The sequence below is a fragment of the Urocitellus parryii genome, chromosome X (genome assembly GCF_045843805.1).
Source record: "Urocitellus parryii isolate mUroPar1 chromosome X, mUroPar1.hap1, whole genome shotgun sequence".
Taxonomy (NCBI): domain Eukaryota; kingdom Metazoa; phylum Chordata; class Mammalia; order Rodentia; family Sciuridae; genus Urocitellus; species Urocitellus parryii.
In genome coordinates this window covers 114,120,046-114,192,134 of record NC_135547.1, presented here as the reverse complement: position 1 = coordinate 114,192,134, position 72,089 = coordinate 114,120,046, and the positions used below count along the sequence as shown (strand labels likewise).

Below are 72,089 nucleotides of genomic sequence, written 5' to 3'. Positions count from 1 at the left end.
CAGCCTACAAAAGTAAATACAGCAGACACACAGAGGTGGACACTCTAGCTCCTTCCTGGTCCTCCCAACATTCATTTACCACTTCTGCCTATATTCAGAAAGACTGAAAATCTAATCTCTTTCCAAACCTCTCTTAATTTTAGGAGTGTCCATGTGCTACAAGTTTGGTCATTAAGAAATGAAAGGAAATTGGCTTGGGTGATTCTGCAGAAAATATTGCTTTCCTTACAAAAGGAATAGATGGAACCTTCCCCCTTCTTCATGTCATAAATGTCAACCTGATGTCTGGAATAGTGATGGTCATATTTTCACCATAAAGCATGATGGAAAAGGCTAAAAGAATGCCAAAATGCCAGTTCTGGCATTGCTGAGCCAGTGAACAAATACCCCAGTGGCCAACTCTAGACTGGGAAGACACAGAAAAAAATATATTTTTTTGTTAAATCCACTTAGTTGGGTTTCTATACTTGCAGACAAAACATTCTTAACTTATACATTAGAGTAACCTCTCCTCTCCCTTCTAGTATCTCTCAATCAATTCAAAATAACTATACTACTCTGTTCCCACACTCATATTCTGTGAGGCCCATGCTTCCCCTAGCAAGCATTTGGTCCACACATATACTGATATCTAAAGTGACACCCTTTGGATAGCAGCACTAGCTGTGTTCAGATTCAATGGCAAGCCATTCTCATGTGATTAATGATATCTAGCTCTGAGTATACTGGATCTCAGGTTTGTCTCACCACCTCAAATCCCAACAGAAAATTCCCATTATGTGCAGGTGAAAATGGCAAGTACATACAGTTTTTTAAATTTTTTTAGTTGTAGATTGATGTAATGTCTTTATTTTATTTATTTATTTTTATGTGGTGCTGAGGATCAAACCCAGTGCTTCACATGTGCTAGGTAAGCACTCTACCACTGAACCACAACCCCAGCCCTATGTACAGTCTTTGATACCAACTTTCACAGCTTATCTGAAACCCACACCTCCATAAAGTGTCCCCTCATTGCCCACTGTGAAGTGATTTCTTCCTCCTTCTTAGAATGCCACTTATGCCAGAACTACTGCTAGCTATGAACACTTCTGGAACTGTTTTGCATTGTTCTTAGGTGTATTACACCTCTAAAAAGCCTCCCAGACTGTCTCAATCTGAGTTTGATGCCCCTAATACTAGCTTTTTAAATGCCCTGTGCTTCCCTCCAGTGAAGTCCTCACCATAATATTGCCATCTGCTATCAACTTCTCTACATCTTCTAATGAACCTTCTTGAGAGAGTGATGATGTCTTACTTATCACATTAAGTCAGTTCTCAAATTGGGCCTGGTACATATTTGTTGCTTAATAAATATTTGTTGGTGAATGAAGACTGTTATCTCCCCATCAATAAATAAAATTCCTTGAGAACAGGATTCTCATCTTTTGCCTCCCCCAAATGATACACACAGTGCTCTTATAATGAATATTTGGTCAGTGATTTCTATATGGAGAAAATCATGTTTTACTACAATAACTTCTACTCAAAAATATTTTAATGAGCATTATTTTTTTTATTTTACTTTTTTTTGTAAACAATTAGTACAAAAGCAATTGGTATTTCAGCCAGTCTCTAAAAACCATGAAGTCAGGAACTCATATCAGTGGACAACAGATCAAGTTTATCAATATAGGAGGTTAGAAAGATTTGTAGGTCTATGAGGTAGGTCATATTTGTAGGTCATATTTTTTAAAACTGTTTTAGTTGTAGACATACAGAATACCTTTATTTTTATTTATTTATTTTTATGTGGTGCTGAGGATCGAACCCAGTGCCTCACACGTGCTAGGTAAGTGCTCTACCACTGAGCCCCAGCCCCAGCCCCAAGGAGCATTATTTTATAGGCACATATATAAACATTTAATCATGAAATATGCATGCACAAACACATATAACATTTAGTCACAGGGTATCAAATGGAAACTTGGTCTGGCAATTTTTTTCCACCAAACTGCCCAGTGACTTGATTCAACCCTCCAATTGTTCCTGCAACATACAGACATATTCTCTATTATTTTCCTACTAAAAACTTTCAACAAAAAAATAAACAATTAGTTCCAGGAATGGTGATGCACACCTATAATCCCAGCAACTTGGAAGGCTGAGGCAGGAGGATTGTAAGTTCAAGACCAGCCTCACTAACTTGGCAAGGCCTTAAGAAACTTAGTGAGATGCTATCTTAAAATAAAAAATAAAAAGGTCTGGGGATGTCGCTCAGTGGTAAAGCACCCCTGGGTTCAATCTCTAATACAAGAAAAATTATCAGCAATTAAAAAGAGCCACTTCTGAAGAAACTGTCAAATTAAACATAGCAAGATGACAAGTTCTTATCACAAGAGAAAGATGTCTTCTAAGGCCAGTTGAACACTGATACGAATAACCTGTGACATTACTCGAAACAAGTCTATAGCCCAACAGAACATTGCTAGCAGTGATGTTCTTATGAGAAAGCCTTTGGCTGGGGATGTGGCTCAAGTGGTAGTGCGCTCGCCTGGCATGCGTGCGGCCCGGGTTCGATCCTCAGCACCACATACAAACAAAGATGTTGTGTCCGCCAATAACTAAAAAATAAATATTAAAAAATTCTCTCTCTCTCTCTCTCTCTCTCTCTCTCTCTCTCTCTCTCTCTCTCTCTCTTAAAAAAAAAGAAAAAAGAGAAAGCCTTGCAAAAAAGCATAATCCATCTTGTTGTTAACAGCAAAAGTTGACCACTTGGACATGATGGTTCTAACCTAGGTGTTGAGTATATTTCAAAGAATGGCCTCAGTCCCTTTTCTTCCAAGTGGGAAAGTAATCCTCCCAAATCCAAATAGTAAGTCGTGTAAGAGTGGAAATGGAAAATGGCTGGAGAGGGGGACACAGGACATATTCTGGGCAACTAGGGCACATGCTTCATTCAAGAATAAGGGAAGACTGAAATTCCAAAGGGGTTGAAATACCTCTTATGGGAGATAGGGAAAGAAAGAAAAGAAAATACCCATGGATTTCCTAACACAAAACTTCAAGCTTAATGGTAAACATAAAACAACCAGTAAGACTATTTTTACATTATAATCTTTAAGCTTAGAGGAGACCTAAAACACCTTCAAAACTGTGAGTTTTACCAAAGCTCAAGTTTCTCTTAGACCCCAAACTAAAGCAACTTTTAACCCCAGTCTTTTGAAATGTAGAGAGGTAGCATCAGAAGGGAATTAAGTGAAAAAAAAAAGATTATATGGTCCTTACATCCAGTTAACTACAGATATATGAAAAATTAGGTCAGTCTTTCCACTTTGCCCTTATTGTCACCCCAAAACATCGAATCGAAAGTGACTTTTGCCACAGCTCACAGAGACTGCTGGGCCACTATGGAGTAGTATTGATTTCTTATCAGATTTCACAGATTTGATTTTGTGCCCCTAAAATCCATATGTTGAAATTTTAACCCTCTGTATCTCAGAATGTTACCTTATTTGAAAATTGGGTCATCACAGATATAATTAGTTAAAATTAGGTCAATCTTGGGTAGAGTGGGCTTTAATCCAATATGACTGGTGTCCTTGTAAAAAGAGAAAATTTGGATAAGGACATCAAGGCAGAGATCAGGGTGATACACCTATAAGCCAATGAAAACCAAATTGCCAGAAAAATCACCAGAAGCTAAGCAAGAGTCATGGAACTTGAAGCCCTGAGAATGACCAACCCTGCCTACACCTCAATCTCAGCCTTCTAGCCTCCAGAACTGTGACACAATGAATTATCTTGTTCAAGCTGTCTAGTTTGGGCATTTTGTTATGGCATCCTTAGGTTATTAATACACCAGATTAATAGCCAAGACCTCTGATGTTTAAATTTTTAAGCACTACCTCTTCCACAGACTATCTTACCATCTCTAATGAATTACTGCTGCCTCAGTTTTCAGAGTTTCTTCTGTAAGTTGCCTTCTGCTTCTGGCCCCTTCTTATATATTTACTTCCATTGCACAGTTAAGAAAATCTGTGTTTACTAATTTCTAAGATGGGACTGATGCAAAGCCATCTGTTAAATGGGAAATATTCCTGTATATATGAAGTAGTCAACAAATATGGTTCCAATTAATGACTTTAAGAATTACTCTTTAAATATTGACTTGGACTGAGCCCATATGATGTCATAATAAATAATTTGCATGTGAATATGTCAAACAATTAACTGTTTTGTCTACATAATGCCAAATAATATGGTTGATTGTTGTGCTATTACCAGATTGACTGAACTGACCACTGTTTTGGCATCATAAAGCATAGTGTAAGTTCCTTTATGAACTCCAGGAGAGCAAGCAAGAGAAATGAAAAGGTCTTGCTTTTCTTTAAACTCTCAGGGACTATTAATAATGAAATATTACAGTTGAGGAAATGTTTCATTTAGAAAGTATCACTTAATAATATTAGTTAATAGTCCTTCCTGTGGGATTTTGTCACTACTTTATTTCACCTTTACAGTTCTATAGGGAAGTTCATTACTGCAGCTGAGGTGATACTAACTGCTTTAAAAAGATCAAAGTGTTATTGCTCCAGATGAGGCATACTAAACATTAGGCATATCAGGCTGATAATAAATAGGGAGATCAAGAAGTGGGGGAAGTATAATAAACACATATGTTCTCATTTTCCCCTTTTCCTCATTCTCTAATTTTCCTCATCATCCCACTGGCCAGAGTGGTGGAGATTGGATGGAGAGATATAGAGCAAGACAGAAAGGAGGAAGCTGAGGAGAGTAGTTTGAACTATAGAAAGGGAATAACATGAATTGGATGTGTTAGCTTTATGATGCTATAATGAAATGTCTCAGATAATTAACCTATAAAGACAAAAGGTTTGTTTTGGCTCACAGTATTAATGTTTCCAGTCCAAAATCAAATAGATACTAGTCAATATGCTACATAGTAATGTCAGGTGTGCACGGCAGAGCAAACTGATCTCCTCATGGCCAGGAAGCAAAAGAGAGTGAGGAAGAGACTAGGGTCCCATAGTCCTCTTCAATGGCATATTCCCAATGGCCTTGAGACCTCCCACTAGGCTCTACTTCCTAAAGATTCCAACACCTTCTAGTAGTGCTACTCTGGGACCAAGCCTTTACTCACGGACCTTTGGAGGTTATTCAACATCTAAACTATAGCATTGGGGAAGCTTCTAGGTGGGTCCAAACCAGGCACTGGCTTTATGGATACCATCAAAACTGTAAATAACAATTGTCATATTATGTCTTTGTGGCCTTATTACAATTCTGAGTCTTCCTCCTCCTTTCTTTGCACTTCTGGGTGTAAAATGAGAGTTTATCATGATGGTCCCCATATTCCATCTTCATGATGGTTCCCATATTCCACCTTTGCTGTCTCATGACCTAAAATAATCCCTCTGAATCAGAGGTTTTATGTTTGGAGTATCATAGCAAGATGTGGACACCATGATCTGAAATTCAGGATCCCCAAGCAAAGATTCTTCCACAAATAACAAAGTAATAGATTGGTACAATTCAATGCATTTTCTAGATAGTTTCACTGATACTTATTATGATTTTATGAGATTTTTCAAATAATATTTTAAGATACTAAAAAATTAAACTAGAAACAAGAATTTAAAAGATAAATCAACAATGAGATTGTAATGCTTTTTGTGAAACTAACATCTAGTAACAAGTTTAGAAAATAACTAGCATATATAATGATTAAAAACACATCAGCAGAGCCGGGGGCACAAGCCTATAATCCCAGACACTCAGGAGGATTATGAGTTTAAAGCCAGCCTCAGCAACATAGTGAGGTCCCAAGCAATTTAGCAATACCTTGTATCAAAATAAAGAATAAAAAGGTCTGGGGAGATGACTCAGTGGTTAAGTGTCCCTAGATTCAATCTCTAGTACAAAAAAATTGATGTAGAAACAAACAACAACATAAAAAACAAAACATTGATGGTGGAACTGTAAAATGGTTCAGGCACTTGGGAAAATGGTTTGGAAATTCCTCAAAATATTAAGCATGGAGTTACCATATATGACCCAGCAATTCCTCTCCTAGATATATACCCCCCAAAATGAAAACTTATTTCTGAACAAAAACTGGTGCAGAAATATTCACTAGCAGCATATTTGTAAGAGGAATAGAAACACTTCATTAAAATTATCTCATATTTACAGTGCTCCCACACAGATGTCAATGAAATGGTGTCTAATAGTATAAAATGTTGGTCTTTTTTCTTCAGTGTGATTGCCAACTGTGTAAATTAAGGCAAGCACAAATGTGTGTATGTGTGTGTGTGTGTGTGTGTGTGTGTGTGTGTGTGTGTTTCCTAATAGAAGTATAAGTTTCCATCGGAGGATGAGGACCTTATGTATATAGGGTATACTCTTTGGTCACCTTCAGGAATGGGTTCTAGCAAATGATTAAAAGGGAAATTCTGAAGTATGCATTAGAAAGATGAAGAGAATTAAGGTAAGCCAAAGAGAGAAGGTTTTCCTAAGAACTTCAAGCATGAAACTCATACATTTGTTCCTCCTCCCCTTCCCTTTGTACTCCTCCTCTATATTTATCTCATATTCTTCTCCAAATGAAGTCATTGTGTCTAAGCAGCTGGCCCTATGATCTAATTCAATTCCCTTGAGAGCAAGAACATTTATTAATCCACATGAATCTACACATTTGACCTACTGTAAGTAGTAGTGTAGCCTCCATCTTGTGGGCTCCTCCAGGCCAAAAAGACACTCTGTTCAGCTTTCATGATCAAACCATTCCATTCAGGCCCCATTTGTTGTAGTTTAGAGCTTAACACAGTCCACTTTTTCTTCTTCCTCATCCTAACAAGAAGCTCTGTTCCTCAGTGGAATTTGGAAAGAATACAGTAATACTTCTAGGATTGTATATGGTTTGGCATGATACTCTATCATCAGAAAGTACAATATAGTAGTTTAGCTCCAATTTGCAATCATTTGACTCCTGCAAATTCTACATCCCTAAAAATGCATCAAGCCTTCCCTTTATCTCCATCCCACTGGTCCCTACCTTGCTTCCAACTCTAATCCCTTTTGTCATAATTATTGTGACCTCCTAACTGGTCTCTTTGCTTTTAATCTTGTTCTTCACCAGATTTGTGGCACCACATTTGTAAACCATAAACAAACCCAGCCATAAATTCCCCTGTGTAAAGCCCTGAAATGTCTCCCTTTCACCTTTAAAACAAATACCTCATTTTTTATCTAAGCTTATAAATTCCTTTCTTTTTAAATTTAGAGACAGGGTCTCACTGAGTTGCCTAGCGCCTCACTTTTTGCTGAGGCTGGCTTTGAACTCATGAGCCTCCTGCCTCAGCCTCCGGAGCCACTGGGATTACAGGAATGTGCCACCATGCCCAACATAAATTCCTTTTTAATTGCATTCCTGAATATTTTTTCCAAACAAATGCCTATTCATTCTGAACTATTTGGAGTTTTCAAAACAAAGCTAAATTCTCCATCCCAATCTTATAATTTCAGATGTTATTCCCTCTGCCTAGAATATTCTTCCCCTCCATAGTGAGTTGGCTAATTCTTTTTTAAACAGCTTTACTGTGTTATAATTCACATATCAATAAATTCACAAGTTTGACTAACTACTAACCTTTGAGATTCTATTTGGATGTCATCTCCTGTTTTGAGTTGGGTTCCCCCAAGGGCAGATACCAAAGCAAAGGGATGAATTCAAGTATTTGGGGGGAGAAGGAGATTCCCAGAAAGCAGAGTAAGAGAGTGCAAAAGAGAGAAAAGCCAATAAAGGGTGTATTCATGAGCATGAGTGTTTGTTAGTGCTGTGTTCCACTCTGCCGGGAATTCTCTGAAAGTCTGTGGGAAATGCATCTCTTAGCTATCCCACAGAGAGGCAAAGAAGCCTGAGTATTTATCTATTTTCCTTATCCCTCATTAATTGAGAGTCACTCTTAGGGGTGTTAGCGCTCTGGCATTTCTAGCACATCACTTGATTAGCAAATATCTCACTTCACAAAGAGGGGAAGAAAGCCCTCAGCATATATGGTGAACTTCAAGGATAAGCCAAGAGGATAAGGATACAGCACCATGAAGCACATGTGAATATCGTCTTTAAAGCTTTTCTAAACTTCACCTCTGCTTTACAGGTTGGGTTAGAACATTCTCACTGGTCCCATAGCACAAGAAAATCCTTTCCACATTACACAATGTTCTTGCTTTGCTTATTGTCCTCACTCCACTGGACTGTGAACGATTTCAGGGCAAGGTCTTTAAATCTCTGCACAATCCACATTTAGCCAAGTGTCTTGAACCTAGAATGCCCAATAATACATGTGGTTGTTCAAAATTATTTACATTTATCATCAAGTTTTATGTTTGAAACTCTCCTTAGCAGGAGACTATCACCATTATCTTTATCATTCTATTTTCAAGGACAAATATTAAATACAATGACATAAGAGCTAGGTGGAGGACCATATCTGCTCACTTCTAGGCCACTTTCCAAAATACTTTAGTAACTATTGCATAGCACACCACAGGAGGTAATGGCATTCACCTGAGGCTAAACCTTTCAACTCCTGGCAGAACAGAGTTTTCCATGTCTGGAATAATCCCCTTTACAATATTCAGAAAACGCCTTAAGGTGAAAGCAAAGCAGCCCTAAAATAATGCCAAGTCCTGTACTTTATCTGAAAAAGGGAACTTAGATTTCTTTTTTTCTTCTCCAGATTAGGCTCCCCTAGGACCTGCTTCCTGATATAACTTTTCTACAATTCTAATATTTTTGAATATGTAAATCATATTTTACTATTAATTAATTCACCAACACAATGCCATTCACTAGAAGGAAGTGATCAGCCATGGGGAACAGAATGCCTTGTAGCTTTGTCATTTTTTAAAGTCAAAGCAAGAAGTACACAGTTCTAATAACAGAAGGGATAAAGTGCTTTGTTCTAAGGTTATGCTCTGGAGTACGATTTTTAAAAAGATTAAATATATAAACATCAAAGAAAGACTGCCCTGAAGCTGAGTTGTATCAGGAAACCCCTGCTTTCTAATGTCCCCTATGTTCAAACATAAGACAATAGATTTGCTGATTAGAATGGTCTCTGTTCACTTTATACAGTAAAGGAAAGGAAGAGAATTAAAGAAGGTTTCCCTTAGCAATATAATGACTACTGGTGAACCACTAAAAAATGGAAGCATTTCAACATGCATAAGTTCAAAGTTATTCGGTTTATTGCTTGTTTTTTCTGTTATGTATTTTGGAACTATTTGACAGTTTTCCATTTTAACATTTTGAGGGATTTTTCTCGGTAGAATCCAGACAAGGACTGCAGAAGTTTTGCCATCTGCAAAAAGAGTGGGTTGAATTAGATCAGCAAACACTTTGGGTTCCATAACAATATTTTTGTTGGTCCACAGAACTCCTCTAAGGAATACCAACATCAGAAATGAATACAAACACTGAAAAACTGATCAATGGATAGGCTACAATATTGCTACTTTATGATACTTTTAAATAATTGGCAAACAGAATTAGCATTCAATTGTTTATAATATTCATGACACATTATGTTATCCAAGAAAGATGTTTCTGACACATTATGATATCCATCAAGGCATTTTAGAAAAGAAATCAAGTGATTTTCTTCTTAAAAGCAGAAATACTGAGAAGAAAAACATGGGTTTGATAACAGGAAATCCTGGGTTCTATTTATACTTCCACTATAGTGTAACCCTGGACAAGATAGTTAATCTCTTTAATCCTCAAATTTCCTCTCTTTAAAATGGGTTTAACTATAGTCCAAAGAGCAATTTTACAAATTACATAGAATAAGATACTTGAAAGTGCCTAGAGCTAAACTTGGTGCATAAAATGCATAAAATGTTATTTTCTCCCTTGTCTATCATTCCTGTAAATTTTCAGCACAATTTTGCCTAAAATGTATGGGATTATATTTTTTGTAATTTCTAAGATTTTGCTTTAAGTTTTCCCCTCCTCCAAACATATCACAAGTGCATAAAGAATCAGGAATAATCTGAAATATGCTCATGTTGGATTAGTAGTCCATCAGTTTAAATTTATTTCCATTTTAACTTGTCTGGCTTTGTAGAAAAGAATATCAACTCATGGATTATATTTGTTTATATAGCCCCTTTGGCTCTAAAATGTCCCTAGAACCAACTTGAAATGATGTAGGCTGGAAAGGGGGGGGGGATAGTTAGTTTAATCAGATCTGTTTATGGTGCTGAAAGTGAATAATGTACTTAAACTTTCCTCATTCAGATGCAATGGAGGGAAAACTAGTTTAACTTTTAATGAAAAGCCTGAATTGCACTTTGTTTGCTATTAAGAAAGTGACATTACTCAAGTATTCCCCCAAACAAGTAGCAACCATTCTCTCAAAATTTTAGGATCATTCTGAAGAAGGGAAACTCAACCAGCCTAGGCCAGTGATCAAAAGGCTATCAAAAGTCTTATTCATGCTGAAGTACAATCCCTGTCCACTCACTTGAGTTATAGATTAGTTTTTAAATCCATGTGCACTTTACTGCTTTCAATGTACCTGCTGTCTCCAACTCTTCTTTATAAAATATGTATAAACCAATGTCCTATCCAGCCCAATTTAGTGAAAAGACACTCATTTATAATTAGCAACATCCATTTGCATATCAAAATGTGTCCCCCTCACTGTCTACTTTACAGCCCAAATTTCTCACGCAGATTAACATATATTTTGAATATGTGACGTGAGAACTGTTACTTAATATTTTATTACCTATCATTGGTTCAAATAAAATGATTTTTACCTTTTAATTGGTTATTTTTAGTTATATATAATATTAGGATTAATTTTGACATAACTGTAAAAGCATAGAATATAATTTGCTCTAATTCAGTCCCCAGTATATCCCCTTTCCCTCCCCTCCTCCCTCCCCTTTCCCTTCCCTTCTACTCTACTGATTCTTCTGCCATTTAGTTATAGGTTTTTTGGTTTTTGTTTTAGTTGGTGTCTTGTGGATATACATGATGGTAAGATTCACCGAGATATATTGATATATGTACATAGGAAAGTTAGGTCAGATTCATTCCATTTTCTTCCCTTGTCCCTCCCACCTCCTACTTAGTCCCCTAAATCTACCCCACTGATATGTCTTCTATTTTGATGGAATCCCTTCACCCACCCACCCCAACTCGGGTCTCTGTCTCTGTCTCTCTCTTTCTCCCCCTTTATTTTGGAGTAGCTTCCACATACCAGAGAAAACATTTGATCTTTGACTTTCTGAGTCTGGCTTATTTTGTGTATGGAGCATGATAGTCTCCAGTTCTACCCATTTACCAGCAAATTCCATAATTTCATTCTTCTTTATGGCTGAGGAATACTCCCATTGTGCACATATACCACATTTTCTTTATCTGTTCATCTACTAAAGGACACCTAAGTTGGTTCCAGAGCTTGACTATTGTGAATTATGCATTGATGTGACTGTAATCCTACAGTATGGTGATTTTAGTTCTTTTGGATAAATTCTGAGGAGTGGGATAGCTGGATGATATAGTGGTTCCATTCCTAGTTTTTGGAGGATCTCCACACTGCTTTCCCAAGTAGTTGCACTAATTTGCAATACGATCAACAATGTATGAGTGTACATTTTTCTCCAAATCTTTCTTTGTAAAATATGTCTGAACCAATATCCCATTCATCTCAGTTTAATGAAAAGATGTTCATTTATAATTAGCAAACTTTATTTGCATATTAAAATGTGCACCCCCACCCATCTTTACAGGACAAATTTCTCATGCAGATTAACACATATTTTGAATATGTGAAATCAGAACTATTAGCTTCTCTCTAAATTTATCACCTACCATTAGTTCAAATAAAATGACTTTAAAAACTATTTGCCTGATTGTGGCAACCTTCTTGGTCATTCATGCATTTTACACCAATAAGCCATCAATATGTATTTACTCAGGCCTGCTCTGCACAAAATCCTGGCATTGAGAGTCTGAAGGTGAAATCAAAAGTTCAAGGTAAGGTTCTTGGTCACAGCAAATTAAAGTGTTGTTAAGAGAACAGAAAAAAATATATAATGTTACATGTGAAATTAACTCTAGATTAAAGGTGCTCTAATACCAGAGACCAAACAGATATCACTATTGTCATCTATTACTTTGTATGTGTGTGCACGCAGGCTTACAATGCTAGGCATCAAACCCAGTGCCTCATGCATGCTAGGCAAGTGCTCTACCACTGAGCTACACCTCAGCCCCATCTATGCCATTGATGAGCCTATACACACTGGTGGGATGGGACCTCTTCTCTGTTTCTCTTACACAGGTTCATGTTTTAATTCGTTTTATATTTAATTAACCAAATTGGACTTCAAATTTCTTGAGAGAAAGGAATCTTTTGTTCAATTTCTCCTAATCCTTAACCACAGTAGCAACCTGATCACTGAAATACTTCAAATAAACTGGGCACAGTGACAGATGCCTATAATCCCAACTACCTGAGAGTGAAATTAATCAATGTTGGTTGTGGCACTCTGAGAAGGCTGATTAGATACACGAGCTGGGGTTTTGTAAGAATCTTGAATGATGGAAGGATTTTATAAGATGAAGAAAAGGTAAGGTCATATTTGTTGTTAGTAGAAAGAAGCAAAGCAAAGATTCGGACTTGGCAATCTCAACCCATCAGTGGCATTGTGAGCACAGACACCCAGATAGTGTATGTGAAAGTATTATTCTCTGGACCAATATATGAAATGTATAGCCCTGAGTTCTATATTCATTCAGGACAGTGACTTTGCATAATTTTTTCCTTTGGTTATCATGGATCATTCTTTTAGAAGACTCGTTATGATACTGAGAGTGTGCTGAATTGGCAAAACATTCTGAAAAATGTAGATGTACAATCAGCATGCTTTTAGGCAGGAATCATCTATACACAGCAGTATGTTTCTTCATTTTGAACAGATTATTAGGTCTTGCCATACTTTTTTTTTCTTTCTCAACTGCAAGTTTAAGCTATCTTTAGAAGTTTTCCTTGGGGCACCATTTTGGGGAGTACAGTGTTACTCCATATAAAACACTTTCTTGGTTAAAACAAGGATGAAATGCAATAGATAGTTCATGAAGACCTTCCTATTAAAGGTAACTCCAGTGTTTTCAAGGAAAGTTTCTATTCTCTGAGAAATCTTACCTAGAAATTTGAGGATGGCAGAAACACTCCATCCTCCAATAACACAATAGGTCAGTGTTATTGAGACTAGGATGTAAATAATGACAAACATATCATGACTGATTATCACCCTCAATTCAGCCTCCCCAAACATGATTTGCATTATGCTGCTATGCAAAGAGATTTCATGGTTGACCTAGAACTGTTTAGATTTAAGATACATGCAGGAAAATATTTTGCTGTTTCTCAGGCAGAAAACAGTGGTATAATTGAAATCTAAGTTTGGCACATTTGCTAAACAAGAGTAGAGCCTTGTTTCTAACCTTATAAGACCAAATAACCTTTTCTCCTGAATCTCTCACCATGATCAATTACTACAGTATCTCTGAGCAAGACTAAGCCAACAGACAGATTCTAAATGTAACAGATGATAGAAATCTCTGTGAAGTGGGACTAATTCAGTATTTTATCAAAGAATTTAATCCCTCTGAAGGAATGTCTTTGTCTCTTCCAATTTAACAATAATTAGAAAGGCATCTGTTAGGAGTATGCTATTCAAAATGTGAATATTTGACCCCAAAAATGATAAGAGATGCAGTCAAAAATGTATGTACAGGATGTTTGGCTTATCATTATTTATAGTAGTAACATTTAAAATAAACCAAATGTTCCACAATATAGGTTAAGTTAATTAAGGTTCAGCCATATGATGGAATTCCATATAGCCATTAAAATGTTTTATAGCAATATTAACTGACATACGAAAATATTCATGACCTTAATGGAAAAAAAATGGTTACCAAACAGAATATTTGGCATGAGCTTCTTTTAGAAAAAGAAGTATATAAACATTATATATATATATATATATATATATATATATATATATAATATTAACCATATATATATATATATGGTTAATATAAAAGACTGTCAGAACCACATCAACAGTTGGTCATGCTGGGTTTATTTTTCATTGCATTAAGGGAGAACACATCATAGAGAACTAAGGGGCACTTCAATAAGAAAGGGTTGGAAAGAATATAGGTTTGTATTAAGTGATTTGGGGAAAGGTTTAAGTTGGTGGGACTTGCTTGGATTGGAAGCCATCAGCAAGGAGAGATGATTTTATGATTTGGGTGTGTTAGTAAATCTTTATCTAGAAGGAGAGAAGACCATAACAAGACTAAAGCTATAATTTTTTAAAAAGACCAAAATAGTCATGGACATTAGCCAGGCTAAGTACCTGCTAGGTTATTTGGACAAGATTCATGTTTTGCCTGTGTTCAGATATGATTATGAAGTGGTCCTCATTTTGCCTTAATCCATCATAGTTACAAAATGCCCTTATCTGACATTAATGTTTTGGGAAATGGTTTATGTTCAACAAGAGAATGCCAAAGCTTAGTTTGTGAGTGCTAGCCCAAGGCCCAGCTGATAATACAAGGTCATGTCCTGGATGTCAGGGACTGATTTTCGTTTCACACACACATATAAAAATAAGACTATAATTATAATTAATATCATTTATTATATGTTGTGATATTCTAGGTGCTCTATTCTAAGTGCTTTACATCTTCTATTCTATTTAAATCATCACAAAAACTCTGTGGGGTAGCTGCTATTGTTATTCCCATTTTCCAGAAAGGAAAACAGTGTCATAAAGAGGTGAATCTACTCACCTGATGCCTCACAGATAGTAAGTAGTAGAGCAAGGAATCAACTCAATGGCTATAGGAACAATAACTATATTATATTGCTTATATGCACAAGTAATTATCATCAGAGGTTACCCTTGAAAGGTGGTGGGTACACCAGGATACAGCTCTTTTTGTTTCCTTCTTGTTATTTTCTAAATTATCTTACATTAATATTAATTAATTTTTAATCATAAAAAGTAATAATTTATTAATGGACTGATGAAAACTCTTTTCCCAATGTCAGTGTCCCAGATTCAAACCCAAGTCTTTGGTGGTGGCAATACTCCCTCCCCTGAAAGTATGAATCAAAGGAGAAGAAAAATAGTGAGTAGACAATTTCTTCCTCCCTGTCTCATTCTCATTCTTTTCCTCTCTCCCCCCTCTCCTCTATACAATTTAGACAACACAAAGGGCATTGCCGGCAATAAAAGATAAAAAAAGGTGGCAGAAGATCTATCCTCAAGAGATTCCCCCTGAATCAAAACAAGCAGGGTGGAAGTTCCCCCCCAAATATACATAAGGACAGTTAGGAATGGAGTTGGAAGGACTAGAAGACAAAGTCTTGGTCTCAAAGGAAAGGCCCTTTATGTGTGGGAGGACAACACTCCCACCCCTGCCAGCTGAGCAATGCTGAGTGTCTCCTGCACTAAAATGCAGCCCAGGCACTGAGAGAAGGCACTCCTGCTCTTCAGCCTGCTAAGGGCTGGCATTAAAAGGCCGGAAATTCTAGGGATGAGGTTGACCCAAGGCTGGAAGGGAATCGTTTGGAAGGACAAAGACTTCAGAATAAAAAAAGCTTCGCCAAAATGTTTAAGCATCCCAACTAGACCTGTGAGTTGCTTTTCTTTCTCTTACTTTTGTCCCTGTGCTGGGATCAGTGCACATGAAACAGCCTGCTCATTCTATGCGCAGAGAACGATTTTAGGCCTCTTGATAGGTGCCCACCCACTAGCTGCCGCTGGCTCAGTCGCAAAGAGCTGGGCTCACATTATTTCTCACTGCTACCCCCACTCCCAGCCCTTACATCTTTTCGTCTGCCCAGGCTGGGAGCCACGCAGAGCATTCACCCTGCCATTTAGCACCTCGGCTACTCAACGCTGGGTAGTTTCTCAAAGCGCGTGTCCTAACAGTCACTCGCGCTCGCCTCACCGCTTGCAGGGGCACAAGTCAATGAGGCTTTTCCCTCCGCGATCATCGTGAATCAGCAAAGCGCTGCAGAGCAGCGGCGTCTCAGCAAGCAGAAATTAAGATGCTGGGGGAAGGGTACCAATGGAGTGTGGCAAGGGAATTTCTAGCCCCTTTCAATGTGTCACTTCTGAGGATGGGAATAACGGTGCGGCGCAGGGGGGTGTTGGCTGGAATCTGCTGGACTTTGGCCTCCTGGGGACCCTTCAAAATCAGAGAGCCCAGTGCGGAAGAGCGAGGAAAAGCAGAGAAAGTGAATGAGATTCTGGTAGAAGGACCAAGGTAGCGCAGGCCGGGTAGGGCGAGAGTGCCCCCAGAGTGGGCAGCGCAGCAGTTGCAGGTGCTGCTGAGGAAATGTAGGGAACTGGGTTTGGTGTGGAGGAAGGGATAAGAGGATCAAAAAAGGAGGATTTCCCAGCCTGCGACTTCCTGTTTCCAATGTGCAAGTTCCCAAGTTCAGTTTGAGAAGTGCAGGGCCGCTTGGCGTTGGGGAGTCTGGGATACAAGCCTTACAGACTTGCCTCTCTGAGTCGCGTTCTCCCACGGTGTCTGTCAGTCTCAGTCAGAGTCAGTCTCTCTCTTCTCTCTTCTCTCTCTCTCTCTCTCTCTCTCTCTCTCTCTCTCTCTCTCTCCCTCCTTCCCAGCCTCCCTCCTTTCCTCACTCTCCTCCCTTCCTTTTCCTCCTTCCTTCCCTATTCCGACTTCCTACAGCTTTAATTAATATGCATGTCCATGCTCTGTAGTGCGGGCCACACTCCAGGGGCCGCGCCTCCTGCCGCCGCCACCTCCCACTGGACCCTTGGCTTTGGGAGGCCAAGCAGAAGCAACCAGAGGCGTGGGATGAGAAGGCTGAGCGCTTGGAGCGCGGAGCCTGAGGACACCTCCTTGAGCCCTGGTCCCCACCCCACCCCCAGTCGGATAGGGCGCCTCAGTGACCCAGTCTCCGGGATCTGGCTCTGTTTGCTTTGCAGCGAACCGACCCAGGGGCTTGGAGCGCGCAAAGAAACGCGCTAAATTGTACCTGTGCGTGGCCGTTCCCGCCGCCGCCGCAGGTCTATCTCGGGCCGAAGCCGGCGCCCGCCTTCTTGGGGAATTCTCCAGAGGGGGAGTGCGAGGGGAACCACAGTGGCTGCCTCCTAGCTCACTGCTGGCGCGCACACGCACACGCCCAACTTTGCCAAGCCGTCCGCGCCCCCCGGGCTCCCCCGCGCCCCCTGCGGCTCGACACTTTAGGAGACCTGTATCTCTCCAGGTCTGACATGAGGCTTCCCCCTACACACATGCACACCCTCCGGTGTGGAGGAGTAGAGGGCGGGGTGAGGCTGAAAAGGGGCTCATCGCTACATACTCCCTGACCAGACCAGCATTTCTCAAACACTCTATACCCGCAGGGGCACCCGCGCCAGCCCCGCCGCACCAGGTCCCCCAGACCTGCCAGTGACGACAGAGAGAGGAGGAGGGAGAAGGCAGAGCAGAGAGCCCAGAGCCCAGGAGCCCTGGCGACAGACGGTTCAATCGACTGTCATTCAGCACTTTTATTATCGGGGGACTGGGTGGGAAGGTGTGTGTGTGGGGGGCTTTTGCAAGCAGAACTGCCCACTCTGGAGAGACCCTAAATTAGGGCGCTGGAGAAAGATTCTTCACGGACACATGTGGGGTGATTATGCTTCAGATGCACACCCGGACCCTGTGGTCCCGCCGAAGCTGCAGTGTTGAGGTTTCTCTCACGGCTCTTACTTGGGAGGAGGCGTGATTTCCACGCTTGAGCGTCTTCGCTCCCCACCCCCCCCCCTCGGCACCAGCCAGTGCGCGCCACCACCTGAGCCTGGGAGAGCCAGGGCGCACGCAGTCTTCAGCTTGCTCCCTTCTGCCTCTAGGGAGACTTGGCTCTAAGCCGGTCTGCCCGACGCACCGCCACCCCGTCCCCCGCAAAGGGAGAACTCTTTTACTTTTTGTTTGGAAAATACGGGCCATTTCTTTATTTATCTCTGGGTCTCCCAGGAGGAGGACGAGGGAAGGGAGGGCAAGCGTGGCGGGCCGGGCCGGGGGAGGGGATCTTGAGGAGGGGAGGGGACTGGGTGTAGCCTGGAATTCTCTGTCCTCGTGTTCCTAGGCTAGCGCTCAGAGTCTCCTGGCGATAGCGCTGCCGCCGCTCCCCGCGCCACCCCGTCGTTGGCTTCGGGGGTCGGGTGAGTGGGGTCATGACGCGCCGCTGGGGCTACCCAGGGCCCCGCCCGCGCTGAAAAGAAACGCGGTAGCGCCTCCCGGAGCCCCCCGGGGGGAAGGCGGCGGGGGTTGGGGAGGGCGCACGGGGTAGGGCGGGGTGGGGGCGGCTCGGAGGCCGCCAGGCTGGGGGGCTCTCCGGGCGGGCGCGGCCGCGGGCAGGAGGGCGTGTCTCCAGCCCGAGGGGACCCTCCAGAGGCGCGGCGCGGGACTCCCCGATGGTGGTGCCGCGGCTCCAGGAGAGCTCAGGGTCTTGCCTCCGCCGCCGCCGCCGTCGCCGCCGCCGAGGGCGCCACCACCACCGCCGCCGCCGCCGCCGCCGCCGCCCGAGCCCGCGCCGAGCGTGCGCCTCGCCCTCCTCCCGCGCCCGCTCTGCTCTAGGATGCTGCGGCAGGTTCTGCACAGGGGCTTGAGGACGTGTTTCTCCCGGCTCGGCCACTTCATTGCCAGTCACCCGGTCTTCTTCGCCTCGGCGCCGGTGCTCATCTCCATCCTGCTCGGCGCCAGCTTCAGCCGCTACCAGGTCGAAGAAAGCGTGGAGCACCTGCTGGCGCCCCAGCACAGCCTAGCCAAGATCGAGCGCAACCTCGTCAACAGCCTCTTCCCGGTCAACCGCTCCAAGCACCGGCTCTACTCGGACCTGCAGACCCCTGGGCGCTACGGCAGGGTCATCGTCACCTCCTTCCAGAAAGCCAACATGCTGGACCAGCATCACACCGACCTGATCTTAAAGGTGAGAGGGGGACGGGTGCAGGCAGCCTCCTCCGGCGCCGCTGTCGCGGCAAGGCTGGCACTGCGCGGGGTCCCAGCTGAGAGCGCCGCCTCTCCTATCCCAGGCGGTTGGTGCAGGGGCTCCCCTGCACTGCCTGCCCCAAGGCGGCCGCTTGGAGCCTCCCAGCCTACCCGATAGGGAACATCGGGGTCCGGGCCCGGCCCTATGCGGCCACCCCACAGCTGCTGCAACAGTTGGGGCGGCGGCGGCGGCGGCCACGGTGCTGTGGTCGGTGCGCTTGTTTTGGTCACAGCGGGCTTGGGGGCAGGGAGGCTTTGGAGTAACTGGGCCAAGGAGCAGCTGAACGAATGAGAAGACATTCAAAAAAGTCTTGCTACTTGACAACAAATTAGTCTGTTTGGCGGCGTCGGGGGGTTGGGGGTGGGATGGGATTTAGAGACACCTCACCCCTATCCTCAGTTTTTTTTTTTCTCCTTTCCTGTTATCCCGAAGTGTTTTGGGAAAGGCTGCTGGAGGGGGATTGGGAGGGGCAGAGAAATTTGAAGCGGGCTGGTGAGAAAATGCCTCCCACCCAGAAAAAAAAGTGCGGTCTCAGGCGAGGACGGGAGCTGCCCTGATGCCCTCTCCTCCCTGAGCAAGGTAGCCATATCTGTATTAGGGGGTAGGAAATGATGTTTGTAATTTGCAGTTATTTCGTTTTTCACTGTAGCTCCACTCCTCTGAAATGCAAAAACTTCCTTGGGAAAAGAGGAAAACAATCGATCTACTTGTATTTGTGTGCATTTGAGCGTCGGGTCGGGGTAAGGGGCACAGGCAGAAGGCTGAGGGCAGCAGCCAGGTTGTGTGGCTCTGAGAAGAGCACAGGAAAGGAGCAGCTGGTTAGAGGGTGACACAGAAATCCTTTGTGCCATCAGCCCAACCCGAGGTGGGAATCTGATGTGAAAAGTAAGGTTAATTGTGGTAACTTTCAAGAAGTTCCTAAGAAAAGCAGAGGAGTCAGCACTATACATGGAAAAGTAGAAACCTTGAGGAACAAAAGCCAAAACAGGTGAGAATGTTCCATCTGAATCCCTGGGGATTGTGAGGTTTGTTTACTTCAAGTTCTCCTCTGGGGAGGGCAGACAGGAACCAGTCCCAGATGTGATTCTTGTGCCAAAGATGGAAGATGCTGCTTTTGTGTGGGTCTCTGGTCCAGATCTGAGACTAGAAGCCAGTCAGATTTTTAGTCCACTTATCCCAAGGAGAGACTGCTAGTGAACCTAGGGAACACTATCTACCTCTTTTCCTCTCCAGGTAACTGCTTATCCCTAAGAGAAAAGCTAATTTTCCTCTATTATTTCCTTCCCCTGTTAACACATTATCAATCAGCAATTAGTAGAGAGAAGAATCTGGCTGGGGACTCCATAGAATTAGCACCTTCCACATTGAGTGGTTCATGATATTTTTAATGGCACAAAAATCATCACACACATTCACTTAAAGCAGAACCTTATTAACATTAATCCTGAGATGTTTGCTTTTCTCATGATTATACTTTCAACATCAGAGTAGGTTTTTTATCAGTACTTCAGTGAACATATTTTGACACACAGATAAATACTGCTCCAAATGCTCTCCCAAGAAATATGTAGTAGATTCATCACAGGCTAAAGGAAACTGTAATTTAGCCAGTTCTGACAGTTGGAAATGACCCATTTTCTGATCAATGATCAACTAAGTGATGTTTCTCTTTGTATTTTTTTCCCTGAGATGCTTCCATTGGCTTTTCCCCCCCTAACAAACCATCACGCCACTGTGACAGGCAGTCACCAGTCACATTCATTCTCAAGGTTAATGAGACATCAACAGGCATATCAAATCTTTTTTTCAACTGGATTCTTTCTCCCTATAATTTTGATCAGTTCAGGAAAGAAAAGCTTATTATAAGGGAAGGTTGAGACTAGATAGAGTGAAGCTGGCTTTTCCTCCTTGTATAAAAGGCAACTTTAAAGGACAGTGGTCGAGTCAGTGGACTGTTTTAAGAAATGAGGTGCATTTTTCATGTTCTAGATGTCTTGATAAAATCAAAATCAAGGCAAATAGCAGTCAGTACTCAATTCTAGCCAATGGCTCTGTGGTCAAATGAGTTCATACAGTTTATAAAAACCCATACTTATGAACCTAGGGAACTGCCTTCAAAATATGCATTTTTCTTTCTACATCCAACCCCTATTTTTGGTAGGTATAGAACAGGGGGATAGGAAAATGGACCTTCAGTAGTCATGGTAATGTAAAGTGTGGGAGTAAGCACTTATTTTTTTTCTCTTTTATTTTCCATTTGGAAACACGATGACTTGTCCTTTACAAAAAGTGTTAGGAGTGAAAGAGTCATTGCTACTGCATTACTAGTGTTATTCTGAAACTTTGTTGCTGGCATCAAGGACAGCACCAACAATTAACACTACACAAAACCCAGCTATCTCTGACTGTTTTGTGGCATCACATTTGAAATAAAATGAAATGGTCAGAACATAAGCAGGGCTTGAGAGCTTTCTCAGGACTACCAAATCAGAGGAAGAAACTTATAGGGCTGTGTAGGGTACTTCACAGATAATGTTCCTCTCACAATGTTTTGGGGTTGAACCTATTCATCGAACCTACCCTTCTTAGCTACTTGATGACCTAAAATAGACTGGGGGGGGGTAATGACAGAAAATGAAAAAAAAACAAGTTGACTTTTTATAAATGTAATTGAGAATATCACAGAAAAAAATCTATTTGAAAATCCTAGTGATCTGGTTCAAAGGTGTATTCTCACATTTGTTCAAGTAACACAATTATACTCTGATTCTATAATCTAGAATTTGACCTCATACTATGAGGGAAGTCACTCTCCCTAGCAATGGTTTCCTCTGAAGATTTCGGAGCAAAGATGTAATTTTGGGCAAAATGGATGGAACCTAAGGGTGCCGGTAAGGGTTCAACTATTAATTTCTAAACCTCTTTCAATAAGTGTTGATCTTCAAAGTCTTCATTTCACTAGAAAATTAAGTTTGGGTCATTATATTTTTAACAGAAAATGCACAGGGTTCATGTCATAGCAAATTTCAGAGTAGGGCCTCACAAGCTTTATGGATATTTTTTCATAATCAGTTAACATGAAATACAAGATCACATTTATAATTGATCTGGGTTATAACCAAGACAATATTTGATTTATCCCAGAATCATATATGTAAAGTATTGGTGTAGCTAACTCCTTATGCTTATATTATCACCTTTATACTACTTTTTAGGTTATAAACATATAGTATGTTTAGATGTAATATACTTGGGAAAGTGTCATTATCTCATTTTATAGATGAGAAAAGCATTCCTTAGAAGTGAACTGACTTATCCATGGGAAAAAAAAAAAAGGACAGAACCAGGACAGTGATACAGGGTTTTGGACTCCAAGCCTAGTGCTTTTTTTCACTATAATTCTCTGCCTTTCATATGATAAACTACTTGAATGAATTAAAATGTACATTTTTGTTACCCAAGTTAAATATATTTGACCCAAGTCTTGTATCCCATCCCACACTACTGTTCTTTCAGTGATCATTGGATGAAAAGAATATTTTCATGATTTTGTCTGATGTCAATAAATTCTACATATAGAAATTTCAGATGCTCAAAGTAAAGCATTAGATATTTGTAATTAGCTATATACAACATAGAAAGAATATTTACTGGAAAAAAATCACCGGATGTTTGAACATAGCTGTTTCCTATAGGTATGTTTTCCTTTAGCAGGGTTCAGATGGATTCAAGTCCAGTGCATCAAAAAGTCCCTGGCAGATAGTCAATGAATACTTGTTGAATGGACCTTCCCTAGTTTGCTAAAACATTTATGTGATGATTAAATAAAATTATCTAGAAACTACTTTAAAATATATTTTCAAAACGACATTTTTATTTTTACAGTTTTACTGGCAACTTTTAGGCTTTTTTTTTTTTTTACCAAGACACCATTTTCCATTCCTTGATAATATCTATAGGCATATCAAAACATAATTTGGTTTTAAAATTGGGTAGGAACATTTCCTTTGTTCAATGCCTTCTTCAGAGGATGTTTACTCCCAAACCAAGGGAAGGACACATCCTTACTAAGCAGATGTTCTTCCACGTCTGTTCAAATATCAAGTCTGTTTTATTTGTCCTTTACATTTAAATACATTAAATAGAATTAAATGGTAAACAGTATTAATAGAATTTAACTTGGAGTTATTTAAATCAGGCTTTCCAAGTAGGACAGCATAACTGCTAGCTAAGGGTCATGAAGACCTGGTAGCTACATTAAGATCCTAATATTTACAAAAATTATCTGAACACTTTCAATTATTATGGCAATTCATCATTTCTTCCTTTACAATCTAAGTTCAGCACCTAAGCAACCTAGCAAGACCCTGCCTCAAAATAAAATAAAAAGGGCTGAGGATGATGTTCAGTGGTAAAGAGCCCCTGGGTTCAATTCTCAGTACCAAAAACAAAAACAAAAAACAACTAAGTTCAGCAAATTCAAGCCTAGTTTTGAACTTAAATGCTTTTACATTTTTAAAAGATTTTAAAAATATAAAACAAAGAAGGCTATGCAGCAGGGTCTGCGGGTGGCTCACAAAGCCTAAAATATTTACTATCTGCTTCTTTGCATACAAACTTCCCATGCTGAGTTCCAAAATTCCATTACTGGAGCCATTTTAGGATGTCAGTACTGATGAATTAACCTGGAAGGCAGTAATTCTCAGCTGGGGGAGGTCATTTTACAATGCCTGAAGACAATTTTTGGTTGTCACAATGGTGGTGATGGGCAGGCTGTACTTTTGGCATCTAGTGGGAAGAGGTCAAAGATGCTGTGTGCTGTAGTACACAGCATAGCCCCCAGAACAAATAATTGTCTTTCCTCAAATGTCAGTAGTGCCAAAGTAGAGAAATCCTTTTTATGTTTTTGTTTTTATTAGGATTTTTTCAGCTACATTGATTATGTAAAATTTTAAAATGCCAAAGAAAAATAAAATCTTATAGAACTTTGGGGACAAATATATTACAATCTCTAAGGTGATGCTATCTTGGGCAATTAGGCAGACACCAGATTTTGCAATGTAATCTTCCCCAAGATGCAGTAATCTTGCTCCCTCTATAACTCTGTCCCTTTTGGTTTAAATCCTGCCTGCTATAGAAGAACCCAAGAAACTGAATGCAATCTAACTTATTGAATGGCAAAGCTGCTGAACTGACACAGGCCTTTAAGACATGTCAGTTAGCAGAGTACCCATTATTAGCACACCTAAAGGCTCAATCTGTAGCAGTTGCCCACTTAAGACAGGATTCTTCTAAGAGTTTAGAAGACTACTGTGAGTGGTGACCTGTCAAGGGGGCAGGAGGCAACACTTTGTTGCCTAATCCAGCTGCTTTGCTTTTCTGAGTGTAAAAGGACAAAAGAAGAGCTTGCATCCAAGGAGCATGTTATCAAAGAACCTTGGGTTCTTAAAGGTCATCTCTGCAGACATTGATGCAGGAATCTGCTCTTAACATCTCAGGGTTCTTTGTCTGATGACAGGTGCTATGATGCCTTGGGCAGTCCAGTCTCTTCTGTGAGTTATTCAAGTGGCAGATACTCTTTTTAAAAAGATTGAGCCCAGACCTGAAAGGGCAGCATTTGTGCATTTGCCCAGCCAGTCAATTGCTTTTTACACTTTATTTTTGCACTTAGGGGAAAATTAAGAAGAGATTGAGGTCACTTTTCAGTCTCCTTTCATTTTATAGGAAGTATGTCCAAATAACATAAGTACAATTTCATTCTAGTGTTGCCTGACATTTAAATACATTTCATTTGTGTGACTAAGTATCTCAAATGCCCACCCCACTTAACTCATTTAGATTTGAGGATCAATCTTTTTTTTTCCCCATGCAGGTAAACATTTGGGGCAAACACTGGTTATTCATTTAAACTGAAATTTCAGTATAAAGCCACAAGAGGAAGCCCAATTTTTTAATGACTCATGGTATCTTCATAGATGTCATATTAGAGTTAGGAAAGGATGATTATTTTTCTAAGTGGACACAAACTCTAAACCTCTCAGGATTCAACAGACCTATAAATCTCACAGAACAGTTGAGAATTAACTGGCAACACCTTATGATAAATAAGAGGAGAAGTAAGCTAACAGGATTTATTTGTTTTCTTCCTGAGAGTTTGCAGCATTCCATGGCACAGGAGCTAGGGCACTGTGAGATGCGGGTGAGCTGATCAACAATGAATTGTGGGATGTGCCATCTGGTATGTGACTTTGGGGCTCAGTATGAGCCCCAAGTGATACTTGAGATAGGCTTAAAACAGACTTTTGAAGTCACCTGCTTGGTAGCACATCACAGCAAGCAGGCCTGTCTGCAGCACTGCCTGTGTCTCCACCAATACCCAGAAGGCCACAGAACTACTGAGGAATCCTGCCAGACTGATTTAATGACCAGCAGGGGAGGTGAGTAATCTCTAACCTTTAAAAGACAAGGGGGAAAAAGGAAATCAACACCAGTTGTTATTTCATATGGGAAGTCCTGAATAATATGTCATAACATGTCATGCCTTCAACTTCAGAATTCATTTTTTTTAACAAAAGAAGGCAACAAGGGAATAGATAAGCTATTTTTATCTTCTTGCTCTCTAAGAAAGTCTCTTGAGAATATTGTTTCTGGTATTTTAGAAGATCCCCATTGTTAGGACTTCCACTTTAGGTTTAACTCCCACGGAGTCAAGATGATTTATTTGAGTGTAAAGCAGTTATATTGGGAGGTGATATCAGAAAATGCCAATAAAGAAGTGGGGAACTAAAAGTATGGAGTAGCAATTAGCCCAACAGGAAGGAAATACCAAACAAACATCCACTGTGGGCATCCAGGGCTCATTCTCACTGGGACTCTGGGAAACACTATAGAATACGTGTCTGAGAAATCCCAACTTATGGGTAAAAAAGCTGGTTATTCCCCAACTCCAGTCTATGTGTCTGCCTGTGATGGCAATAAATCACTGGCATTTCGATACACTGAATTAGTCCTCATGACTGGATTTTTTTCAATATTCAGACAGAGCACTACAAGTGCTTGCAGTAAATAAGTCTGGCATATAGAAGTGAGCGTGAACTGAGAGGATATGGGTGGAACCCTAAGAACTTCTGTCTTAAGGGTCTCAAACCCAACCAGAGTTGTACCTTTAGGAATTTAGGGCCAAGTTTCCAAAGGATATCCATCCTTCACTCAACTAGATGTCCACAGTCCCATCTCCATGAAGCTAATAAGCATAGCTGTTATTTTTTTTTTAGTTTGGCAGAAACAACTGGATGCTGGTTAAGATTATTCTAAAACACATGGTTTTAGATGCCAAACCTCCACATTTGAGAGGCATGTCCATTCTTTATGAATACAGAAGTCTGCATGTCCCCATCTCTTAGCCCCCATCTTCACATGTATACTGTTGTTGTTCTCCCTAGAAAAAGACCCCCTCCATTTAAAGTCCAACTCACATGCTTACTACTTATGGGGCTTTCTCAGATTCATGTCTTTCCTAAATCTACCTGGTTTACACTTATATCCACATTCTTTAATGCTTAACTTCAGACCAATATATAATTTGCTATATGGTCATGCTATAGTTTCTCTTGAGCAAGATCACAAATTTTTCAAAGATAGGAACAATGTCTGATACTGCCAAATCTCTCCTAGACCCTAGCATAATGTGGAGTGTGCAGCAGGTGCTTAATAAATTGTTGCTGCTTGATGGCTTAGAGGATGGGAAATGTGTTCTCCTTCGCTATTGATTTTTTGGGTCAAATAAATGTTTTGCCTGGTAGCATGAACACATGATTTCTTCAGATATATCTTCATCTTTCATCCTTGACAAATCTTGGTTTCAAACTTGTTGATAAGCATCCATTCTGGGCTTCCCTGCTGGCATTTACTTTATGAGGAGAAATTCTTAGAAAACCAAATACCTGACATCCTCCCTTCCTCTGGTCCAAGTTAATCTTGACCTTAGTCCCCATGTGAGAAGGGGGACCCCTCTGCAGTTCACTTAAGTATCCTGGAAGTCTGCTATTCACATTACAGAAGGATTTATTTGCTTGAAGCAAAATCTCAAAACATTGGGCCACACTCACACTCAAAAGTAAACATGAAACACACTTTAAAATCAAGGACAGGTGGTTTTTCCAGCCATACCAATCAATGTTAAAGTGATCAGCATTCTGATGTTATTTAGCCCTGTTCTTCTTTAGAGTGAGCCCAGGATAACAAAAAGTATTGTCTATGAGGGGAACTTAAAAAATGATACTGGTACAAAGCCAGCATATGTCTGAGCTTAATGAACATACTAGAACTATTAATTTTTCAGCTTTAAAGGTGAATATTCTTTTGCCTATTTGTCTGTGAAGCTCTCCCACTGTCATTAATACCATGACTTTGTCAATTCTAACTGTCAGAAGGAAAAAAACACATCTCTGCTATAGAGCTATCAATATAAGTGCTCAGAATATTTTTATGATTTTTAATACCTAACTTTTGTGAGATCTGAGTTGTTGGATTTTGTTTTTATTCTTGTTGTGGTATAACATTTAAGGAAGTGGTCACACTGAAAGAAGTTTGATTGAACTCAGACTTTTTAACATGCACACACATCCCTTGTTAAAATACTGATTCTGATTCCGTGGGCTTGGGGTGGAAACTTCCAGTCTGCATTTGTGTCAAGTTCTCAAGAGATGCTGATGCTACTGATCAGCAGACCACACATGGAGTAGTAAGGCTTAAATTAGCTGTTGTGAATAGAACACTGGATTTGGAATTAAAACAACAAAGTTCAGGTCTCAGTTCTCCTAAGTATGTAACTTTGGACAATTCACCTCAACTTCCTGAGAAATAGGTTCCTCATTTGCACTGGTGTCACAGCATCTTCTTCACCCACTTAAGGTAAGGATACAATGAGATAAGGTATGTGAAGGCCCTGTATAACCATAGCCTTGTGTAGGTTGTGTTATCATTATTACTCTTTGCTTTGAAAATGACAGTTATTTTCTCATGTACTAGCTCTTTCAGAATGATTTTTGCCTGTTGAGTAAATACACATGTAAGCATTTTTTCTTTGATCCAACAGGCAATAATGGGTGCTCAATCTACATTCTCAATACTCAGATTGGCAATTTGCTGGTCTTTTAATGACTCCATCTGAGGCATTACAGATGACTGGATTCATCCTACTGCTGAGCACACAGCTCCTCCTCCTTTATAAAGTTCTTAGGCAGGCCTAGATGTCAGTAGAGCTGGGCCCTTTGCATTCCAACTCCAGATAGTTTCTCTGTGCTCAGAAACTTGTATTCATGCTTGAAGGCACCTTGCATACAAAAAAAAGCCTTCAGTCCCTGCCCAGCGAAGTGCCTTTGGAATTAAAAGCTCTAAGAGGCTATAGGCTGTGGTTTCAAGGTTCTCTTCACCACTATCTATAGCACAGAATGCCAGAAAAAGGGATTCTTTAGCAATTTGGGTGGGAGAGTTGATAATTCTCCTCTCTCACTTAATTTACATGACTACAGTGTTTCTCTGGGAAATCTTGCCCACATGAGTAGATCTGCAAGCACTTCAAAGGGAAGAGTGTTGTCAGAATTGCCAGAGATCAGGAGAACCAGGCAAAGTGATAATTGTAAAGCCCTTTGAAACTGAAATGTTGTAAAAATTTGCTGACTGAGGATTCTGATCATTTAGGTCAGTGTGCTTCCCCCCACCCAACACTTCTCAAATTTTCTTTTTATAGGGTTCTAAAAGAAATCAATAATTAGGCTCAAAATTAAATCCATCAAAGAAGATTCCTCTTTCTACCTAGTTCTCTAAGCCTAATCTCCTCAAATACAACTAGCCTTAGTGTGAAGGTTACTTGCTTCTCAAGTTTGAATGAGCTTCTGAATTTCCTGAGAATTTCTATCAACATGCAAATTCTGACTTAGTAGATCTGGAGCAGCAGGCCCAAGATTCTGCACTTTTAACATGCTCCCAGGAATGCTGTTTCCAAACCACACTTTGAGTATAGTAGTGGCTTGGTGGACCTGAAGAACTTTTCTGAAACTTTGTGTATCCTGCCTAAATAAATACTCAGTGATATTCAGTTTCCTCCATAAACTAAAGCAGTGAGTCTCCAACTTGAATGGCTAGCCCCTGAAAGGCCTATTTAAACATACACTGTGGGCGCCACCTTCACAGTTTCTGAGTTAGTAGGTCTGGTATGGATCCTAATAATTTTCATTTCTACCAGTTCCCTAAGGTGATGCTGTTCCTCCTGGTTGGTACAGGGACCACACTTTGAGAGCACTGCTATAAAGCAGCCTAGTAATTAGCTGCCAGGACTAATTCCAAAAATGCAGTCTCTCCCTGTAGAAGCTGGCCAACAGATACAAGCAGGGTGAAAAAGTTATTTGTTCAGTTTAATTCTGAACAGTGCTATAATAGCTAGTGTACAAAGGGTACTACATAAATCTGAATATTTGAAGTTTACAGAGTAAGGCAGGTATATTGCACAGAGGGATCTGCTCCATTGCATATCTTCAGGGGCTGGAGTTCGGGAGAAAGGGGCTAAGTAGAGGAAAGGACATGCTGAGATGGAAGAAATCACATCCCCCACTCACACACACACATGGTAGATGTTGCCACTGTACCCACATACATGATTGCCAAAGCTTCCTTTCTTCCAGAGATTTCCCACAAAGTCACCTGCCATTTGCCTTTGCAGAAACTTCCTTTGAAGCAAACCAGAAGTCACAGCAGACACAAATCAGAACTATGTGTTGTGTTTCTGAGACAGTGCCCCAGTTGTGTTAGAGAAAAAAAAATTACTCATAGCACTTGTTAAAGAATGATAAGGCAGACTTTATAGAGAGAAATGAGGAACTTTGGCAGATACCCAGAGTAATCAAATGAGGAGTTAGGGGATTCTGGCTAAATGGAGTTAATTGCATTCTTGATAAAATCAGGAATTCTAAAAGCCAAGGCCTAAGTGGGAAGAGAGTTCAGGAGCTTGACTGGAGTTTGGTCAAAGACAGAGCCTTTGTCAGTTGTCAGAGGTGAGGTGTCCACAGGGACAGACCTGGTAGCTAATGTTCAGTCTGAACAACTGTTAAGTGCTATCGGAGATGAAGAAATTCAGTAAATACTGGTTTGGGCCTAGTAGAGTAAGCATTGCTGAGAACCACAAAATTCTCTGTTTTAAGGCAATAAACTATTAAACTGTCCTTGATCAATTCACTTAACCTCTCTGAAAGTCTCAATTTCCCTGCCTATAAAATGAGATGAGCAATAGATGTTATGAAATCCACCTAGTCTTCTCCATAACAAAGGTCTGCTCTCCAGGGCAGGGGACCTACCAGAGCACAATTCTGAAACTTTATCTTATAGATTCTTCCTAGGGCAGTTCCTTCAATCCCCCTGTCCTACCTAAGGAGGGGTCAGGGATTAAAGGAAGTAGATTTAAAGCACTGCAGCCAGGAAAGAGAGTAGAGGACAGGACAAAACATTTATGCCACTGGAGAAATACTTGTTAAGGTCATATCCCCAAGGCACAGGCCCACTAAAAGACTGAGATTTCTTTGGAAGATTTTATAACATTTATTTGACTTCTTACACTTTACCACCATATCAATAGGGCTGAAAGAGCAATAGGATACAATTCTCTAAGGAGGAACATGTAAGGAAGACCAAAGACAAAAACAGGACAATATAGGAATTTGAATCATCTGGTACCTATAGGTACAACAAATACTAACTGCATCCTTATTCCTAGATTGGCATAAGTCCACACTCTAAAGGCCTACTTGTCTTTGTTCCTATTCACATATATGTCCAGCTTTGGAAAAAAATACTTATTTTAGTTTATACAGTAGTGGGGATTGAACCCAGGGCTGCTCTGACCCTGAGATAGATCCCCAGCTCTTTGTTTTTATTATTTTTGAGACAGGATCTAAGATGTCCAGGCTAGCCTAGAACTTGCAATCTTCCTGAGTAGCTGGAATCACAGGAGTGTACCACCATACCCAGTTTAGGAAAATGATTTATTTATAGGCATGCAAAAAATAATTTATATAGTCTGAAGTACAAAGCATCAGAACCAAACTCAGATATGACACAGATGTTATAATTACCAGACAAAGAATTTGAAATAACTATGATTAATACATTAAGGGCTTTAGTGGAAAAAGTAAACAACATAAAGGACAGGTAATGTAAGCACAAAGATGGAAACTCTCAGGGTGAATGAAAAGGAAATATGAAGTTTAAAAAAACATGGTAATATAAATGTGAAATTGTTTTGATAGACTCAACAGTAGATACAACAACCAAGGGAAGCATCAGTGAACTTGAATATAGGACAATATAAACTTCACAAACTGAAACACAGAGTGTTAAAAGAGTAAACAGAACTCAAGCAGTATCCAAGAAATTCAGGATAATATCAAAAGGTGTGACAAATAAATTATTGTAATACTAAAAGAAGAGAATGAAGCAATACAAATATTTTAAGAAATAATGACCCAAACCTTTAAGATTAATGGCATACACTAAACCACTGATGGAGACAGCTCAGAGAACACCAAGAAATGTAAATACTCAAAAAAACCACACAAAGCATATCATATTCAAACTACAGAAAACCAAAGTCAAAAAGAGAAAACCTTGAAAGAAGCCAGGGGGTGGGGAGAACAAGTTACATAGAGAGGAACAAAAACAAGAACGGGATTAGCCTTGTCAGAAAAAAATATACGAAAGAAGAGAATGGAGTGAAATATTTGAAGTTCTGGAAAAAAAACCTACCAAGTTAAAATTCTATGTCTAGCAATCTCCTGCTTAAAAGTTAAGGATATATAGAACTTTCTGAGACAAAACTGAGAGAATTCCTGCCCAAAAAAAAATGTTTAAAGAAGTCGTTCAGGCAGAAGGAAAATTATATAGAAACTCAGAACAGAGAGTATTGGAGAAGTAAATAAATGAAGATTAAAATAATTTTCTTAATGAATCTTAAAGCAAGTGTAGTAAGGATGTATTGAGTGATTATAACATGGACAGGTGCAATAAATGACAGTCATGGGCTGAGGCTGTATCTCAGAAGCAGAGCACTTGCCTAGCATGTGTGAGGCACTGGGTTCAATCCTCAGCACCACATAAAAATAAACAAAATAAAGGAATTATGTCCACTTATAACTACAAAATTTTTTTTAAATGACAGTCATGTCACAAGGGATGTGAGGGAGGAATTGGAACCTCTGTTATAAGTGCAGTACATGTGAAGCATATAGTATTATTTGAAGGTAAATTTAGATTAGGTATAAATGTGTGTTGCAAGTGCTAGGGCAACCACTAATTCTTTTAAAAAGAAGTATAATGGGGCTGGGGTTATAGCTCAGCGGTAGAGCACTTGCCTTATACAGGCAAGGCCCTGGGTTCAATCCTCACACCACATAAAAATAAATAAGATAAAAATATTATGTCCAACTAAAAAAATACTTTAAAAAAGAAGTATGACTGATAAACTAAATGAGGAGATAATTGCTCAATTAAAATCAGAGAAGGCAGAAAAGGGGAGACAAATGTAACAGAACAATTATAATCACAGTAGATATGAATCCAATTATATCAAGAATTGGCTTAAAAGTGGATGGTATAAATGCACCAAGCAAAAGACAATGACTATTAGAGTGAATTATGAGAAAACAAGACCCAACCCTATTTTGTCTTCAGGAAACCCAGTTTATAAACATGAGAACTCACATAGGTTAAGTGTAAAAGGACTGGGCACAGTGGTGCATGCCTGTAATCCCAGTGGCTCAGGAGGATAAGTAAGGGGGATTGTGAGTTCAAAACCAGCCTCAGCAACTTAGCAAGGTCCTAAGCAATTTAGCAAGATCCTGTCTCTAAATAAAATATAAAAAGAGCTGAGGATGTGGCTCAGTGGTTAAGCAGCCCTGGGTTCAATCCCTAGTACAAAAAATGTAAAAGGAAGCAGAACGAGATATCACATCAATGCTAATAAAAAAAAAAACTGAAGTTGCTATATTAATTTCAGAAAAAAACTAATTTCAGAACTAGGGAAATCATCAGGAATAAAGAAAAAGCATTACATAATGATAAAGGAATGAATTCTCCAAAAAGATACAACAATTCTAAACATGTATGCACCAAAATACATGAGTCAAAAGCCTACAGAAATGAAAGGAAAAATATATAAATCCACCATTGTGATCCAACATGCCTGTCAGTAATTGATAGAATAAGTAGGCAGAAAATAAAGTATACAGATGACCTGGGCAAGTAAAGGGCAGGGTGTCTACTACTCTGGGAGGTGTCATGATCAAACTTTTATAAGGATAGCACTTATAGAAGTATTCAGATTAAATTGGAGAAACAAGTCATTGGAGATGAGGAGACCCCTCCTCCACCCAGGGAGCTGTTGTAAGCCTGTAAACAAGAGGCATGAAATAGGGTAGGTATAAAAAGAGAATGAAGATTAGACCACCATTTTTCCAAAACATGTTCTACGAAAGTTCCATTTGGTGCTACAATAAAATTGAGCTCTGGAGTAACTTTGGCAACAGTGCATGTTGTATCCTATTACATGTTAGCATATTAACAACTTTAGAAAATTATTCTGTAAAGAAACCTATTTAACTCTTTCCTGTTTAGCATTTCACAAATTTATTTGATGTGGACATTTTTTAACTTTCTTGGTGACCCTTTTTAACATTTCTGAGAACTTACAAATTTCAGAACATACACTAAAAATACTAGCCACAAAATAGGAAGATGGAATCAACAGTGAGGATTACCAAATCTGGGAGTAAACTAAGAGAAAGGGTGATTTTAGCTTAAAAGTTTCCCACCTGGGTGAGTACAAAGAGGGTGATGCTGTTAACCATAACAGGAAACAGGTGGAAGAACAAATTTGGAGGAAAAGATTCAGCTGTTGGATATATACCAGTTGAAATACTGCCATAGCTTGTATTTGCAAATCTTTAGGAGGCAGATGGAAATTCGGATCTGGAGTTTGGAAGAAAGGTGAGGTATTGATGTGAACTGGGGATTGGTCAGCATGAAGGAAAAGTCAAAGAATAGAAGTGGAATTCATTGCCCCTGAAAAATTTATTCTAATGTGACAAAATCAGAAGTGCCAGAGTTGGAACCTTGAGTAAAACCAAATGTATAAATAGGCAAATGTAGAAGAATCAGAAGGACACAGAGAAAGCTAGGTGGAGAGACAGGAGGAGAGGAAAGACTTGAGCCATGAACCTCATCACAGGAGAGAGGGAGGTTTCTAATCAAACCACAGATATTTACTGAACACCTTTGTTAAGCACATAATAGACATCTAGACTATATTCCAAAACGCAACCAAAACTCAACAGTGACTTCTGATAAATCTAATAGCTACTTTTCCATCTTCATCTTCTTAAACTTTCAGCAGATATACAGTTATTAATATAAAGTTAAAGGAGTACATAAATATATTTGATACAGTTAATCATGGAAGATTTCTGGGGGATTTCAGTAGGCTCCATTGAGGCCTGAGCATAGTTTCTACACTACTATGCCTCAGAGAACTGTTATATCCTCCAAAGATCTCACAGTCTTCAAATTCCATCATATAACTCAGTGGTTCTCAAGAGGGGCTACATGTTAGAATCACCAGAGGAATTCAAAAATATCATGCCAGACCTCACACTCATTGATTCCTATCCCATTGGCCTAAAACCAGGGTAATCTACTCCAAATGTAGTCCATCTACTGACGGCATCAGCAGTATGTGTATCCTAGGACACTGTTAGAACTGAAGTCTCTCAGGCTCTATCCAGACCTACTAAATTAGAATCTACTTTGTAATAAGACCCCTAGTTGATTTGTGTACACACAAAAGTCTGAGAAATGCTGAACTACAGCATGGTGTAGAGTGGAGTCCAACCATGGGCATGATTTTGAAGTTCCTGTAGGAGATTCTAATGTACAGAGTTCGGACTGACTCCTGGATAGAGAAGGAGATAATTTTACAACTTCATTAAGCTCTTATGATAAAATTTCATAGCATTCTACATGCAAAAAACATACATAAAAGCTGATGAAATCCAAATAAGGTCTGTTGTTGATAGTATTTTATTGAAGTCAGTTTCCTGATTTTGATAATGTACTATGGTTATACAAGATATTATCATTAGGGGAAGATGGGTGAGAGACACATAGGATCTCTGAACTATATTTGCAACTTCTTGTGAGTCTTACATTGTTTTCAAATTAAAATAGAGCATTTTAAGCCAAGAAAAATCTTGCCTAAAATGAGGAGCAGCTGTTAATCATCATCTGAGAAATAAACAGGCTCCATCATTCATTGGGGGTGGGAGGCATTGGAGGAGTTAAAGCAGAGGAAAGAGAACTTTGGATTTGTATCATAGAAAAATAACTGTGATGACAGTATGGAGAGTAGACTTAAAGTAAAAATGATGACTTATGAAGCTGTTTCTGTCATTCATATAGGTTATAAAGGCTAGAACCAAATCAGCAACATGGAAATGGAGTAGGATAGGATGGATTTGAGATTTGGGAGACAAAATTGATAAGATTTGAGAAAGGATGCAAGCATGACCCCTTGCCATGATTTAATGGTGTGAGAGTGGGCCCAGGCATCAGAGTTTGAGCAGTCCTACAGGTAGTTCAAATGGGCAGGACTTAGAGGGGATAGATCAGAGGCTCAGATTGAGGAAGCAGAAAGTGTAGATTAAGCCTCACAGGTTTCAAAGCACCCACCCAGAATAGGAGGGGAGGGAGTCACAAAAATATAGCCAGGAAAAATTAGGGTAGCAGTCTTTCCTCTTAAACATTTTTTATTTATAGACACAATATCTTTGTTTTATTTTTATGTGGTGCTAGTGTCAGGCAAGTGCTCTACCACAACTATAGCCCCCTCTTACACTTTTTTATGTGGAAAAATTGTAAAGTTTTGAGTTAAAACATGTAAAACCATTGTCTCTGCAACTTAACTATCTTCCCATGGCTTATCTAAGCAAATATATATTTAAAAGAAAATAAAACAGTTCAGTTTTTATGCTATCCGACAACCTCAGCTAATTAAAACACCTTTTTGTCAACCTCAAAATTTGCAATATATATACAAAGAAATCTTCAGGAGACTGGATAGCAATGGATTGGGAACAAGGTGAAATTCATGTCTTTGTTTTTTTGTGTGGGGGGGTGTTTTTTTTTGTTTTGTTTTTTTTTTACTGCTACTAACACCTCTGCATATTCTAGAGAACACACCTCCAAGTTGTCTCCTAAAGTCCACCCAGATACCATTCCCTTCCTCTTCCAGGAAAGTCTTCTTTGGAGGTGGTTTGTGTTTGCTCCTATGCAGCTTTCTTTGGAATCCAGCCATATGCTGCAACAGATATAGTGTATGGCTGTTCCTGTCCCCACCCACTGGGACAGCAAAACAGCAGGCTCTGCAAATCCCCCTCAGCATTCACTGCTGAGAATCCCTAAGGTGTTTTGAGAGTATACAACCTGCCCTCAGACTCACAAGTGGAAAGTGTCAGCTCATGGTTGATGGACTGTCATCTACAGGGTGATCTGCCAAATCTACCAGTCTCTACCTCATAAAAAAAACAGTATGAGATTTCCCCACTGAGAGGTGCTGCCTATTGACATCTTCCTTTATGCAGCTGTATGCAAAGCACTATGAAAATATTGCCAAATCAAAATGACCTGTTCTTGAGCATTTCAGTTTTCTCCATATGGACATTTTTGTCCCTTTGTTGCTTAAAAGGAGAAGTCACAAAATTTGCTACTGCCATTATAATAATGCATAAGAACCTCATAATATGTAATAAGCACATTACAGATTATAACAATTATTTGAACTGGTTGAGAAAACATTAAGGTATAATTTCAGGGATACTACGGTGTTCCAGGTTCCTCTGACACAATGTCTCAGCTTTCTATAGTTTTTATTTTCAGGGTAATAGAGTAACACCTAAGCTCATCCATTTCTTAAATGAACCCAAACTTAGTTCTGAGATCTATAGGTTGGTTTATGTTGATTCTGGTAAAGCTTCTTCAATTTGGAGAGAAGAAATGCTAAACTGAGAATTAAAAATCTCTTGACTCCTAATTCCAAAGTGCTATTCTTCTATTCTTTATAGAAATACTTACATTAATATCTTTCTGTGTATTCCCTTAAGAGCTGGGCTGGAAAAGCATTGCTATACTTGTTGTTTTGTTGTTGTTTTTAAATTGCCACAGTATCTTTACTTTTACAGTCATAAAAGTACACGTAGTCACTTTAACAATTATCTATTCCCACATGTTCTGATTCCTCATTTGTTTGCTTTTGTGTTTACTGTGCTTTGTTTACTGAGTGTTTGAGAACTAGCTAGTACTTTTACTTCATAGCTTCTCAGTATTTAACTAGGTTTCAGGACGTGCAAATGGAAGCTGTTTGATGCATGCTGGTGTTGCCAAAGAAATAAGTATATTGGCTTATCAAGAATGTTTGTCTTGAGTGTTGTGTGCCTATTCTTTGCATGAACTGTGCTGGGAGTGGAGATAGAACAAAGAATAAGATTCAGTTCCTCCTGTTAAAGAGCTGAATGAAGATGCCATTATAATATGGCAAGTGATGAACTATGTGTGTCCATACATACGGCACCAGGGAGAAATTTATCTGCATTTACATGGAAGGCTTCCTGGAGGATGTGATGTCTCCACTGAGCCCATCACTCCTCATAAATACAAACTCCTAGAGGGAGGGGAGAGGACTATGACTTGGCTACTCACTCTGCAGCCCTTTCAGAAACAGTCCCAGTTTCTTATTAGTGCTGATTTGTAGCAGCTTCTCCCTCAAATAGAGGTCAGGGCTCTAAAAAGTGCAATGTAGATTCTTCCTGCCTCACATCAAATAACTCACTGCAGAATATCATGTTTATTAAATATTGCCAGTGTACCTCCCACAAAAAGAGAAGTGCTACTTCTCAGAAATAATTTAACCCTTATATCATGACAGAGGCAGTTACTCAATAGCAATGACACCACCAGACAGTGAGGACGAATAGGTGATTTCCAGGTATTAAATTAAAACCATCATGCGCTTCATGAACAGCAACTCATGGGTGAACATGCCAGCTCCATTTTGTGATAAAGATGAGGAAAATATTCTTGGTACACAAAAGAGTACTGACCACCTGTGGTGGGCTTTTCTGCCAGATATTTTCTCTCTATTGTCTCACTCGGGGATCAATAGCACTACAAGATAGTAATTCAATTTTGGTGATAGGGAAATTGAGGCTCCGGATGGATAAATTTCTCAAGGTCCACAGGAAGTGTCCTAGTTGGATATGAACACAAATCTGTATAACTCCAGTGTCAGGCTGTTTCTAGCATGCTGGACTGCCTCTGGAACTCTTCCTTCTTTCAGTATTTCCAGTCAGTCTAGTCTTGAACTTAGATATTCTCCTATAAATCAATAAGGAAAAGACAAAACAATCCAATAACCAAAGGAGAAAAAAGGCTTGAATGGACACTTTGAAAAAGAGGATAGCCACAGAGCTAAGGAGCATGCAGAAGGGTGCTTAGCTTTAGTCACCATGGAAATGCAAATTAAAACCATAATGAGATACCAATGTATACCCACCAGAATGATAAAATTTAATAAGACTGATAATACCAAGTATTGCTGAGGTTATAGGGCAACTGGAACTCTCATATATTCCTGGTGGGAATGTAAAAGAATGTAATCACTTTAGAAAACTTAATCTAAATATATGCCCATTCTGTGATCCTGAAATTTCACCCCTAGATCTATATACCCAGTGTGTGCTAGGGCTGCCCTCCTAAAATCTGATTGGGTACATCTCTTCCTAACTCACATCCCCTTGGTAACCTGAAATTTGACCATGGAGAGAGTATTTAAAAACACAAACCAGAGATATTTTTATTAAATAACTGATTGTTAAACATTTACCAGCACACCACTATATATACCTGAGAGAAATTAGGGATTATGTCCAGGAGTGTCCACAACAATTTTATTTATAACGACCCAAACCAGAAATAACACAAAAGGTCCACCAACGGGAAAATGGAAAAATAAATTGTATCTGCTCACAAAATAATACTATACAGCAAAAATAACTAATTACTGATAAACAACATAGATGGATCATATAGGTCATCACTTGAATAAAAGATGACAGTTACAAAAAAAATACATACTGCCTGATTCCAAGTACAGGAAGCTCAAGAACAAGCAAAACAATGTTGATAGAAGTCAGAACACTTTTCCTCTGGAAATGGTGGAGGTATTAACTGGGAAAGGACATGAGGGGACTTTCTGGGTGCTATGGATATTCTGTCTCTTGATCTGAGCAATGTTTATATGGGTGTGTTCATATAAAAATGCATTATACTGTACACTTCAGATCTGTAAACTTTATAAATTACACCTCAGTAATGAAAAATGTACACACACACACACACACACACACACAAATTCAGTGAACCCTGTGAGTAAGGCAGAAGAGTTGTAATACCATCCCAGAGTACAGAGCATCCAACAATAGTGAGTACCAACAAGAAGAAAAGCAGCCTGAATTTTGGCAGACAAACCAGCTCAGTTTTACTGACATCCGACACACTGCCATCATGGAGACTTTCAACACCTGTACTGGCAACAGTGCCGATGCCTAGAGAATTTGTCTCCACCAGCACATAATCCCCAGGCACATCACTGCCTGGGAAAGAATCCAGTGAACACATCAGCTGTCTCTCCCACACACCTACTGCCATAACAGCAGAAATACAGAAATGTAAAGATAGGGACTCTCGTCCAACTTGGGCAATATGCCAGCATTTGCTGTCAACAGAGAACACTGAAGCCTGAGACCTTACCTACTGAGATTTCCCAGAAGGATGCACAGAGGCTTCTAACTATATTGCTAAGCTTTTTTCAAATAAGTAAAGTCAAAACTATGCCTGTTTCCTTTATTACCAGCAGGAGGGAAAAAATGAGAGATGGTGTCATTTCTCAGTTCTCCATTCTTGGCAGGATGCAGGCCTGAACCCTTCTTGAGGAATTATGGCACATTCTTGTAATCAATATACCCATGATCCATCATGTCATCAGCTTTAAGCCTTATGAAAAGATTGGGCTATGCCTATCTATGAGGGAGAAGTATAGTTGATAACATCTGGCCATATATATTTATGAACTTGTTTAGGGTTATTTGGAAAAATATGGATTGCATACTGTTTTAGTCAGCTTTTTTTTTTTTTTGCTGCTGTGACTAAAGGGCCCAACCAGCACAATTGTAGAGGAGAGAAGGTTTATTTGAGGGCTCATGGTTTCAGAGGTCTTAGTCCATAGAAGGCCAGCTCCATTCCTCAGGGATTTAGGTAAGGCTGAACATCATGGTGGGAGAGAGTGGCAGAGGGAAGCAGCTCACATCATGGTAATCAAGAAGCAAAGCTTCCACTCGCCAAATACAAATATATATTCAAAAGCCACACCCTAATTCCCACCTCCTCCAGCCACACCCTACCATTTCAGTTACCACTCAATTAATCCCCATCAGGGGATTAATTCACTAATTGGGTCAAGACTCTCACAACCCAATTGTTTTTCCTCTGAACTGTCTTGCATTGTCTCACACATGAGCTTTTTGGGAACATCACATCTAAACCATAACACATACCTACTATGTACATCATCAGAAAAATGTGTCCACTGTCAAAAGATGTAGTATGAATCTCGCAAGATCCTAACTTTACTCTCTAAGGGTTGAGTTTTATTTCCACATATTTGGGAGGTAAAAGGCAACAAGGGGAACAGGGAGTGAGCCACTGGGGAAGAAGCCTAAAAAGGTATATAATTAAGTAGTCCACTTCCATGAGCAACTAGAGCACAGTCTCATTGGGGAAGGTCTGGGAACCAGTTTAAAACACACTCACCTCAGAATGATACTATCCGTGGGAAGGAAGTTGGTGTTTTCATATACCAACTCCCACCTGTCATTGGTTGAGGGCTGCTCCCAAGGAGTGTTAATTCCCTAGCACTCTGGCCTGCCAAGCAGATGGCGAAGTGGGCTCTCTGACAAAGAAGTGTGGGTGCTGGCATTTGAAGTCAGGCAGGTGTGCTCTCAAGAGATAAGAGCTAGAGGATATGAACAAGGTGCCAACTGCATCTGCTACTAAATAACTTGAAACAACTGGCCAGAAATTCCTGTTTGTATGGTCTCTAGCTGCACTTTAGAAATGTACACATTAAGAAATAAAAGGCCACACATCAGCTAAATTTGCACATTGATAAATCTGTAATTGATAGGTGGCACATTAAGATCCAAGCCTGGAAAATGCAACCCAAATGTTTAGCAAGTACCATGGAGCTGAAAGTTATCATCCAGTTTTACTCCCTGGTTTACTTCCTGGGTCAAGCTAACCAGATATATAAAAAGGTAGAGACATAAATCTGCATCCTTTAAGCTAGTATGACCACTATGAATCAGACCTTCATTTCACCAGTGAACTAGTTTTTGCATGAGAGATTTATTCCATCTCTCTGCCTCACTCTCCAGCCTTCCCAATGTAGTTATCACACTATAGGCAGAGTGATCTTCACAAGACAGATCTCATCCCCCATTTAAAACCTTTCATTGGCTCCCAGTTGCCCACAAGACAAAATCTGTCTTCCAATTCAATACACAAGGCCTTGTGTGGTTTGAACCTTTCTTGCCTCTAACTTTCAAATTTCCTATCAGCCTAAATTACTTCCATTTACCCTGACATGTTTTTTGTGCTTCTGAGACTCTGTGGGTGCTATAGCTTCCACATGAAGCATTCTCCCCACCAGTTCCTCACATATGGATAAGCCTCTGCCCATGATTAACTCTTCATTCTTTGGTCCTAATTTACAAGTCACTTCCTCCAGGAAGTCTTCCCTGATGCCCACAAGTCTAGCATGGAAGTTAATAAACTGTACATCTTACATGTTAGTAAACTGTACATCTCCCATCTTAGAAATCCACACAGATTTTGTAATTGCCTCATGGTGTGTCTTTATCTCAAATCATCTGCATGCTCTGTGAGGACAGAGACATATTTGTCTTGTTCACATGGCTTAAGCTGTGATTTACTCATAGATTCTAAGAAATTTCATTGAATGGATGAACGAGAAAATCCTCCGTCATTTGAGCTATTTCCTCTCTGATTTTTACTTCATTGCACTCCCAGCCACTACTATTATGTATGATTATGTGTGCACATGCACACAGTCACAGATACCCACACTTATACAACACACCAACATACTAGACTCCCTGTACCCTATACCCATTAAGCTTTTACTATCATAGTACTATGACACTTCACTTTGTGGTTTGCCTGTGCTAACCAATTCTGACAATATACCTATAGTCTTTCCCCAGACTTACGTTTCTTGAGGGTAAGATTATGTGTTAAATTTCTTTATATCCCCAGGGCTTACATAATTCCCAGCATAGGGCATACATCTAATACATGTAGAGTAAATGAATTGTTATTATAAATTGGTGATGAGGTACAGAAGACTTTCTCTAATTCTCAACAAGGTTTATGTCTCTACCTCTCTGCCCTCCCACCTGCCCAAGGTCTGAGATCCAGCACAGACTTCACATCTATAAGCCTGAAATTTTTCAACAACCAAATCAGCAAGTCACTGTCAGCATTAGAGCAAGATAGAATCACCCAGAGTGACATCTTTGGACATTAAAGCAATCTTTGCTCCTGGCTGTGTAAACCACTTCCAGAAGTCTCTGTCAGCGAAATAGCTGAATGGATGCCACCTGTTGATTCCAGCAGGGTTGGTGTACTCAGGGAAGGTAGATGAAATGTTTTGAGAGTTCTAAAGATGCACTTCACCTCTGCAATAGGAAGCAAAACTGGGCTGCAGAATAGCTGGATTTTGCAAAATATCAGAGCCTTGTCATGGAAGAAAATTGCAATGGTGAAAGAGTAGGTATGGTTGGAAGTGATTAGATATAGGAGGTTTTCTTTTCTTTTTTGAATGTGTTCTCTTTCTATTATAATTACCAAATCATATTAATTATACAAATTAACGTGTTTCACTGTGACATTTTCATACATATACATGCCATGCTTTGATCATATCCACTTTCCCTACTACCCTCTCTCACCCTGCTGTCTCTCCCTAGTCCCCTAGTCCTCCTCCCTTTCCCTAATAGTTCATCCAGAAGGTAAAGGAATTTTTCCAAATTCCTTTCCTGGGGTCCTTCATGATGATAGGGTAGTTTCATGAGCAATATTCAAGGTTCCATTAGCAAATTAAAAGATTATCATCCAAGGCATTGAAGAGACAAAGTCGCATCAGTTCTTATATCCTCTAAAACATCCACAGTTAGAACACACATTCTATTTGCCTGTGTTGGTACCACTTTATGCTTGATATAACTGAAATTAATGGTGCCCTGTTGCACTCTCATAATTATTCCAGTTTGATAAATTAGATGGCAAGACCACCCATTGACAGCAGTACCAGTAGTGGCAGAATCTTCAAATGGACATGGCTTTTAATGGTAGGTACAGAGGAGTTTTTATACTATTCTCTAGATTTGTGTATTTTTTAAACTTCTAAAAAAATACAATACACATGAAAAATTCAGACTGCCCTATAATTAAGCATAGCACATAATTATTTTAGTCCCCAATCTCCTACCTAAATTGTTTCTCTGCTCATGTACTTTTTTAGAGCATAGTCTAACAATATCCATTTGTCTAAAGAGATTAGCCATTTGTCTGCAGCATGGAAGCAACAGGACCAAATTCAATGTCATCCATTTATTTAAGATGTAAATGATATGCATGTAGCACAGTAGCCTTTGGGTACAAACGAAATATCATTCAATGTCACCAGTGAAAATATAAATCAGCAATAAGGAACAAACCTTTTAGATTCCTTCTTTTCCAGTACATCATTGTTGAGTTCCTTCTGTATGCCAAGTACTATTGTAGGTGCCTGGAATACAGGACTAAGTGAAACAGACAAAGCCCCTGCCCTCATGGAGCATATATATGCTAGTGTTAAACTGCCTTTGTGGAGGGATGGATACTCAAGTCCTTTAACCACCCCCCCCCCAACTTCAGTCTGATGTTTTGCAATAAGTCCCCAAGCTGAGAGCCCTTTTTACCAAAACATCTGCAATTTTTTTTGTTCTTTTTCTTGTGTTTGTGGCTGTGGGGGAGGGGTAAAATAGGAAACATACATGATACAAAGGATACTATTTGGACTTATGTCAGTCTTGTATATTTTTCACATCTGTTTTCATCTCCAGCTGGTTAAGCATGGCTGTCACTGGGGATTGTGGCTTTCTCTGTGGTTTTTATTATAAATATCTGGAATTCACTGGGCTTCTATGTGCAGTACAGGTCAGAATGTTGTTGCTTTTCCTAGGCTGCTTTGTCATATTTAACCCCTTGACTTTTCTATGGTAGTACCATATCATGCTATGATGGATCATGCTTAAACCTAATACCAGAAAGCAAATTTGCCAATATCCAAATGTCCAAAGCAGAGAGATTAGGAAGTAAAGCTTTGCCAAAGAAACTCCCATTAAGGAACAACCTTCTAAGTCTAGCATTTAAGTCTGGGCTGATTGACTTATTAAATTTGTGACTGGGGGCAGGATTATTTAGGCTCCTTGAGGCTCAGTTTCCTCACCTGCAAATGAGGGTACAATATCTACCTCCCTCAGTTGCTGTGATGATTAAATAATAGTTGTAGCATTTTTTGCACAATGTCCAACAGTTAGTAGGGACTAAATACCTTTTCAGTTTCATCTTTTTCACCTACCATATTTCCCTGACTGTCTGGATTCCTTTAGTTGATGTGCACAACAATATAACTAGGGAACTAAGCTGAAGAACATGGATGGTTTCCAGACTGGAAACTTATGTTGGAATTAGGGAGTACCAACTTTTAAATGCTATTCACTTAAAATATTTATACTAGTGCATGCTGCTAACTCTGTTTACCCCTCAATCATATGGCAAAATCTGTCACCTTTACTTTCATTGAATATACTTTTCAAAACAACTGAATAAGTTTCATTACTCAAAGGAAAAAAATGGGAGGGAGCATGGCAAAACAGAAGATTGAAATGGGACATTCTGTTTGTTAATTTTGATTTTGTTATCAAACATTTACTGGGTACCACTTGTGTGTCAGAGGCTACACTGAGCAGTTTACATTGAATTGCTTATTTATCCTCCAACAATCTTAATGAGGTAGGCACCATTATTGTCACCAGTTTACAGATGAGGAAACTGAGGTGCACATCCACAAATGCCAAAGCCAAGATCTGAGCTCAGGAAGTGTGTCCACCAAGCCAAACCATTTCACTAATATTAGCACCTCCTGAAAGAGTCAAGGCCTTAGATTTGAGGCTCAGTTTGCTCTCTCAGACCTCTTTTCAGATCAGGAAAAGGAGAACAGCAGCTATGATACTCTTGTGATTTTTTAAGGGTGTTGACTTTGTATAAGAACCTTGAGAACAGAGGAAAATTATTTCCAAGAAAATGCACTATCAGGCAATATACTCTTTTATGAATTGCATCAAGTACTCATTCTTGTAAGGCTCATGGTCCATCATTCAAGAGAGCAGTTAGTACATCATTAGGTGGATCTTTTTTCTTGTTACTTCTTTCATCAGCTATAACTTTCATTGTTCTCAAGTTTGGTGCCCATTAGAAACTTAGTCCTTTCAAGGAAAGAAAATGCCAAAGAGCTCATCCAGTGGAGACATTTATTCATATTTTTTCAATTTAATGTTGTTACTAATTTGGTTTTAAATATTTCAGAGAGATGGCCTATATGGATCTTTAAATTTTTTTTTCCATAGGCTTAAAAGTGTGCATTCAAATTATACAGGGGCTTATGCCCAGTGTGTACAACCTTGTTTACACTTGTGGAAAATGGAATAAATGATGGATAAGTAAGACTTTCCTAGCCCAGAACCATTGTCTTTTTCCTGAAAGCCTGCCCTGATACACTAAACTGTCTCTTGAAAACCAAACAAAATTGTTTGATACACCTCTTAGGGAAGCTCAGTTTCTGACAAGACTCTTAGGGATACAGAGGGGATAAGAAAGGGAAAGAACAAACACTCACTGAAGGTCAATTAGATGAACCACATAAAATTGCCATTCCTGACCCACTTTAAAAAAATTAGATGTTGGTGAACCTTTATTTTATTCATTTATTTATATGCGCTGAGAATCAAACCTGGTGTCTCACACATGCTAGGCAAGTGCTCTACCACTGAGCTACAACCCCAGTCCCTGACCTACTTTTGAACCTATAGAAAGGGCAATTTCATATGGTTTAATCTAATGCTAAATGCCAGACCAGACACTTTTTTTTGTTATCATAGGGACTCTATGGGGTAAGGATTATCTCCATTTTACAGATAATGAAACTGAATTAAATGTCTAAAGTCATTGTCTTACTTTGGTTTACCCTAGCAGCTTATCTGGAGTTAAGGACTCTATGCAAGTAGTGTATTTGGAAGACAATCCAAGGAAGCACTGGGAAGAGAATGGCCACGTGAGACAGGGAAGGGAAGCAACTGGTTATGAGGACTCTGTGGAAAACTGGAGCTTAATCATCCTAGGGAACTCTGGGAAACAGTAAGGAAACATGCTGCAGGGTTATTAAGCTTGGGGGGACATGTGAGCTGGGTTGTTTATATACACACTATCTTTAGAAATAGGTCCAAGCTGCTAAGTATTGTGGTAATGTTAATTTTCTAGTGTTTCCACATTAGGCTGGAAGTAGGGCTGATGTGCACTGAAGTAGAAGTGGGGGGATATTGAGAAGGCCCAGCCAGAGTCCCAAAGCTAGTACTAACAAAGGAAGGGGTTGCACTTGTGACATTCTGACATTTTAACCCATGTCCTTTTCATGAAATGTAAGATGCTATCAAACTGAAAAAGAACGGGGGGGGGGCTCCAGAACAATCAGGAATTAACACTAGATTATGTCTGAACAGATCTAATACCACTAGCCAGAGGAAATACCATCCATGCTTCCTAGTGTGTAATAATAGTAATTACATTTACGTAGCCCTCTAGAGTTTACAAAATCCATTATATCCATCACCTCACTTGGCCTTCATCATGCCCCTAAGATAGACTTTAGTTCATTTCCAAGATTATTATATCCATGTGTTTTTCTTCACAACTATGGAGTAAGTGTTCCAGGCACTACTCTAAGTAATGGAGACAGAGAGATGGGCCAGACAGACACACAATTTAACATAGCAGAACTCATATTCCAATGGGGGCATCAGAATAAAGAAACAAAGACACATATAATGTAATGATATATCATGATTGGTTTGTGAAAAAATTAAAATGAAATGGCGATGAATGGTGTGTGTGTGTGTGTGTATGCATGCATGCACGTGCACATGCTCTTGTGTGTAATTAGGGATGGCATCAAGGAAGATGATTCATTTAAGCAGGGAAGTGAAGGAAGTGAAGACAAAAGTTTTGTAGGTTCTAGAGGAAGGACTTTCTAGGCAGAATCAAGAGCAAGAAGAGAAATGGGAACATGGTGAGATATGAGTCTGGAGAGGTCAGCGAGGAATATCCCACATTGTCCATAATCAGCACTTGGGTTTGGTTCTGAAAATAATGAGGAATTATTGGGGGGTTTACAGAAGAGAAGTACCATGTTTTCATAGACTCACTGTTTGTTTATCTCTGTGTATATAGCCAGCAAAACTCAGAACCAGGCCTAAAATGAAAGACTTCTGACTCCTGATGCAGTACTTCTATCAGATTCACAGTCATCTTGAATGTCCTTGGCATCCTGTTTTTCCTGCCCCTTACATGGTTGGTTTTGGTCTCTTGATCAAATCTTAAAACAGCTCTCAAGTGTTCCCCCTGTGCATTTAGCTCCTTTGATGTTTGACCGATCAGTCTAACGTTCTCCCATTTCTATGAACAGATCTCTTAAATCTATTCAGCAAAACTCATCACCCACAAACTTGCCCAACTACAGTTTAAGCTTGATCATAAAAGTCCAGTGAGGACATAGGGAGTTAAAAATTAACCATTCTAATCAGAAAACTTAACTTTACAGATATACAGGCATCTTCATAATATCAAGAATTTTTTAAAATTAATCAAGTTTCTTCTAGACTATGGAAATTTAAAAAATTATTAGACCTGTGATTAACTGTATTGTCTTTCTCATTCAGACCAATGTGGAATCATTGCAAAAGTTGTAGTGAGATATTGCAATTGTATTTTTTCTTCACCATTACTGTTTTTTGTTTCCAAAATCTCAGGTTTATTTCTTTCAAATCCAAAGCTGCTTTGTTATTCCAGCCAAGGCTGCAAAGACAAACTCAGCATGTTTGAGGGAATTACAAATTGGGACTGTCTTAGATGCTTTTCAGTGTCAACACCCACAATAAGCATGTTTAACCCCACCCCCTGAAAAGTAAGGAGCAAACCAGAAGTGCTCCACTTTTCCCAGACCTGTACTGGAATTGCAGTATTGACAGAGGTAATGATTTGTCACTCATGACACACGTGCAAAGGAAGAGTGTGGCTAGATAGTCACTTGTTTGGCTTTGTCCACAGCTTAAATTTGGTGTCCTCTGAAAATGTAATGTTTCAAAGGCAGAATGATTATTTCTGTTCACTTATTAAGGGATGACTAACTTGCTTTTGGCTGCACTACAAATGAATCACGGTAACAATCCCCAACTTGCAACTTCTGGTGTTCTGATGTAATGCATTTCTATTAAAAGAAGAGGAAAGAGAGTGGGTGAGAGTGAGATCATGCAAAGACAGAACATAACACCAAGGGAGCTAGCGTAATTTATGAACTGCAGAGACCAGATCCATCCACTTCAAGGTGTTTTCTTGTGTCCTAGGTGAGGATACCTTGCCAGTTGGTACCTACCTGTATATAGTTGCAGAATCTAGAGCTAAATCAAGATCTGAAAGGATTCAGTGAAGAAACTATTGATTTAGAGGTGAAACACAGATATTCCTTGAAAGCATTTTGAAGCAATTTTGGTTTGGTATCGATTGGAAGGTAATATTTGGGGATAAACGATGTAGGCTTAGGAAGGCAAACCAACAATCTTCCTTTTTGTATTTTTTGAAATGCATGCAGCTTATTTGGAAGGAATAGAAGAAGGGGGGTAAGAAAATGAGACAAGGAAAAGAAGGCAGGTGATAAATGCGATGTCATCAGGCTAACTCCCATTGGAGATGACTAGAGCTCCATCATGCTGGAGACCAATGGAACCCATACCTCCTCCAAGTCTTCCCCCAAAGTTGAGATTGCTAGGGTGCTTGAGACTGCTCCAGAGCATGCTAATTGCCCCCAGATGGGCAGAGTGGCCTTCCTGTCTCCCTTCTTCCCTTTTTAACAAGAAACAAATAAAAGAAAGCAGAAATATATTGTATAAGATCCTCTAACCTCACAGGTATTTTTCCTATGTTAATCGCCACTCAGGAGCAGACACTTCCTTCCTCCCAGATCCCTTCTGTACTCTCCTATACAAGGTGTCCCTGCTGTCTTCTGAGGAAGATCTGAGTGTGCCAAGGAGAGGCAGAGAGGAAATTAGACTCTGGCCTGTCGTGACCAGCAGCCCATACTGGCTTTGTCCCAGGCTCTGCCAGAAGGGGATTAGAAGAGCCAGTGCCTCCCCAGAATGGGAAATCACTCAGGGAAGGGAATCTTTTTCTTTTTTAAAAAGTAAATCTTTTTTCTTTCTGGGTTTTATCTACTATCAGATCTGTCATTGCCCTAGAAAGAACTTCAGTATGTCAGAAAAGCATACCTCAAGCAGCTGTAATGAGTATCAAATTGATATTTATAAAGTTAACTTTCTCTCACCCAGTAACTGATTGTATAGTTTGTGAATGTCATTCATCTTAGAATTATGTAGTGTTAGAACTAGGAAGGTTTTTCCTTAAAGATGACATAGATCAACCACACCTTTTATTTTTTTTTCACTGATAAATCTGAGACTTGAAGTCTCAGTCCTGAAAAAGTAGAAGTCCTAAGGTCTAAGGTCTCCAACACACCCAGGTAAAGACAGAAACCATATTGAAAGCCAAAACTTCTTATGACTGGATTCCACTGTGTCCCTTGGCCTTTTTTTCTTAGCAAGTCTGTCTAAAAAGTTTTATTTGGCAACTCTAGAGATTGGAAGGGAATGGGTTTTGAGTTTACTGACTTTTCTTATTTTCCTTCCAATCTCTGGAGTTGCCAATAAAACTACTATATAATACTGCTGTCTAAAGATGAGGCTTGGCTGTTTATATTATCTCTAGCCCTTATTAGACCTCAAATTAGCAGTATGGTTGGCTTACATACCAGATATTTTCACTACCAGTCATTTGAACCAGGTGGACTGACAATTCTTCATTATTCTTTAATTTCTCTTCATCCTCACTGCTGATTCTGTGTTGGTCTGGGGCTAACTTTTCTTTCGTGAAGTAAGGCTTAATTTAGAATTCTGTATCTATAATTTTGTTGATTATTTTGGCTTCCAATGTGGTTTCTGCTCTTTACTTTGGGTGTGTTGGAGACCCTCTGTGGATTATCTGAAGAATAGCTTCCCTTTACTTACTGGGTCATCTTAGGTGACTTATTGAAATTCTTTAAGCCACCATTGTTCCAACTGAAAAATAGATATTACAATTTAACCATTGCCATAGTGTCTTTGAATTGAAAAAGTTTTTTTATAACATTATTGTATTTTCTATACCTTCATTTTATTTATTTTTATGTGGTGCTGAGGATTGAACCCAGTGCCTCACACATGTTAGGCAAGTACTCTACCACTGAGCCCCAACTGCAGCCCCAGCATTGAATAAGTTTTTAAAACTACATAGAAAATACTTAGTAGACTAGTTGGTATTACAATCATCATTCTTGAAGAATGAGAGAACAAAGAAGCTAACAATATAAATGGTATGTTTAGAACCTTAGAATGGAATGCCAATTTAACCTGCAGTTCTGGCTTCTTTGGCAGTAAATACAAAAATAATAAAAAAAAAGATCAGCAAAAATAATAAAAAATATCATAATAAGAATTGACACTGATTGGACTTTACTGGTACAAAGTGCTTAGTGTTGTTTATTATTAGAATCTTCCCATTCTTTTGGACCATTGTATCTCATGATTTCTAGTGCACAAGTGCAAGCACACTAAATTCAGGGAACTTATCCTATTATTAACAACACAGATTTTATGAGTACTTATTGAATGTGTATTGAGTGAATACTAGAATCTAAACAGACAAACAGATTATACACTGATTCACATGACAGATTCAAACCCTATTAACGGTCAGGACTATTTCCTTTGCGTCATTTTCCCTTTTTTTTTTCTGAAAGTCTCTTACTCAATTTAATAATAAGCTTGTGTGAATTGTGGTTGTACATTTTGTGGATTATCTAAAGCATAGCTTTGATCTCTGACTTGCTTTTTCCCCTATGAATATATCTGGTATATATTCACAGTTTAGAATGTCTACTAATGTTTCTGCTGTCCTGATCAGGGCTCCTTTAGGAAAGTAAATCAGGGCATTCTAAAACCGTGTACAGGCAAATGTTTAGGTAGTAAATGCAGCATGTATGACTACAACTATATAGAGATGCAAGAGTGAATTGTATGCTTGATATGTATTCATGAGAACCAAAGATCAGAACTCAATCGTTTGAGAAATCATAGAAAGGAGTCTCAACTCTCACTTCCCATTCTTATCTTCTCCTCACCTTTTATCCCACTGAAGAATACCACAGACTCCCCTTGCCCAATGAGAAGCTTCAGCCAATAGCCCCTGTCTGTCTGCTTTGTCACTCTGCATCACCCTGCCACACAGAAGCAAGAATGACACACATCCTACCCACCACTCCATTGGAAATTCAAGGCAGCTGCATCTCACAGCAGCTCTGATGCTGAGAGTTAAGAAACCTTCCCTCTTAAATTTCAGTAAGGTTCTCATTTTCCAAGACTCCCTTCTATTGTATGATGGTACAGAGGTGAACATGATGTGCACTTCAGAGTATGGCCCCAAGGGTCATAGCAGTAGATCTGCAGAGTTGGCAGATCACTCCCCACTCAGCAGGGCATGGTCACCTTAGAGAATGGATGGAAAATATCCTCTTGCTATAATTGGGTTCAGCCCTGTGGCTTTACACCATCTTATTTGGCAATCTTTTTACTCTTGACATATTTAGTAATCACTCTAAGGGAGATTTATTACACTGCTCATGGGAACAAACAATGCACTAAATATTACACATATGCATGCTTTCAATACCACTCCTTTTCTAGTCTACTATGAATCTTTCCCCAAAGTCTTTCTTCTAATGCTAATCAAAACTCCCTCATATTTAAATTTAAATTCTTCTTCATTCTTCCTTCTTCCAAAATAACCATGTACATCTTGAAAATTTTTGTAATTAGCCTTTTTTCCCAGTACTGTGGATCAAATCCAGGGTCTTGTTCTCTACCCTATGTATGTACATATCTATCTATCTATCCATCCATCTAGATAGATATATAGATAGATATGTACATACATACACACATACATATCCATCCTCAATCCCAGGAACTTTTCAATCAAAATTTGTTGGGACATGCTTGAAGAAGAATAGATGAAAACACATTTTTTTTTCAGTCCAAAACCACCGAAAGACATATTGCTGACCATTAATCTCCCAAACACAAAACCAGAAATTTACCATATAATTAGGGTTGTGAAAATAGCCTCTTAGGTATCTCTGGGAAGTGGGGGGGGTAGACAGAGATAGACATATCAAAATATTTCAGCTAAATATAATTCAATAAAGTATTTTCTAAACCTCAAATTTGGCACTCTTACAGAGATATGGGGGAAAGGGACAGTGAGAATTTGGATTAACAGCTCATTGCCTGTGCTAACTAAAGGACTTTGACAGCTGGTGCCCCTCAGACATTTTCAAAAAAGCATAATATCCCACTCACCCAGACATATGCACAGCAAAATATCTTAACAAATTAGTCAATCTAAAACATATTTGAGAGAAAATATATCCAAGTCATGGAGACACTAAGGGGAAAGTCTACTCAGTGCTAGGCACAGTCCTAGATGTACTCATTTACTTAACACTCAACTACATATCTGCCACTGACCTAATTTTGCAGACTGGCCCACATTTTACACAGAAAAGGCAAAGCTACCATAAGAATGACTAGCTGGCTGGTCAAAACAGCTAAATTGGGGACCCAAGTAGGTAGCTACAGCTGAAACAGTTACATGATGACATTTTAAAAGACAGCAGTTAACCCTACCACCTCTATCTTCAGGGTTTTCTCAAGCCCCAATTTTCTCAACTGTAAAATTAATTGTTGAGAGAATTTAAAGTATATAGCCCTAACACATGGTAGTTCATTTAAGTCACTTACTCCCCCTCCACCACCACACACATATTTTCTCATCTTTCAGTTAGATTACACATATTCCTACATATCTGAACTTTTAGGGGCAATACATTAAAAGCACAAATGCAGGAATTAATGGTGGCAAGAACCCTTATTCAGCTGCTGGCATTGCTAACCTAGAAGTATGTGCTAAGGGGCTAGAAAAGCCCAGATTCTGGAGCCAGACTGCCTGATTTAGCCTAGCCCTGCCTCTTATTACATGTGTGACCTTAGCAAGTGACTTGGCTTCTCTTTGTCTCAATCTCCTCATCTGAAACATGAGGCTAGTATTCACACTACATTATAGTTATCTATAAGAATCAAGTAAGCTAATCTGCATAAAGACCTAGCACTGCAGTAGGGGCTATTCAATTAATGTTTGTATTCACATATGTATTTTGATGGTAGACATATACATTAACTGGGCATAGTAAATTTGACAGGAGGCAATGGGTAGAGTAAATCCCACTGGGCTCTTTTAGTATGTTTCCCATGATCCCAGCCAGCCTCTTTCAATTTTGTATCCTTTCCCATATATGCAGACAAGGAGTACCAAAGAATACAAGGGCTCTCAAGGTGTAATTCTTATCTATTATGGTATAGAGTGATTAGATGAGGAGATTATTTAGTTCCTCAGCAGTGGCTTGGACTGCAGAGGAACTCTGCATTCAGAATTGTACCTTATTTTCTTTTTAAATCATGTTTTCCAGAGGAAGACAGAACAGGGGACCTATAATATTGTCAAACATTATAGACCAACTGGGTCACAAATAATAACATGTGGAAATAATGCTGGTGCTTTGATGCAACACTTGTTGAACTTTAGCTGCATCAGAACCCCTGGAGGCCTTGTGAAAACCCAATTCCTAGGATCTACCCTAAGAGATTCTGATTTGCTAGGTCTGGAATAGGGCCTGAGAATCTTCATTTCTGATAAGCTCTAAGGTTATGTTGATGCTGCTGGTCCAGGGGCCACACTGTGAAAACTACTGGTCAAACATGTGTTTTGCATTTCTCATTTCAGATCTAAGGTTTCAAAATTTCATTTGAACATTTTGGCTTACAGATGGAATACATGATCCCCTCCTTCAAAAACACAAGGGAAATATTTGAACTCAGAGTAATGTTACTTCTTAATGTCTAATTTTATGTAATAAATACTGATTATTATTTTTTTCCCCATAGTTGCATGCTGCTGTGACCAAGATCCAGGTTCCAAGGCCTGGTTTTAATTACACGTTTGCCCACATATGTATCCTGAATAACGATAAGACTTGCATCGTGGATGACATAGTACACGTCCTGGAAGAGTTAAAGAATGCTCGGGCTACAAATCGGACCAATTTTGCTATCACATACCCGATCACCCACTTAAAGGACGGTAGGGCCGTATACAATGGGCACCAGCTTGGGGGCGTCACTGTGCACAGCAAGGATCGGGTGAAATCTGCAGAGGCTATTCAGCTCACCTACTACCTGCAGTCAATCAACAGTCTCAATGACATGGTGGCTGAGAGGTGGGAGTCCAGCTTCTGCGACACTGTGAAACTGTTCCAGAAATACAACAGTAAAGTCAAAATGTACCCTTACACATCCTCGTCACTGAGGGAAGATTTCCAGAAGACCAGCCGTGTGTCAGAACGTTACCTGGTCACCAGCCTGATCCTGGTAGTCACTATGGCCATCCTCTGCTGCTCTATGCAGGACTGCGTCCGCAGCAAACCCTGGCTAGGCCTGCTTGGGTTGGTAACCATAAGCCTAGCCACTCTCACTGCAGCTGGGATCATCAATCTTACTGGTGGGAAATACAATTCCACCTTCCTGGGAGTCCCTTTCGTCATGCTAGGTAATTACTGCCCTTCATTTTTCTTTTTTCTCCTGTTGATGGTGTTAACTGGGTCCCTAAAAGGTCAAGAATAGCCATATAACAATTTTGTTTCATTTATTGCATCTTCATTGTGCTCAGAAGTCCTAGGATCCATTCTAAAAGGTGCTAGTCATCAGCAAGAAGCAACCCAATCTGATACATGTGCCAGAAACAGAAAGACTTGGGTTCTAGCCCTGATCTTCCATTAAATAGCCATGTGTATTTAGCAGACATTAATCTTCTCTGTGCCCCAGTGTTTTAAGTTGGGTTTCCTCAGAAGCAGACCCTGAGACAAGGATTCAGATACAAGGCATTTATTTGGGAAGAAAGCCCAGGAAGCACCAGTATGGCAGTGACAAAGTGAGACAGGAAGGCAGACAGCTCAGATTGATGATTAGGTTACTGTTCTAGGCATCTGTGGCTCAGTCCTGCTGGAGACCTTTGGGAGAAATGAAAGAACACACCTCAAGACAGGTCCTCCCCTGAGGGATGAGGAAGCTGTAATATATATTTTTTTTAAGAGAGAGAGAGAGAGAATTTTTTTAATATTTATTTTTTAGTTTTTGGCGGACACAACATCTTTGTTTGAATGTGGTGTTGAGGACTGAATCTGGGCCACCATGCATGCCAGTCGAGCGCGCTACCACTGGAGCCACATCCCCAGCCCAGGAAGCTGTAATATTTATCCAGAAACCCTGTGTGTGATTGATTCATTGAGGGATACTATTCAGGGTAGTTAAGTCCTCAGCACTTCCCCCAGAAAAAGTAAGCACACTCCTGCAGCCAAAGAAAGCCCTCAGGTAACTCTGTAGCAAGAAGTTTTCATTAAGTGCAAGAATGGTGAATGGGAGGACACATGGATTAGGCACTGATAATGTATTCAACCCACAGTTTCCCCACCTTATGGATAGGGTGGATGTGAGCAGCAAACAGAGGACAGCAACATGTGACATCAATAGGAAGTTTTCTTCTCCCTGCTTTTACTACAAACTCAAAGAGAATATTTTAAAAGTGATGGTGATGGTGTGTTTTCAGTATGTTCACTCTAGGGGACCTCAGGAATTCCCTGAAAGAGATAATGGTCAAAACAAAGTCACTGTGGTCATAACATCAGTTGCTTTGTCCATTCAGTAAAAGAGATGAAACGTCCACTCAGCCTGATAGCAGAGCTCCTTACAGGCCAAGGATTCAAGCAGTTAGCATTCTCCCTTTTTTGCGTCAACTTCTCATCAATTCCTTTAGCAAAATTAAAATGTCATTTGGAATTAGATACTAACATTACGAATGAAGTGGCATTTTTTGTTGACTAGGAAATAACCATGATGGAGTTCATTAGTATGCCTTCTGTGCTATTTTGGAGTAGTAGAAAAACAAAGAATTTTCTCAGGAAATCTCAACTGCTTTATGGTTAAGTGATAAACAGGGCTGGTGGAGCTGCAAGGCCACAAAATTACATTCTGCCCTCTATGCTCTGTGGCCTGAGGGAATTAAGACCTCGTCAATAAACCATATACAAGTAGCTTTTGTGGAAAGTGGGGCACTGTGTGAAGACTAAGTAGTCTGAGAATTTGCTAGAGCAGTTTACTTGTCACTGCCAAAAACAACAGAGAACAGGATTGCAGTACTTCTTCCTGAGTTCAGTCTGTTAAGAGGGCAGTATAACTTGCTTCTTTAAAATAATCCCAAGACTATGTGGGTCGATTCTGGAATATAAGGAGGTGCCTTGAAGAGTGAGTAGGACTGAGTATTAGTAGCTTCCACAGAGACTTGAGTCAAGGTTTAAATTAAGATGTTTTGCTCATGATTAGTCACATGCTTAAGTGGTTGGGGGGTGGGTGGAAGGATTTTAGCTATTCATTTTAAAAATAGTGTTTTTTGTTGTTGCTTTTGCAGGAGGAAGATAAACAGGAATAAGAAAAGGGTGGGGGACTGAAGGGAGATAGTAAGGATCTTAAGGTGAGGGGAAAAGAATGTCAGAGCTAGAAAAAGGACTATTGCTGCTGGCTTTATGACACTCTAGGTTGTTACCAGTGAGCTTAAAGCACATTACAATATTTAAAGCTTCTTAAAAATTAATTGTACTAAGTAAAATAAAAGTATGATTAAAATTTCTTAGAATTAATTTTAAATAAAATAGCTGTATTCCAAATTCTTAAAATGAATTTTGTTATATAAAATAAATTGCAGTATTTAATCCTTCTTAAAACTTATCTTTGTACTTTTTGAAGTAGTTTGAAATATTTTAAGTAAAAACCAACACAAAAAAATAATATGAGGGGCTGGGGTTGTGGCTCTGTGGTGAAGCACTTGCCTAGCATGTGTGAGGCATTGGGTTCAATTCTCAGTACCACATATAAAGAAATAAAGTAAAGATCCATTGACAACTAAAAAAAATTAATTTTTTTAAAAAATAATATGCAACATGTGAGACATCAGTGGGACTGCTGGGGCTGCAAGGCCACAGATTTTTTTTTCCTATTCCTGTTATGAACTCAGGGGAAGGTTATAATGTGGTGGTGATGGTGTATTCACTCTGAGGGGCTATAGGAAATCCCTGAAACAGAAAATGGTCAAAACAAAGCCACAGTGATCATAGCATCAGTTGCTCTCTCTGGTAGTACTGGATCTGGAAAGGAGGTAAGAGATGGTGGAATAGAATGATGCTATAAGCACAGAAGTGTCTTTTAAAAACAAGTCCAGAAATAGTACATAGCTCCACAATTCAACAGAGACCAAGTATCATTGAACTTTACATCAGAGTTCAATTCAGAAGAATCAGGTATTTTTAGTGAAAGAGAACAAGCACTGCAGGTGCCTAATATTCCCTTGTTTGCAATTTGTGAGGAATGTTACATGCATTGATTGTGATGGCAGTTTTCCCTGCTGACAATCAGTGTGCAACCTTTCTGTACATTTTCAGCCCAAAGAGTTCTCAAATTACTCAGTCACAACATAAAAGGAAGCTATGCATTTTAGTAGCTAAGGCCCATTTGCAATAAATACTTTGTGTGATATAATGAGTGCTGAATATGTTCATAAAGCTAACAGTGCCTGTATTTAGGACAGTTGCCTTTCTGGATTTCTCAGATAAACTCTTCATTCTTAGAGTATGAGTGTAAAATGAAGTATAAGTGAGAGCAGATTCATAAATGTTGTATTCAAGGCCAATGTTTAGTTGTGCTTTTTTTGATGATGATCTGTCCTAAAATACCAATAAATAATTCAAATGACCAAGAATTAATGCAGTGGTAAGGGTTTTATACAAGTCAATTAACTGTCCCATATTTAAATTTGCCTGCCCATAACATCATAAGTGCTATGCTTAATCTAAGCAGATTTAAGCAAAATTTCTTGATTTTTAGTACTTTTTATAAATAAAATATCAAATCAAATTTATTATAATCTCATTTAGGGGGAAAACTATTTTAGAAAAAGTCTCAAATGCAGACATTTTCCTGGCTGTCAATAGGTCTATAATAGATAAACATTATAGACTTAAAATTCAACAAACATTCTCAGTGTGATGCCGGTCACATAAGGCCAGATCCAGCCACATGCCAAAATGGCAGTAGATTTAGAATGGAAAATTTTAAGACCACGTGTGTTATGCAGTATTAAGCTGACAAAATTCCAGAAGAAGAAAGAATTTGGATAAACTCTGAGAGTTCACCATAATGGGATATGATTGTGTGTTTCTAGCCAAGATGATACGTGACATCTCTGGCAATAAGAATATATCCTACACAGATGAATCATTTTGGCAATGATGTAAGCATAGATACATCATGATTTAGAATGTTTTTAATCAGTGTCATGCATATTAGACGATCCCACTTCTGCCAAAACCTCTGTCCAGATGAGTCACATCAGTTTATTTAGAGCTGAAATCCTAAAAGGTCTATAGTATTATAATGCTCATTGATAGTTACTGTAATTTGGAGAAGAGTTTATTTGGTCTATATTCAATATCATGCATAAAATAACATTCCTTTTTTCCAAACTATATTGATATCAGGTAGTGAGGTATTTAGCATTTGTAAATATATCACACATCATTTTAATTCATTATCAAATTTCCTTTAAATGATGAGAATTCACACCATTATTCTCCAGTTGAGTATGATTTGAGAAATTGGCATAAGTTTTGTATGTGCAAGCTCTCCTTATAGGCATACTATTTCCATAGCTTTGCTGATCAGACACAAATCAGGAAAGGAATGGAATGTTAGAGAATATAGAAGAAACAGAAGGAAGATTTTTCTTCCTTGTGCATATGGAAAGTTTGTTGCTTCATGTACATTCTGTGCTGCTAAAAGGAGAGAACTGAAGTTATGGTGAAAGATAGTTTAGGTATTAGTTCCTAAGTGGTAATCTATTTGTAAGGGTCACTTTGCCTTTATTGAGATACAAGACCCTGGAGATCAGATAGAATAAAAAATACTCCTCAAGCCCCATTTCAAATGTTTAGAAATTTCGAAGAACACAAATATCCAGGGGTGCCCTCTTCCTTCTTAATTATCTAACCAGTCCATACAGATTCAAGGATGTGAAAGGAAGAAAATGTGGATTAAGTGCTAGGAGAAGAATAATAGCAGGGAAATTTGACTTCTTCCAGCTATTATACCAAGATTATCTGTATTTTTAGCAGAAATCAAGTTAGATTCAGTTCTTTAAGGCTTTGTTCTCATATTATGCCACTTGAAATATGATGCAGCATATGGAAGACATAAAAGTGGTTTGAGACTGGGTGTGGTGGTGCATGCCTGTAATCCAGTGATTCAGGAAGCTAAAGCAAGGCAGTATCACAAGTTCGAGGCTGCCCTCAGCAATTTAGTGAGGCCTGGCCTCAAATAAAACACAAAAAAGGATTGGAGAAATAGCTCAGTGGCAAAGCAACCTGGGTTCAATCCCAAATACCAAAAAGGGGGAGGGGTAAAAGTTCTTGTGTAAGAATTTAGGTCCACCTGAAAAACTGTATCTCTCAATTATTTTTACTCTAAACATAAGCAAATTTGAAAGTTTTTTTGTATTCTTATATATTCCTACAGTCAAGAAAAAGATTAGCAGAAGGGGGGGCAGATAATAATGAAGTTTGAACCATATGAAATTAACAGTATCCAACTGTATTTGACCTAGAAAATTGGTACCAATAGGCAGCCATTTTTGAACTGCAAAGATGATAATTTCATATGGTTCAACCTAATATATTATCATAAAAATCATTTTTGCAACAATGTTACTATCTGCATGACAGAAAAGTCCTCAATTAGAGTGCCATGGAAATACATCAATATAAATCAGTAGTGTCTAGGGAAAAAAAACATTTATAAGGGTTTTGTTGTTCACTTTTTTGGTGTACATGTGGTTTAAAATAAGAGTAAATCCATACAATAATTTCAAGGTTTGTTTCCTATCTTTTTAAATAATGATCCAAGGTTCTGTGGGGTTAATTTACATGGAGATTGTGTGATCTAGTTTTGTGATTAGTTCTCACCCATTTATTCTTGGGCTCTACCAATCATATTATGGTGAGGGAATGGTGGAGAGAAATGGATTTGGGGAAATAGAACAAAAAAGGTTTATTGTTCCATTCCTAAACATAAACTAAGATGACACCAGGATTGGAACACAGATCCAAGAAGGCAGAACTCAATTATGAACATAATGCCAAGGTATTTCGTCTTTGACCCAGGTCTCCTAGGTATTCTCTGGGTGGTCTGTGTACTTGGTCTTGCCCAGGGAATGGGGAAGTGGAAAACCTGATGAAGACTATGCAGCAGAAAGCAATATCAGGGCACTAAGCTGATAAAAATAGACCATGAGGCAAAATACCTACTGTCTACATTTGGACCAGAATCTCAGAAATTCACAGTTGGTCAGTCTTCATCAGATGTGTCTACAGGAGCTAACAACCCAAGAAAATTCAGTCATTATCAAGGAAACCCTGAATTTCACCTAGTTATTACTCACCAAGAAACAAAATGTAGACAGATGGAATCAAAGAGAGGGATTCTAGTCCCTTCTCTGCATTGATTTGTGTAGCAGCATTAACATGCTCTGCCTCACCAGTAAAATAAATTTCACACCAGCCTCCTATTCATCTTGTGTAATCTGTGCATAATATATATTGTATTTCATATTAGCTATATTAGATGTCCTATGTAATATGATATGTAATTATCTCACATTATGCACTTATATTTTACAATGAGTTTATAATATATATTATGCAGTACATAGTTTGAATGTTCAAATATAAATACTGCATATTTTTCTGTATATAGTATATGGTATACATTCAAGCATTTTATATGTAAATATATAGATTATGCTTGAATAACACTTGTCATATATTCATACATTTATATATTTTATTTCTCCTATATGAAAAGTTATTATACAATGGCCACAGCATATATTATGAGCTATGTTCATACACACTAGTTTTATATAGTACATATACATACAGTATCTAAATACTTCATCTTTAAACAAGGAAGAGCTATTAGCAAGTTTGTTTTTTGGACTTTTATTTGCAGCAATATAGTGAAGGAAAATCATGTTTCAGATTCAAACCCAATGCCATGAGGAGAATTATCAAAATGTGTCAAGTCTCAAATAGAAAGAATAAGATGCATATATTCCCTCTGATGTGAGCATCTGTCTTTACTTAAGCAGAGTACACCTTTACTCTTACTCTTAACTGTGAGACAAAACAGGCTACGATAAACCAAACAATTCAGCTTATAAAGTAAATGTTTATAACTGGCAAAGTGTAAATGTAACCCAATTAATGAACTTCTCACTGAAAACAGATGTTACTCAATCTAGACATATATACACTTTAAATTTCTTCTTGAAAAAACAAAATCATTAATTTATGTAGATGTCATTGAAAGAAAAGAATTTTATAAACATGAACTACTCAGTGAAGCTTGTCTCAGAATAAAATATGTTTTAAGCAGAGTTTGCTCCTGCATGATATTCTGTTTATTTTTTTATAGAAAAAAAAATGTAGTCATTTCATTTCCATGTGTGAAAATTTGGTACCCCCCAGGCATGCTATAAATAGCTTCATTGTCTCATGATATTAAATGTTTTTGAACTGAAACTGAGAGATCATCCATCAGCAAGCCATCTCACTTCACATCCTCATCTTCTCAGCCATTCAAGCTGAGGAAATCCTTCGAGTAGGAAAGGGATTAAAATGTGCAGAGCACCACAAGGCATCAATCAGCCTCTGTGCTATGTCTGTGTGGACTGGGGAAGGTGGGAGAATCTGAGCCTGAAGAAAAATCATACCTGCAAAATCCAGATATACAAACTAGATCAATTTGCTTATGGATATTCATTGACAAAACAAATCACCCAAACTGCCTCTTATGGCAAAACCATTAAATAAATTTAAAACGCAATTCACTTTATGAACAACTTTCCACAATTGTGTCTACTGGGTAAAGTTAGGTTAACTCTCGACTATTTGTTAGTAGATTCCTGCCTTAGTGGATTAATAAACAACCCTGAAGGTTTTGGCTAGACCCCAGAAGAGAGTCTGGGTGAAGAGAGAGATTTAATCTGTGAGTCTGCTGGAGAGTTTCCCTAAGTGACTGGAGGATTAGCTAGTTGAGTTTCTTCCACCAGCAATGTTAATTATCATCTGTGCTGTTTTTTCTTTTCATTAGCTCCAAAGCCTCAAAGTTCACTGCACATACAGATACAAAAAGTATCTTTGAAAAGAAGAAAAATTATAGCTTGAATTCTTTAGCATTTGATTTTACTAGATGGCAGTCCCAAAGTCTATCTCTAATAAAATTAATAAAAGCAGTTTCCTTTTTAAAATCGTATTCCTGATACAAGTTGTATCTGAACATTAGTGAAGAGCTCTACGATCCTTACCCCAGGGCCTGGCTAAAAGCCCATGATGCGTCAAAGCAATCACTCATGAATAACTAGAACTTGAATCTGTGAGTGTGTGTGTCTAACGCATAGTGATATGCATGTGTTCCAATGTACATAACAATACAGACATTCCATGTAATAAAAATAGAAACATCCTGAATGTGCTTGTAAAAGACAAGCAAGTCTCTATCTTCAAAATTTGATAGATTACATATGTTTTGTTTAACAGTTCCCTTTGGCAACATATCAGCTTTTACTATGACTGTAAGAGGAGGAATATCCTAGGATATGATGGGTCCTGAAATCCTCACTATAATATAGTCTTTTACTTCCAATCTCTAGCTGTGACCTACCCCCTTGATAATGAGCTATGATTTCCATTACCACTATAGAGCCCCTGGTCACCAACATAAAAATCTACTTGGAACTTTGTGTTTAGGCAGCTTCCCATGCCTATCTCTGTAAACTCAGTTACTAGGAAATCCTTGTGAACAGACTTGGGACAGATGTCACAACTGATGCCTTGTGCCAATGATATAGGACCCTTAGTCAGATTTAACAGAGAATCGTATAGATCTCCTACTTCATAGAAAACTTTTTAAACTAGAGTGCAAAACAAACAGTAATACTTTTACTTTTAAAAGTGCCTTTTTAAAGTGAGGGAATAGTCAAAGCTCAGAAAAGTATCTTCAGTCCACATGCAGTATGTTTGCCTACATCTATAATATTTGGCCTCAAAGTCCTGCCTGCTGGATTCCAGCTCCAAGGTTAAGAGTACTGTGGATAATGGAAATGCTGAAGGAGGGACCCACCATCTGAGAGAAGAAAGTAGAAAGGAACAGAAACTATCAAAAATTTTCTTCTCTGTCTTGCCTTGACTGATTTGTCCAGTTTCTGGGATGGATGTTAAAGTAAGGCCAAGACTGACCAGAGGAAAAACTGTGAAGGGGCTATTCTGTGAAATTCTCTCACCTGCCATTTCCTTTTTTCCCCCAGTGCTGGGGATTGAACCCAGGGCCTTGCACATGCTAGTCGAGCATTTTACCACTGAGCTATATACCCATCACCACCATTTTGTCTTCACTCCTTCCCGATACCCATTCTCTGTCCCATTTTTCAGACCTACAGGGAAGTTGCTTCAGTAGACCATTTCCAAGAGAAGTTTGTATTTAAAATGATAGATTTGAAGGCCAAAGGGAATTCAGCTGTAATTCCCAGAAGAGCGGGTATTGGTGTGTGGGTGGAGGCAGTGAATAGTATGGAGGATAAGGAGGGTATTTCTCATGTCCTAGGGTTCTTGGAATGTGTCTCTCTTTGAGTTCAAGCCAAGAAACAGGGTCTTTACAGTTTAGTTTTCCTTTAGGGTAGTAGACTGAACTCTTCAGCATAAATACTCAGCTGTGAGCCAGGTTTAGTGCCAGCAAGGCACTCTAGGCTGTTAATCCCTAAGAGGTACCTGCAGCTGTTGGCACTCATCCCTCACATGACTGACTGAGCTACAGGATGGAGGTTCAGTTATGGCATCAGCAATTGTCCTAGAAATCCAAAGGGCTCTACTAAGACACTGTATATCTCCAGTTTGGGGTTTAGGGTATATATATCTACCAGAGAGGTGTGCTTGAGAAAAAATATCTGTACTATCAGGAATGGGCAGGGGGTCTTTGGTGGCAAGGCCAAGGATAAGCAGCAAATGCTGAGTGATCAGATAGAAGATTCTTTCTCAGGGCCTGTTCTGAGCTCTGTGAGGATCTGCACACATATACCTAGCAAGAGGAATGAAGGAAAGGCATTTTCCCAAAAGTCCCTAGAAATAAAATTAGAATCCTCTTTGAAGCTACCCTAGAACTAAAAACATGCATAAAGAGTCAGGACTCAATTAAAAAAAAAAAAGATCAAACTATAGAAGGACCAGCATTTGAAATGCAGCAACTCAAGAGACAAATTAATAGCCTATTTCTAACTTTCCTTGAATTTTAGTATTTTCATTCTGGACCCTCAAGCCTCACTCTTGTCATCTAATAGCTGTGTTAATTCAAATTTATGTTTTCAATTAACTTCTAAGATTATTCAACAGTGAGGTAAGAAAGGGCTTCTTAGTGTGTTTTCCAACAAGACTCGGAGTCAGATAATGTCATCATAAAACATCACACTGATTTTAAAAAGGACTACAAAACAGATTTAGTTTAAATTCTACTATATGATTAATTTTAATTCTTCTATGTGCATCTTATCATATTTAATGAGTAAGTATTACAGCCTGGTTTAAACTACTCTTTTGTTTCTAGCAAGTAAAAACTACAAAAAGTATTTGCCATTTCAGCAGCTTCTTGAAGTGTGTTTTACCTTTCAAAGCTTACTTGCTCTACATGTCTCCATATTAAATGGTCAATATCATTTCCCCAGAGTGCTGGTGCCTCAGAAGTATTTTTAACTCTTTTTATCAACTCATTGCCAAGGAATGGTCTACTTGTAATGAAAAGTTAGTTGGTCCATCCTGCAGTGGAAACAGATTTAATAAATAGTTTTCTCTCCTGAGAATAGACATTAACTACCTAAAACATAATTAACAACAGGTTGCCAGTCAACAAGTGCACTTTTTCCTTCATGTCTGAGAGTTTATATGCCTCCAATTTAATAGAGGCCATGGTGCTAGTTAAGAAATTGATAGTCTTGACCTGAACTCCAAAAGTGGCTGTAAAATGATTCCTAGTAAATTAAGATAAATGCCAAATCCCACTGAGGAAACAAGTCTATATAATTACTATGAAATAGGCATTCAAGTTTGAGGTTAGGACTTCACAATAAGAATATAAATACCAGGCAAAGCACAAGAGAAGATGTGTGCTTGGTTATTGTACACACAAGATAACAGTGACTCACTTCACTCATATTATGCTTGGCTGGATATTTTAAATTCCTTCTTAAAAACAAGACTATTGTACCACAGTGTAAAGGTTTTATTATCCTCAATAATGGGAGTGAATATGCCAAGGCATGGAAGCAGAAAATTAGATCTGCTGATTCCAGTGCCAAGACAGGAGTTATTGAAAGCTGCAACAAGTCAGTCTGGTGGGTTTTCCAGTGCTGCAGTGGCCTGGAAACCCAGAGAGGTACAGCATGGAAGTGTCTGGCTCCAGCCAGGAGAGGTTGCAGAAGTCATGTTAGATCTCTCAGGGAGAAGAATTGAGTCAGAACATGGACACTTATTGTACCTCTGCTATTTCAGTGTTGCTGGAATACTAATCAGGGAGGCAGAGGCACTAAGCAGTTAAAGAAAGAGGTTACTGACCTGGCTCTCTCCCACAGAGGCCACTGCCAAACAGTACAAAAAAGCCAGCAGAGTCACTGTCTGCTTGATGTGTCATCTATGAACAACCAAAATTGATCAAACAAATCCCTAAAGACAAAATGCAAGTCATAAACCTTCAGTCTGAACTATAATTTTTAACAATTGGAGGGAGAGTTCATGTGAATCTTGTTCCTTCTATATATTCTTCCCTCTTTCCTCTTCATTCAAACTTGTTTCTACTTATTTTGCTTCCCTCTGTTTCTCAGATGTATTGCTTCCTGCCCTGATATTTGAGGAAGGATTAAAAAAAAAGAGGCTATGATTTAGTTTCCTGTCAAGACTCAACTCAAACTAAATACAGAGTCTCTTTCTCACTAAAGCCCCCTATTTGGCCAATTTTAAAAGAAGTGATGGGACATTAACTCAGAATCCTCTGACCACTGCCCTCTTCTGTGCTGATGCCTAGCCAGACCTATGGGAGTAGAAAAGAATGATTAGTGTCCAGCCAAACTGTGCCAACAACCCTAACCTATTAATGTATATAGTTCCCAAGAGACATAGGGATAAGTCTATTCAGATTTCTATAGGCAAAGGTTCATCCAGCTTTATAAAGCCAGAAGGGAACATGAAGGAAGATTCTTGCTCCTCCTGCTGCCTGTTCACATCCATTGATGCTTATGATTCATCAAAGCACTGATCTCTCTCCCAATAGGAGAAATCATTGGCATTTACATACCTGCCACCACCTGGGCATAGTTATATTTCTCATGATCAACTTGGTTCCCCTTTTAAAAGAGATTAGTTCTTTAAACTTTTTTGCTCTGGTCTCTTTCTGCCCCCCTCAGGTCATGGACTATATGGGACTTTTGAAATGTTATCCTCCTGGAGGAAAACTAGAGAAGACCAACATGTTAAGGAGCGAACTGCAGCAGTCTATGCAGACTCCATGCTCTCCTTTTCTCTCACCACTGCCATGTACCTGGTCACCTTTGGCATAGGGGCCAGTCCTTTCACAAACATTGAGGCAGCCAGGATTTTCTGCTGCAATTCCTGTATTGCAATCTTCTTCAACTACCTCTATGTACTCTCGTTTTATGGTTCCAGCCTGGTGTTCACTGGCTACATAGAAAACAATTACCAGCATAGTATCTTCTGTAGAAAAGTCCCAAAGCCTGAGGTATTGCAGGAGAAGCCGGCATGGTACAGGTTTCTCCTGACAGCCAGATTCAGTGAAGAAACAGCTGAAGGAGAGGAAGCGAACACTTACGAGAGTCACCTATTGGTATGTTTCCTCAAACGCTATTACTGTGACTGGATAACCAACACCTATGTCAAGCCTTTTGTAGTTCTCTTTTACCTTATTTATATTTCCTTTGCCTTAATGGGCTATCTGCAGGTCAGCGAAGGGTCAGACCTTAGTAACATCGTAGCAACTGCGACACAAACCATTGAGTATACTACTGCCCAGCAAAAGTACTTTAGCAACTACAGTCCTGTGATTGGGTTTTACATATATGAGTCCATAGAATACTGGAACACTAGTGTCCAAGAAGACGTTCTAGAATATACCAAGGGGTTTGTGCGGATATCCTGGTTTGAAAGCTACTTAAATTACCTTAGGAAACTCAATGTATCCACTGGCTTGACTAAGAAAAATTTCACAGACATGTTGAGGAATTCCTTCTTGAAAGCCCCCCAATTTTCACATTTTCAAGAGGACATCATCTTCTCTAAAAAGTACAATGATGAAGTTGATGTTGTGGCCTCCAGAATGTTTTTGGTGGCCAAGACCATGGAAACAAACAGAGAAGAACTCTATGATCTCTTGGAGACCCTGAGGAGACTTTCAGTCACCTCCAAAGTGAAGTTCATCGTCTTTAATCCATCTTTTGTGTACATGGATCGATATGCCTCCTCTCTGGGAGCCCCCCTGCACAACTCCTGCATCAGTGCTTTGTTCCTGCTCTTCTTCTCGGCATTCCTGGTGGCAGATTCTCTGATTAATGTCTGGATAACTCTGACGGTTGTGTCTGTGGAGTTTGGAGTGATAGGTTTCATGACATTATGGAAAGTAGAACTGGACTGCATTTCCGTGCTATGCTTAATCTATGGAATTAACTACACAATTGACAATTGTGCTCCACTGTTATCCACATTTGTTCTGGGCAAGGATTTCACAAGAACTAAATGGGTAAAAAATGCCCTAGAAATACATGGGGTAGCTATTTTACAGAGTTACCTCTGCTATATTGTTGGTCTGATTCCTCTTGCAGCTGTGCCTTCAAATCTGACCTGTACACTGTTCAGGTGCTTGTTTTTAATAGCATTTGTCACCTTCTTTCACTGCTTTGCCATTTTACCTGTGATACTGACTTTCCTGCCACCCTCTAAGAAAAAAAGGAAAGAGAAGAAAAATCCTGAAAACCGGGAGGAAATTGAGTGTGTAGAAATGGTGGATATCGATAGTACCCGAGTGGTTGACCAAATTACAACAGTGTGATAGTGTCTGTTTGGTATATTTTCACCCTAGGTCTTATCAAGAGCAAAGAGATTGCGTTAATGAAACAATTAAATTCAAAGTTGTTTTTTTAAGGACAAGAAACAGGCATTGCAAAAAAAAAAAAGTATAAAGGACAAGGGGGGTAATGGGTATGGCATATTTTCAATCTTTAAAACAAAAGGGTTGTAATAAGAAAGAATTTAAACACACATTCACACACACACACACACACACACACACACACACACACACACCCTTGGAGACTTACAGATTCTTAAGCTAAGATGAAATAGAAGAAAGCTTATTAATGAGCAGGATCCTGTTTTATCCACTCTGCAGATGTCGCTAGTATTGTGATAAAAGCAACTGATTGAAAGGTCAGCTGCCAAGGCAGAAATAGCTTCAAGCATTATCCAAACAATGCTTCCAAAACTTGTGCAGAGCAGTACTTCTCACCAGGGTCTATGGTTTGAGGTCTTGGCTGTCTCAACTGGATCCCCAGCACCTAAGGAGATGCTTGTGAAAGTTCTGACCAGCAAAAGCAAGACAGAGCCTTGGAAGCAGTCATGGTAGTGACCATCACTCATAAATTGAAATTGAATCACACTTAAAAATCATCTGGATGAAGCACTTTGGTTGTCTAGAATTAATTTATCATATTACCCCAATGGTACATTTTTAACATTTGTATACTTTGTTTAATACACCTGAAAACCAATGATTACTCCAGCATCATAGAATTGGGACAATTCTATTTTGGAATATTTCGTCACTTGTCACCAAATGGGTCTGCTTTATTAATTACAGATTTTGGCAGGGGGGCTATGGGGACATAACACCACAGAGCCAAACCCAAATACCTGGCATGATGAGAAAAAGTGGATGGCTACTGGAACCTAGAGACAGTGTCTTCATTTTAATAACAAAAATATATAGCCATCTGGTACAGCTGTTTGTAGTTTGGCCCTATATGCATTTTTGCATGGATACCCAGAAACAACATCTGCCCACATATAGCTAAGGAAAGAAAAACAAACACAGGAATGGTTATCTACCATAGCTTCCAACTTACAGTAACAGTCTGCCTTTGCTATGAGACATGACTTCTCAGAGACATAGAGGGGAGGGAAGATCTTCCGGTAATCCTAAAGTCTAACACTGAGAAACTTTGTAGAAGTGCAGGGAGATAAAGGGACAAAAGGAAAACAGATGGAAATTACTGGAAAAGCGATCATTGATACAAATCTATCAGTGACAGCAGTCAAATTTGTCTACTAATTGGCCATACCTCACCTCTCTGGTTCCCCCAACACACCATTTTTACTGCACCTCTACTTCATCATCAGGCCCTTCTATTCATTTACAAGCCCAGATATTTACATGGTTAACTTATAGTATCTATAAGAGAAATGGTTCATAGATTTAAACGGAAATGGTTTGACCTGAAGAGGATGTGTATGCTGCCCCAGACCCCTACATTTTTTCAATCTATAAAACTGAAGCTAAAACCAAGTTACATTTGAGGCAAACTTCCACAGTATTTTTCCCTTTTAGAGATGTAGCTTCTTTAGATATCTATAGTGGTAAGTATTTCCCCAAAGCATCTTACCTTTCTGAACTTTAGCAGACATACTGTGCAAATTCCTCATCCTCCACAGAGGGGGAAACTGAGACTTAGAAGAACAAAGTAACTCACCCAGGTCATACCCTAGAGGATTTCCTCATTTCAGCATGCCGAAGACAGGACAGATCAATTTTAGGTTTACTCCTAAGACAGCTTTACCCCCCCCACCCTTGAAATACATTTCTAAGATAGAACATAGGACTTTGTTGGCCATAAGGCAGACATTTTTTAATGTTTTAGATTTAGGTTTACCATTGTCTCTCTAAATAGCCAAAAAAGAAAAAAAAAAAAAAAGCAAGCCCAAATGATTCACATGTAACAACACCACGTTGAAACCTGTGCTTTCTGTTTCATGTACTGTTCTCCATACAGTTCCAAATACTGTGCAAGGGATCGTAGCTAGTGTATTACACACTTGTTCAGTCTCCCCTGCAGACACACTAAGTGATCATACCAATGTGTTATACACTCAACAAGAAGATAATGAGCTTTAATCTGAGGACAAGTACAGTCCTCACAAAGGGCAAGATTGCATTTGCATAATAGATCTTCAATCAATTCTCTCTCCTAGGGGCCTGCAACTGGGCTATTATTTATAAAACACAACTGAAGAGGGAATTGGTTTTATTCTTAAATCACATGTTGCTAAATCATTTTCTGAACAGTGTGTTCTAAATCAGCCATTGATTTAGTGTCAGCCACATGGAGCACCACAGCTTAAAGTGACTCCACAAAACTGACACAACACACACAACAATGAAGTGGATTTTGTTCAGAATTTAATCATTCAATTTGGTCAACCAGAACGACTTACTATGGAACTTTGGTTTATGACAGATAGTAGTTTTCCAACTTGATTGAGTCTCTGTATACCCTAGAATATTGTATTTTTAAATGAAGGGCATTTTCAAACTTGTCAACTTCTCTTTTCAGCACTTGAAATCAAGGCTTATGAAATTCTGACTGTGAAATGAATTTTTTCTATTGGGAGACTATGCATGCCAAGATTTGTTATTTATTGTTAGATAATTATTATTTGTTAATATTGACTACTGATTATTGCTCTGACAGCATTGGTTTAGCCTCACCATGGAGAAGACACTTTAGAAGTATCCCAAAATCACATTTCCATAAAATTTAAGTCTTTACATCATGAAGTTTTATTTTTTGAATTGCTACAAAGAGAGAAGGAATTATTCCAGCAAACACTTGAAGTTTTTTTTTTTTCCTTTATTTAATTCCAACCAAGACATTAATGTCCACTTTACCAAAGAAACTTATTTGGTTGGTTTTGAG

The 72,089-nt window shown here is 39.2% G+C and overlaps 1 protein-coding gene across 1 annotated transcript; it reads left to right on the top strand.

Moving 5' to 3' along the window:
* Positions 1–18,695: 18,695 nt before the first annotated feature.
* Ptchd1 (patched domain containing 1) lies at positions 18,696–69,169 on the top strand. Its single transcript, XM_026401388.2, has 3 exons — positions 18,696–19,046; positions 54,800–55,460; positions 67,515–69,169. Exons 1-3 carry the CDS (start codon positions 18,696–18,698, stop codon positions 69,167–69,169), a joined length of 2,667 nt encoding a protein of 888 aa, XP_026257173.1.
* Positions 69,170–72,089: the final 2,920 nt, after the last annotated feature.

Excerpts from the sequence above, each read along its gene's own strand:
- Ptchd1 (XM_026401388.2), top strand. The coding sequence starts at position 18,696 with ATGCTGCGGCAGGTTCTGCACAGGGGCTTGAGGACGTGTTTCTCCCGG. Across the intron at positions 19,047-54,799 it reads ACACCGACCTGATCTTAAAG|TTGCATGCTGCTGTGACCAA; the intron begins GTGAGAGGGGGA and ends TTTTCCCCATAG. Across the intron at positions 55,461-67,514 it reads AGTCCCTTTCGTCATGCTAG|GTCATGGACTATATGGGACT; the intron begins GTAATTACTGCC and ends TGCCCCCCTCAG.